Genomic DNA, 72089 nt, shown 5'->3' on the forward strand with positions numbered 1-72089 from the left:
GAGCACTGGTTCACCTGAGCACTTTATATTTTCTTTTTGTTTGTGTCCTGTTGGGTGTGCATATTTTAGTATTTATCATTAAAGGTTATGTTTTATTAGTGGATATCCTCCACAGCTGATTCTGTCTTGAGCCAGAGGGTATATGTATGGTGTGATTATCACACACTATTGCTTCTCTTGAAAAGGACTGCTCCAGCACCAACGGATGAGGCATCCACCTCCTTGATAAATGGTTTATCTACATCGGGGCGATATAGGATGGGAGCGCTAGCGAAGTGTGACTCAATCGAGAGAAAGGCTTTTGAGACCTCCTCTGACCACAACTTGGGATTTGCTCCCTTCTTGGTGAGGGCAACCAAAGGAGCCACCAAAGTTGAGAAGTGTGGAATGAACTGGCGATAGTAATTAATGAACCCCTTAAAGCGCTGCACCGCTTTAAGAGAATGGGGTTCCTGCCAGTCCATCACAGCCTGTAGCTTGGCAGGATCCATAGCCAAACCCTGGGCAGAGATGATATAACCAAGGAAAGGCAAGGACTCCTGCTCAAACACACACTTCTCCAACTTGGCGTAGAGGGAGTTTGCCCGTAAGAGGTCGAAGACTTTGCGAACATCTCTCCGATGGGTGTCAATATCAGGAGAGTAGATGAGAATATCATCCAGATAGACTACGACCGAGGTGGTGAGCATATCCCGGAAGATGTTATTCACAAAGTCCTGGAAAACGGCTGGGGCATTACAGAGCCCGAAGGGCATCAGCAGATATTCATAGTGCCCATCCCTGGTGTTAAAAGCCATCTTCCATTCATCCCCCTCATGGATGCAAATCAGGTTGTAGGCACCCCGCAGATCTAATTTTGTAAATACTCTTGCTCCCCGTAGCCTATCAAAAAGTTCAGATATCAGGGGTAATAGGTACTTGTTCTTAACGGTGATGGCATTAAGACCCCTGTAGTCTATGCATGGACGTAAGTCTCCAGTGTTCTTCTGTACGAAGAAGAACCCAGTCCCTGCAGGTGACACTGACTTCCTAATGAATCCTCTAGCCAGATTCTCTTGAATGTACTGAGACATTGCCTCCATCTCCGGGAGAGATAACAGATAGACTCAACCCCGGGGAGGCTCAGCACCAGGCAAGAGGTCAATAGGACAGTCATAGGGGCGGTGAGGCGGAAGAGTCTCCGCAGCCCTTTTGGAGAACACGTCTGCATAGGGCCAATAGTGCTTGGGGAGAGAGGAAAGATCTGCGGGTACCTGTGTTGTAGCAACCTGAACGCACTCCCTCTGACATCTACCCTCGCAGGACTTACTCCATCCCAAAATTCTCCCTGAGGACCACTCTATACGAGGAGAATGATAGCGTAGTCATGGTATCCCCAACAGAACCTCATCAATTCCCTCAGGAATGACTAATAGGGAGATAATCTCCTGATGTGATGGAGACATAGAAAGCGTGATAGGAATTGTTTGGTGGGTAATCTGTGAGAGTAGTGTCATCCCATTTACCACTCGAACGGTTACTGGCTTGGTGAGCATCACCAGGGGTATTGCGTGACGCTGGGCGAATGCGGATGACATAAAATTACCCTCCGCTCCTGAATCCACGCATAGCTCTACCATAAGAGTGGATGGGCCTATGGTAATTGTCCCCTTGAAGGACAACTTTGAGGCAAACATCGCTTTGTCTAGTTTACCTCCTCCTACTGCCACAAGATGCTGACGTTTCCCCAACCGCTGAGGACACTTGGAGGCAAGATGTCCTGACTGCCGGCAAACATGACAGACCTTATGTGACTCGGACGCCTGGACTGGAGATTCCAAAGGTTTGGTGAAGATGGGAGCCAGCCGAAACCTCTGCCTACATTGGGCTCGCTCCAACCTTCGCTCGTGAAAATGAAGGTCTATGCGACTTGATACAGCTATGAGCTCCTCCAGTGTGGCAGGAATCTCCCTAGTGTCCAAAGCATCCTTCACATGGTCAGCCAGCCCCCTCCAAAATACGGGAATGAGGGTTTTGTCTGGCCATTCCAACTCAGACGCTAATGTCCGGAAGTGAACAGCAAAATGGCTGACCATGGTTGAACCCTGAGTCAAAGCCAGCAGTTGGGGCGCTGTATCATGGGTGACTTGAAGTCCTACAAAGACCTGTTTCAGAGTGTCCAGAAACCGAGGAACACTCCGCACCACATGATCGTTGCTCTCCTACAGCGGCGTAGCCCACTCCAACGCCCTGTCCGACAAGAGAGATATTATGAATCCCACCTTTGCCCGCTCTGTGGGAAAACGTGCAGCCAGGAGCTCGAGGTGTATACCACACTGGCTCACGAAACCCCTACAGGACTTACTGTCCCCAGAGTATTTCTCAGGAAAAGGGAGGTGAGATAGAGTCGGAACAGGGGTGGCAGTGGGTAAAGCTGCTGCAGCCACGCTAGCAGCCTGAACAGCAATTGCGGTAACATCCACCGCCGAGGTTGCACGCTCAAGAGATGCCAACCGGCCCTCCAGCAGCTGGATGTACCCCTGCAATCGCTGTTCATCCGCCATTACTTAGCCAGATCCTGGCACTAGTATAATGTTAGGATTGGTGGAACGCACCGAATATATTTATTAAGTAGGATTGGTGCGTTCGCCACCCGGGATCCACCGTGCAGGAAAGAACCTGCTGCTAAGTGAATGGCGGCACTATATGGCGGTACAATGTGATTACACACACGGGATAACTTCACCCTGTGTGAAGGAAGCAATCCCTGTTAAGTCACAGGGTCACGGTACCGCACAGAGAGCGCAAGCAAAGAACCACAGAACTCTATCCTAGGACACAGGATTAGAGTTAGTGTAGACCTCTTGCGATCGACATCACAATTGGGGTATCAGAGGTAACTATTATGCACAGAAGTGCATGCTGTGCCACACTAACGGACACCACTAACAACCCAGAGTTGGTAAGGTAAGCGCTCTAATAGCGCACAGCGCTGCACTGGCGGTCACAGCAGTTAGCCGCTGCTTCGTGTGTTAAAGCTGTGAGTTCAGCCGGGCACTAGAATACAGCCATACACCTTACGCGAACAGTCATACACAAGGGATGGGTTTTTTAAGGAACGACTTGCACTCATCAACACACACATGATAACAATTGTATACTAGCGCATGGCCGTGCGGTCATGCGAAGCTTATATAGCTGCAGCACGTTCAGGACCCTTCAAAGAAGGACCAATGGATTTGCAGCAGTACCTGAGCATGTGACCCTAGATCTCCATTGAGAGATCCTGCCCTGGGCATGCTCAGTGTGTGCAAAGCAGGACTTAGTCCTAGCACCTACAGGACCTTCCTGAGCATGTGACCCTAGATCTCCACTGAGAGATCTTGCCCTGGGCATGCTCAGTGTGTGCAAAGCAGGACTTAGTCCCAGAAAAGCCTGCTCGCTGCAGATCAGTGCAGGGTACAACAGCAGAGCCAGGAGAGGCAGTAGTAACCCTTTGCACAGTACTAGTCTCAGCGAGACGCTGGGAGCGACGTATCCGCTGAGCAGGCTCCACTGCAGAATGGGAGACTGCAGCAGACACAGATCGAGATTCCCCCTGTGCAGCAGAGGAAACTCGACTCCTAACAGACATCTGCTGAGTTTTATATATTTGCCACACTACTAGAATAGACACAGTGAAATAGAAAAATTATTTGTTTGGCCTACGAATGGAAATGAGATGGCGGATGTCAATTATTTATTTGCAACACTACCAAAAAACACACAGGTGTACCAAACGGCCACTCCCTGATTGTAGGCTGGCTGTCTCATCGGTATTACTGCACCTATGTAGCTGACATCTTTAATTGGGTCCACTGCACCCTGATAGTGCATTTGTTTTGAGGCTTGGGCAGGTAAGCATCTCTGCCTTTTTCTTGGTGTTTTTATTATAGATTTTTGGAGGATTTTCAAGTCCTCTTTTTGTGATTTCAAGTATTTATTTCCCAGACGATTAGTACATACACACCAGTTTAAAAAAAATTATGTCATTAGTAGGGTTGAGCGACCTTTGCTTTTATAGGATCGGGTCGGGTTTCACGAAACCCGACTTTTTCAAAAGTCGGGTCGAGTGAAATCGGCCGATCCTATAAAAAAGTCGGGGTCGGGGTCGGCCGAAACTCGAAACCCAATGCAGTGCATTGGGTTTCCATGGTTCCCAGGGTCTGAAGGAGAGGAAACTCTCCTTCAGGCCCTGCGATCCATATTTTAGTGTAAAATAAAGAATTAAAATAAAAAATATCGCAATACTTACCCTCTGACGCGCCCTGGTACTAACCGGGAACCTTCCTTCCTTAGAATCAGCCTTCCAAGACCTTGCGGTGACGTCGCGGCTTGTGATTGGTCGCGCGGCGGTCACATGGGCGGCCGCGCGACCAATCACAAGCCGCGACGTCACCGAAGGTCCTTCCTAAGAATCAGCGCTTCCAGGACCTTTGGTGACGTCGCGGTGATGTCGCGGCTTGTGATTGGTCGCGCGGCCGCCCATGTGACCGCCGCGCGACCAATCACAAGCCGCGACGTCACCGCAAGGTCTTGGAAGGCTGATTCTAAGGAAGGAAGGTTCCCGGTTAGTACCAGGGCGCGTCAGAGGGTAAGTATTGCGATATTTTTTATTTTAATTCTTTATTTTACACTTAAATCTGAATTCCGATACCAATTCCCGATATCTTAAACATATCGGGAATCGGTATCGGAATTCCGATTCCAGATTCAAAAGATTGCCGACTTCATGGCCGACCCCACACTGGGGTCGGGTCGGGTTTCATGAAACCCGACCTTGCCAAAAGTCGGCGACTTTTGAAAAATTTCGACCCGTTTCTCTCAACCCTAGTCATTAGCCTATAAATGGCAACGAGATGGCTGTTACCAATTATTTATTTCTCAAACTACTAGAAAACACAAAGCAGCTGAAAGATATAGTACTCCCACAGGTGGGAGGCAGAATACACACAGCAGCTGAAAGGCACAGTACTCCCACAGGCAGAAAGTGCAGAGTACACAGAGCAACTTAAAAGCACAGTACTCTCACAGTCAGGGGTTGTAGAATACACACACTGGCTTTTTGGCACAGTACTCCCACATATATAGGTTGCAGAGTACACACAGTAGCTTAAAGTCACAGTACTCCCACAGGTGGAGAGTGCAGACTACACACAGCAGCTTAAAGGCACTGTACTTCAACAAGTGGCGGGGCAAAGTACACACAGCGGCTTAAAGGCCTAGCACTCTTACAGGCGGGGGGGCAGAGTACTCCCACTGGCAGAGGATGCAGTGTACACACAGTGGCTTAAAGGTACAGTACTCTAACAGGTGGAGGGTGAAGTACACATAGGAGCTTAAAGGCACAGAATTCCTACAGGTGGAGGGTGCAGAGTACACACAGTGGCTTAAAGGCACAGTACTACCACAGGCAGAGGAAGGAGAGTACTCTCAGCTGCTTAAAGGCACAGTACTCCCACAGGCGGAGGGTGCAGAGTATACACTTGGGTTATTTGGCACAGTACTCCCACATATATAGGTTGCAGAGTACACACAGGATCTTAAAGGCACAATACTTACACAGGTAGGGGGTGCACAGTAGACACAGTGGCTTAAAGGCACAGTACTCCAAAAGGTGAGGGGCAGAATACACACAGAAGCTTAAATACACATTACTGTCACAGACAGGCTGGAAGGGTACACACAACAGCTTAAAAGGCACAGTACTCCCACAGGCAGAGAGTGCAGGGTACACACAGCAACTGAAAGGCACAATACAACCACAGGTGGAGAGTGCAGAGTACACGCAGCAGCTTTTTGGCACATTACTCCCTCAGATGGGGGGGGGCAGAGTACACACAGCAGCTTTTTGGCACAATATTCCCAATGAAGGAGGGTGCAGAGTGCACAAACTACTCACATGTGGGGGACATCAGAATACACACAGCGGCTTAAAGGCACAATACTCACACAGGTGGAGGGTGCAGAGTATACACAGCTGCTCAAATGCACAGTAGTCCTACAGGCGGAGCATGCAGAGTACACACTGTGGCTTTTTGCCACATTACTACCACAGATATGGGTTGCAGGGTACCCACAGCAGCTTTTGGCATAGTACTCCCACAGAGATGGGCTACAGAGTACATACAGAATCAGTCCCTCACTCCAGCTGTATCCTGTTCCTACAGTAATAAGTGCAGAATAGTGGAGGCACTCGTGACCCGACCTGCATATAGGTAATGTGCTGGTCAATCGCAGTTGTGATGCCCCAGTGTCCTGGTCATCACAGTGGCATTGCTTTCCTCACAGAGAGAGTGATGTCATGCTTGGAAGCGATAAAGGACATCTTTCACCAGGAAATCACATACACACAACACATTCATACTCCAGGCCAGAAGGGGGAGCTCTGAACCTGGATTAAGGGGGCCTTTCCTAATATATTCTGGCTGGAGGGAAAGAGAGTTCAGTTAGTGCCAAACAGCAGACTGGGGCAGTCTGTCAGAGGACAGAGGAGAGTACAGTCAGACAGTGAGTGTCAGAAAGCCTGAAGGGGCCGTGTAGCCAGAGTTGCTACAGCTTCTGGAGTAGGGAAACAGAGAAAGAAAGGACAGCTTGTGGAATGTGTGGAGGAGAGAAAAGGCACAGGAGAGTGACACCAGGGGAGCAGAGCAGTGATTTGGCTACCTCCCTGGCTAGCGCAGATTCAGGTAGCCAGAAGACCGAGGCCATGCTGAACTCTAAGAAGCATAGCTGAAACTGGCAGGACAGCTGAACTTTAAATTACCTGTCTGCCTTTACACCCAGGAGGCACAGTGACATATGGAGCCCGGGTCATGATAGAGACCCTGTAAAAAGGCTCGAGTCACCTGTCATATGAGTTTGTGTCCTAACATATATAGGGGACAGAGAGAAACTGTTAGGACCTTATCAGAAGCCATAGGCAGTAAGGGACTACAACACCACCACGCTTTGTGGAAGGCTTTCATCTCCACATGGTAAATGGGACTCTGGATTCACTTCCAATACGGCCGGACCCTGCCTGTACCTGTTATCTGGTGCCCTGGACTGCGGTTGCCTGAAGTCTACAGTAAACCAGGTAAAGAGACTGCAAACCTGTGCCCTCCTTTTCTTACTGCACCACTCACCATCTTCATCTACACACCGGGAGCCCTGGGGACCTACTTCACCTGTGGGAAGTTATACCATCCTAGCTGCCATAACATCACCCCAGAGGACCCCTTTAAGCAATGTCGGTCTCTACTGACCAAATACAACAGGTGGCGTCATGAACATAAACTTTAATCAATATCCCTTTTACATGGGCACCCAGGGCCACGAACCTGGTTGCCACCATGACACATCCTTTTAAGTACCGGACACGGTACCGAGTACCCCACGGCCCTGACGGGCGACTCACAGTCATGCCAATATTCATGGATATGATGGCTCCGGAAGTGCCCAAAGTCTAAAAGCCTGGTGACTGGCAGAACTGTAGCCTTTCAACAAGCATTAATAGACTGGCGAACCCAAAACAAGAAACCGGACGTACAGTAAAAAGTGCTTGTTCTGGGTTCACTACAAAAATTTTCTAATATTTGAAGGTGGTATTTTAACCCCTTTCTGCCATCTGACTTACTATCCCATCGAACTATTTTTTTCCATCATACATTTCGGCACCATGAGAGAGGGGATCCGCCCTTCAAGGACAGGAAACCTTCAAGATAAAAGGGGTGGCTCCTCTCTCCACATCAGTTGGTTTCCTGTCCTTGATGGGGAACCCTCAAGATAGAAGACTTCTGAAGAACAGAAGAGGATGCCTGGGCCTGGGTCAGGTGGATTTGGGCAGACATTGGTTTGCTGCACCTGTCACCAGGTAGCGGTAGTTACCTCGGGGGCCATGTATATCCATGACCCCCCTGAGTGAAGCATGGCCACAACCCGTGAGGCAATGCCCGGAAAAAGAATAAAGCCTCGGGGGCCGCATGTAGCGATTCCCCCCTGTTGCCACAAAACCTGCTGTCCACAGGGGTCACTGTTATGGTGCCCCTCTGTTGACCTAAAGGTGGCCATGCAGCCTGTAAGGCACATAAGTGCCCAGGCTAGATAAGTCTCCTCGGAGGTTGGAGCCCTCACTGTTGAGCATTGAAAGCAGGTCTCCCCGTTCCCCCCTCCCTCCTCCTTGGTTGGTACCGGAGGGCAGCGGAGAAGTGTGGAGCAGTGTCTGGCAGCTGTGGAGAACACACTGGGGGTGATTGCTGCATTGCTTCCCTGAGTTCCAGGCCATGGCAGCATACCCGTCGGCAGCACTTGGAACGTTTGATGCAGTCAGAGGGGCAGGAAGGCTGGAGAACTTTGGCGCGCACCAGAAGTAATGGCCGGGTGCGCGCCTGGAAGTAAAGCAAACATGGGTGCTGGAGGACAGCAGAGCAGCGTGCACTGGAAGTAATGGCCGGGTGCGCGCGCAGGACCTGAGAGTAGCGCTCGGAGCAGAGGCAGTATCAACCAGGTGAATGGTTGATTAAGTAGCGCGCACCGGACGTGACTACCGGCGGCGAGCATAGCATGGGGCACAAATGCTGGAACATTAATTTACCAGCTGAGGCTGGTCAGCGGCAGAGGCCGGATCAGCCAGGTGATGATTTTATTAAATCAACATATGGGGTGCATGCACTTGATTACCGCGCACAGGCACCATTGCACTAAGCGGTTAATAGAAACAAGGTCAACAAGGTGTTCTTTAAAAAAAAAAAAAGGGGAAAGTAAGTTATTTAAAAACGGTCAGTAGTACTGCCAGGTGTCACTAACCAGTCCAGGTTGAACGTGACTGTTCTTGCTGCGTGGCAGTTAGCAGGATGGAGATTTTTTCACCAGATCATTTACAGCCACAGCAAGAGGTACAAGTGAGGCGATCTCACTCAAGTGAGAAGAGCCAGATATGCCATGGCAGCAGTAGAAGCTGCTCGGGCAGCATGCGGACAGATCACCATGCTAAGGAGGATTCTTTGGTCTCACTGGGAGATGTTGAGAAAACCAGCCATCTTCCGGATCTGGTACCCGTACTTCTAAGCGTCCGAGTGGTGAGTGAACTTCGAGAAAGTCCAGCACGCCAATGTCTGTTCTTTTCTATTCTCTTATCTCCGTCTCTCCCCTCTTTTCTTACATACATTTCGGGGGGGTGGAGTATAGGAGGTCCCCAAGAAGTATAAATCAAAGGCTAAAAACAAGGAATGTCCCTTATGCAAAAAAGCGTTAAAACCATCCTGGAATAAAGATCTTTGTCAGGATAGCATTAACAAGACGGTAGCGGAGGAAACGCCCTTTTTTACGGAGAGTCTAAGATCTCTGATCCAATCAGAGGTCTGTAGGTCTGTAAAAGCATTGCAGTCAGCCGACACAGATACCAGGTCCGGGGAAAGATCCAGCCCCTCCGTAGCATCCCAAAGGGACTCCTCAGAGTTGGAGGAAGACTCATATAGCTCTCGTTACTCCGAAAGTAGCTCAGAGGAAGATACATTTCCAGTGGAGGCTACAGATAAACTTATCATGCTGTCCCCTCTACCATGGGGCTGGTAGATGACAAAGTAAAGAAGACAGGACAAAAACTCATGTTCAGTGGGCTACAAAAAAAAGTAGATCATTCCCTATTAATGAACAACTACAAGATCTCATAAAAAAGGAATGGTAAAAACCGGAGAAAAAATCCCAGATAATTAACTCCCTGAAAACGAGATATCCTTTTGAGGAAGATGCGTCCTCATCTTGGGAATTGGGATAGAGCTCCAAAAATTGATGTGGGAGTTTCAAAAGTGGCCAGAAAATCCTCCCTGCCATTTGAGGATTTAGGTTCTCTAAACGAACCTCTGGACAGAAAAGCGGACAGTTCCCTGAAAACAGCATGGGAATTGCTGGTCAACTTTTAACCCTTGTAACTCCCTAACAAAAAAAATTTTGGTTCCAAAATTGTGCTGATGTAAAGTAGACATGTGGAAAATGTTACTTATTAAGTATTTTGTGTGACATATCTCTGTGAATGCACAAAAAATGCACAAAAAACGCAAAAAAAAACATGCAGATTTCTGGCAGAAATGTCCGTTTTTTGTCAGGAAAATTTCTGCAAGACATCCTGACGTGTGCACATACCCTTAAGGGTATAAAAATTCAAAGTTGGAAAATTGCGAAATCTTCAAAATTTTTGCCAAATTTCCATTTTTTTTCACAAATAAACGCAAGTAATGTCAAGGAAATTTTTATCACTGCCATGAAGTGCTATACAGTTAGGGCCAGAAATATTTGGACAGTGACACAAGTTTTGTTATTTTAGCTGTTTACAAAAACATGTTCAGAAATACAATTATATATGTAATATGGGCTGAAAGTGCACACTCCCAGCTGCAATATGATAGTTTCCACATCCAAATCGGAGAAAGGGTTTAGGAATCATAGCTCTGTAATGCATAGCATCCTCTTTTTCAAGGGACCAAAAGTAATTGGACAATGGACTCTAAGGGCTGCAATTAACTCTGAAGGCGTCTCCCTCGTTAACCTGTAATCAATGAAGTAGTTAAAAGGTCAGGGGTGGATTCCAGGTGTGTGGTTTTGCATTTGGAAGCTGTTGCTGTGAGCAGACAACATGCGGTCAAAGGAACTCTCAATTGAGGTGAAGCAGAACATCCTGAGGCTGAAAAAAAAGAAAAAATCCATCAGAGAGATAGCAGACATGCTTGGAGTAGCAAAATCAACAGTTGGGTACATTCTGAGAAAAAAGGAATTGACTGGTGAGCTTGGGAACTCAAAAAGGCCTGGGAGTCCACGGATGACAACAGTGGTGGATGATCGCCGCATACTTAATTTGGTGAAGAAGAACCCGTTCACAACATCAACTGAAGTCCAGAACACTCTCAGTGAAGTAGTGTATCTGTCTCTAAGTCAACAGTAAAGAGAAGACTCCATGACAGTAAATACAAAGGGTTCACATCTAGATGCAAACCATTCATCAATACCAAAAATAGACAGGCCAGAGTTAAATTTGCAGAAAAACACCTCAAGAAGCCAGCTCAGTTCTGGAAAAGTATTCTATGGACAGATGAGACAAAGATCAACCTGTACCAGAATGATGGGAAGAAAAAAGTTTGGAGAAGAAAGGGAACGGCACATGATCCAAGGCACACCACATCCTCTGTAAAACATGGTGGAGGCAACGTGATGGCATGGGCATGCATGGCTTTCAATGGCACTGGGTCACTTGTGTTTATTGATGACATAAGAGCAGACAAGAGTAGCCGGATGAATTCTGAAGTGTCCTGGGATATACTTTCAGCCCAGATTCAGCCAAATGCTGCAAAGTTGATTGGACGGCGCTTCATAGTACAGATGGACAATGACCCCAAGCATACAGCCAAAGCTACCCAGGAGTTCATGAGTGCCAAAAAGTGGAACATTCTGCAATGGCCAAGTCAATCTCCAGATCTAAACCCAATTGAGCATGCATTTCACTTGCTCAAATTCAGACTTAAGACGGAAAGACCCACAAACAAGCAAGACCTGAAGGCTGCGGCTGTAAAGGTCTGGCAAAGCATTAAGAAGGAGGAAACCCAGCGTTTGGTGATGTCCATGGGTTCCAGACTTAAGGCAGTGATTGCCTCCAAAGGATTTGCAACAAAATATTGAAAATAAAAATATTTTGTTTGGGTTATGTTTATTTGTCCAATTACTTTTGACCTCCTAAAATGTGGAGTGTTTGTAAAGAAATGTGTACAATTCCTACATTTTCTATCAGATATTTTTGTTCAACCCTTCAAATTAAACGTTACAATCTGCACTTGAATTCTGTTGTAGAGGTTTCATTTAAAATCCAATGTGGTGGCATGCAGAGCCCAACTCGCGAAAATTGTGTCACTGTCCAAATATTTCTGGCCCTAACTGTATGTCATGAGAAAACAGTGTCAGAATCACCGGGATCCATGCAAGCGTTCCAGGGTTATAACCTCATAAAGGGACAGTGGCCAGAATTGTAAAAATTGGCCCTGTCATTAACATGCAAACCACCCTTGGGGGTTAAGCAAGGATATTGGCGATAGCTCCTTTATGAATCGGGCTCTTTGAGTCCAGATGTGTACAGCTGATGTGTGATTCAGCCATGTAATAAATGTAATGACCTGACTACAAGTCTATAACTTCTTTCAAATATATTCTCAGAAATGATAAAGAAAATTAAATTGAGCTCTATGGATTTTCATGCTCTCATACACTTCTATTAAACCTATGATTAAGCAATTGAAAAAAAACTTGTGTCTTAGGCTGATTGATCATTGCTTCAGAATAACCAAATGAGATAAAAGCAAAGAATTGCAATCACCAGGCATTGTCCTCTTACTCAAAAAGAAAGAGATAAAAGCACAAAGAAGTGAAAAGGTGGCAAAAGTCTATTATAATAATGTAATATCGCATGGAACTTGAATGTCATCGGAAACATGGAAAGTAAGTTCCAAATTAAAACTGCTATGTGACAAAAAATATTTAGCAGTAGTGTACTTTACTTTTTGAGACTATTTCATTTTAATTTTGTGAGAGGTGCAATATAAAAGATTTTATACTTGTTACAAGATACAACATTGTCAGTGAAGACAAAAAAGATGGTTGATTTTGTGGCTGAAACTGCAAAATTAAAATAAAAAAAATACTTATTTTCATACTATATTTGACAATGCATTAAACTCATTTCACAATTACAAAGGTTACTAACGAACTATGCAGGTTACTCCTGCATAGGCAGCATCAATAGTAAAAAGTTTGTCCGAGATGGGGCGACACACTGGTACTGACTGGAGGGGAGTAGGGGGGGCACTGACTTGAGGAGAGTAGGGAGAAGCTGGCCACGACCAATCAGCGATGCAGGATTACCGTGACAGACAAACAGACGTTAGTGACCCTTAGGCGATTATATAGATATGGAAATTTGGTTTGGATAAATCTATCCCTGTGTGTGCTGCGGCCGTTCCCAATAAGACTGAGTATTTTGAGCGCTCAAGAATGACAATGTGCACCATTGTGACAATAACATTCCATCAATACTGATGATTTTTTGTACATACATGGTTTTATAATTGCATATAGAAAGGCGGTTGCTAGGGGTGGTTAGCTAATTACCATATTGTCTAGCTCCTCTGTTATTGGTTATCTAAATATATATATGGAATATTGTGATTAATGCACATATGAATGCTGACTAAGTAACTAAAATGTAGCTGTTTGCATCTTTCTGCATCTAGGAAAAAGTTGAGACATCTAATCATCATTTAGTACATCTGGTGCTGTTTCGCTTTTCCCTGGAAAGCCCCAAACAGTCTGTCTGGCTTAAATCAGTTTATGTCAGTCATCTTATGCAATTGATTGTTGTGTATATATTAGCTGTGGATATATGAGTATACATGAGTATATATAATTTATATAGGAGTATATACGCAATGAGATCTATATGATATATATTTCCATCACAATCCCCCCTTAGATATCACTTGCCCTAATCCTGACCTCCTGTCCCAAAGCGCTGCAACTCTTTTATGCTGCCAGTGAGCTGACGCATGCCTAGCGCATACACCCCCCTCCGTACAGACTTTTTGCAAATGGGCGGTCAGGAGATCTGTCGTTAACGGGGGTTCGTTGCAATCAGTCTCTTAGTCAACAGCACGTGTAATCAGCGGAGTGTATTCTTTATCAGGTAGGTCATCTATCCGGTCAGGCAGGGCGTCCACAACATCATTCTGGCTTGAGTGTTATCCTCTGGTAGGGAAGCTTTCTTGCAATGCGATGAGTGGATCCAAGTGGGTCTTCCCTCCAGTTTCACAGAGGTTGGTGTCATCAGCAGCACTTGGAAAAGACCATCAAATCTGGGATCGAGTGCTGTTCTCCTTACAAACTTTTTCACCAACCCCCAGTCTCCTGGCTTCAAGGAGTGTGTACCGGACACTGAATCTGGATCTGACAATGAAGAATAAACTCAAGAATGGATATTAGCAAGTTTCTTGGTGAGTTCAATTACATAAGCAGGCAAAGTATCATATTGCATAGTCAGCTGCTGAGGGAAGAATACCCCTAACCTGGGACTAGACCTAAACAAAATCTCATAGGGTGACAGCTTTTCTGGGCCTCTGTGACTGTGCCTTACACTAAGTAGTGTGATCAGGAGTGTCTGATGCCATTGTTTGTTTGTCTCTTGGGCAACTTTCAACATCCTGTTCTTAAGTGTCCTATTCAGTCTTTCTACTTTCTCGCTACACTGGGGATTGTAGGGAGTGCGTAGGCCTAAATCTGACCCTACTGCTGACCAGATCTCTCGTGTTAGATTTGCTGTGAATGCGGGTCCCTGATCACTCTCTATCACTTCTGGAACCCCATATCTGCACACTATCTCTGAGAGTAGCTTCTTTGCAGTAGTCTTCGCCGACTGGTTTCTTGCTGGGAAAGCTTCTGGTCATCCCGAGAACATGTCCACGACCACAAGGGTGTATTCGAATCCGCTACTTGGCGGCATCTGGATGTGTTCTATCTGGATCCTCTGGAAGTGGTACAGTGGTCTGGCAAGATGATGTGTGGGAACTTTCTCCATTCTTCCAGGGTTGCATTTACCGCAGGTCAAACAGCTGCTAGTGAACTTGGCTGTTAGGGTGGAGATCCCTGGGGCAAACCATTAAGCACCAATCAGATCATTCATCTGTGTCTTTGATCTGTGTGTGGGCCCATGTGCCCACTGGACCACCATAGGGTATATGCTTCGGGGTAAACAGGGTTTGTAGTTCATTGCGTATACCCTTCCTTCTTCATGTGTTGCTCCCTTCCGCATCCAGCATTCCTTCTTGTCTTTTGGGGCTTGCTCTTGCAGCTTTTTGAGCAGATCCCAGGACATCATCTGGTCAGGTTTCTTGTCTTCAGTCATGTCATGTAGTAGCCATCCGGCTCTATGACCTCTCCCACTTCTCCATATTGTCTTCCTTTGGCTGCTTCCTTGGCTGCCATATCTGCCATGTTATTGCCCCGTGCCTCTACTGTGTTCAGTTTTCCATGTGCTTTGACTTTTAGCACTGCCACCATTTTCGGAAGTTGGAGTGGGTCCAGCAGGTCCTTGATGGCTCCATGATGCTTCACGGTTGTTCCACTTGCTGTGATGAAGTCCCTTGCAGCCCAGATGGGTCCAAAGTCGTGTCCTATGCCATGCGAGTACCTTGAATCGGTATATATGTTCACAGTCTTGTTTTCTGCCATCTGGCAGGCCTTGGTCAGCGCTATCAGTTCTGCTTCCTGGGCTGACAGACTAGGCGGCAGAATTCTGGACCACAGGATCTCTTGATTGCTGGTCACTAGACATCCCATGTGGAATCTTCCTTCATCATCTGAAAATCTGGACTCATCCACGTAATGGATCAACTCTGGGTTGGTCAGTGGCTCTTCTGCTACATTGGGTAGTCCTGCTGTTTCCTGTTGCATGATGCTGAAGCAATCAAGGTCATCCGTCCGAAGCAAATCCAGTTCCCTGCGTAATGTATCTTAATAACTATGTTACTATGTTACTATGTATCATGCAGATTTTGGTCAGAATTTTGATCTGAGGGTCCATATCTGTATCCCCCCTTTGGGAGTGGGAGTAGAGTGGACGTGTTGAGGACTGTGCATCTGGAGACGGTGACATTGTCGGGCAGTAGAGTTGAGCGACCTTGACCTTTTTAGAGTCGAGCCGGGTTTTGCGAAACCCGACTATGTCCAAAGTCGGGTCGAGTGAAATCGGCCGATTATGACGTAAAGTCGGGATCGACCGAAACACGAAACCCAATGCAAGTCAATGGGGCAGCATAGTCGGCAGTGAGTGGGGGCCAGGAAAACACCTAGAGTGCCCATTTTAATGTCAAAACCATCCATTCTTCTTAATGAAGCTTGTCAAGCGTAATTTACCTTAAAATAATTGGAAGGCATTTGAAATTGGGGGTCATTTGGCTAAAGTTGTGGGGGGTAGGGCTGGTTCAAGTAATTAGTGGGCCCAGTAAATCTGGACCACGTCACGGCAGTGGAGCAGGGAGAGGTAAGTATTTCAACTTTGCAAGTGCTGTGATCCTGAGCAAGCAGGGGGGGCCCACTCGTTGGCATTGGCACTGGCACAGGGCCCCTCAAAGTACAGCGGTGTGTTTGCACGGCGGGGGCGCCTCCCACCGGCAGCAACACTTTTGCGTACTATGAGAGGCCCTGTGCCAGTGACGTCGCCAACTAGTATTCCTCCCCCCACCTGATGAAGGAACCTGCACTTTCATCTGCACCTTCCTCTTTGTCCCCGTGTAAGGTGGTATGGTATGCGGGAAGAGCAACCTGACTTTCAGCAGGGTCACAATGTTGTTGTGTAGCGTGCACGGGGAATGTTGCGTTATGGGTCAATGTACCAGCAGACTCATCTATCACTGGCTGGGCAATGGGCACGATGAAGTGGAAACACAGATATAGGCCCAAAGAATAAAGTGGGCTAAATGCAGTTCAAAATTGGTAACACAGGAATAACCAGGGGGCATTGCAGTGGAGGACAACTGGAATGAGAGGCTGACACAGAGAGTAGGGCCAAATCAGTAAGTAGTCGAAATGCAGTTCAAAATTGGCAACCGTAGTAAACAGGCGGCACAGCTTTGTTCAGTGGAGGAGAACAGCAAGGAGTGGCAGACACCGATAGTAGGCCCCAACCCAACTAGTAGGCCAAATGCAGTCTAACATTAACAACTACTTAACGAGAGGCTGAAAATGGAATTTCAGGACAGGAAACCAGGAGAACAGCAAGGAGTGGCAGACACCGATAGTAGGCCCCAAACCAACTAGTACGCCAAATGCAGTTGTTCCATTTAACCACAATTTAATGAGAGCCTGAAGATAGAAGCTCAGGAAAGGCAACCTGGGGAACACCTTGGAGTGTAACACACCATCTCTCTCCACCCCATACCCATTTTGTAGGCCTAATGCTGTGTACTTTTCTACAACTACTAAACGAGAGTCGGAAGACCGAAGCAATGGCAAGGAAACCTGGGGAACACCTTGGAGTGTAACACACCATCTCTCTCCACCCGATACCCATTTTGTAGGCCTAATGCAGTGTAGTTTTCTACAACTACTAAACGAGAGTCGGAAGATCGAAGCAATGGCGAGGAAACCTGGAGAACACCTTGGAGTGTAACACACCATCTCTCTCCACCCCATTCCCCATTTTTTAGGCCTAATGCAGCCTACTTTCCGACACCTACTAAACGAGAGCATGAAGATCGAAGCTCAGGAAAGGCAACCTGGGGAACACCTTGGAGTGTAACAACAACCTCTCTCTACACCACGGAAGGGCTGATTCTTAGGAAGGAAGGCTGTTGTAAATAAGCATTGCGCGTCCGAGGGTGATTATATTCTTATTCGGTATCTACTCACCCTCGGACGCGCCATGCTTCTTGATTTGTAATTAATGTTTATTTGCAATGTGCTTTTGACTTACTCAATTATTTTTTTAATTATTGATTTTATTAAATTAATAGTTTAACATCTTATTGGAAATAATTTAAAGGAGACGCGACAGGACAACACTCGGTGGATGCCATATCTGTGTTAACAACTCCAAAAAACTTTCAGTTAACTTCTTGCAGGAGAAAGAAATTGTAGCTGTTGGACCTTTGTAGTACAGTTCCAGATATTTGTTGTGTGTTTGTTTTGATTGTTAAAATGTCTGCATTTGAGATCTCAACACGATCTTATTTTTTATAATCAAATTAATTTTTTAAATATTTTATTAGGTTGGTTCAAGGGGTACACGGGCCGCAGTAGACAGGTCAGTGGAGGCCTAGTGGAAGGAGGGACCGCAGATGCGCCACTGTTTCACCCATACACAATTAGTAGGCCTAATGCAGCGTAGTTTCCAACAGCTACTAAACGAGAGCCGGAAGATCGAAGCTCAGGAAAGGCAACCTGGGGAACACCTTGGAGTGTAACAACAACCTCTCTCTACACCACGGAAGGGCTGATTCTTAGGAAGGAAGGCTGTTGTAAATAAGCATTGCGCGCCCGAGGGTGATTATATTCTTATTCGGTATCTACTCACCCTCGGACGCGCCATGCTTCTTGATTTGTAATTAATGTTTATTTGCAATGTGCTTTTGACTTACTCAATTATTTTTTTAATTATTGATTTTATTAAATTAATAGTTTAACATCTTATTGGAAATAATTTAAAGGAGACGCGACAGGACAACACTCGGTGGATGCCATATCTGTGTTAACAACTCCAAAAAACTTTCAGTTAACTTCTTGCAGGAGAAAGAAATTGTAGCTGTTGGACCTTTGTAGTACAGTTCCAGATATTTGTTGTGTGTTTGTTTTGATTGTTAAAATGTCTGCATTTGAGATCTCAACACGATCTTATTTTTTATAATCAAATTAATTTTTTAAATATTTTATTAGGTTGGTTCAAGGGGTACACGGGCCGCAGTAGACAGGTCAGTGGAGGCCTAGTGGAAGGAGTGACCGCAGACAGGCATCGAAGGCCTAAAATAATCACACATGGCTGTAGGCAATTTTAAATTGGTTCCAGGGGTACACGGGCAGCAGTGGTGTGGTCAGTGGAGGCCTAGTGGAAGGAGTGACCACAGACAGGCATCGAAGGCCTAAAATATTAACACATGGCTGTAGGCAATTTTAAATTGGTTCCAGGGGTACTTGGGCAGCAGTGCCCTGGTCAGTGTAGTAGTAGTTGAAAGAATGGACCGCAGACAGGCATCGAAGGCCTAAAATAAAAAAATTGGGCTGGCTGTAGGCAATTTTAAATTGGTTCCAGGGGTACACGGGCAGCAGTGGTGTGGTCAGTGGAGGCCTAGTGGAAGGAGTGACCGCAGACAGGCATCGAAGGCCTAAAATAATAACACATGGCTGTAGGCAATTTTAAATTGGTTCCAGGGTTACACGGGCAGCAGTGGTGTGGTCAGTGGAGGCCTAGTGGAAGGAGTGACCGCAGACAGGCATCGAAGGCCTAAAATAATCACACATGGCTGTAGGCAATTTTAAATTGGTTCCAGGGGTACACGGGCAGCAGTGGTGTGGTCAGTGGAGGCCTAGTGGAAGGAGTGACCACAGACAGGCATCGAAGGCCTAAAATATTAACACATGGCTGTAGGCAATTTTAAATTGGTTCCAGGGGTACTTGGGCAGCAGTGCCCTGGTCAGTGTAGTAGTAGTTGAAAGAATGGACCGCAGACAGGCATCGAAGGCCTAAAATAAAAAAATTGGGCTGGCTGTAGGCAATTTTAAATTGGTTCCAGGGGTACACGGGCAGCAGTGGTGTGGTCAGTGGAGGCCTAGTGGAAGGAGTGACCGCAGACAGGCATCGAAGGCCTAAAATAATCACACATGGCTGTAGGCAATTTTAAATTGGTTCCAGGGGTACACGGGCAGCAGTGGTGTGGTCAGTGGAGGCCTAGTGGAAGGAGTGACCACAGACAGGCATCGAAGGCCTAAAATATTAACACATGGCTGTAGGCAATTTTAAATTGGTTCCAGGGGTACTTGGGCAGCAGTGCCCTGGTCAGTGTAGTAGTAGTTGAAAGAATGGACCGCAGACAGGCATCGAAGGCCTAAAATAAAAAAATTGGGCTGGCTGTAGGCAATTTTAAATTGGTTCCAGGGGTACACGGGCAGCAGTGGTGTGGTCAGTGGAGGCCTAGTGGAAGGAGTGACCGCAGACAGGCATCGAAGGCCTAAAATAATAACACATGGCTGTAGGCAATTTTAAATTGGTTCCAGGGTTACACGGGCAGCAGTGGTGTGGTCAGTGGAGGCCTAGTGGAAGGAGTGACCGCAGACAGGCATCGAAGGCCTAAAATAATCACACATGGCTGTAGGCAATTTTAAATTGGTTCCAGGGGTACACGGGCAGCAGTGGTGTGGTCAGTGGAGGCCTAGTGGAAGGAGTGACCGCAGACAGGCATCGAAGGCCTAAAATAATCACACATGGCTGTAGGCAATTTTAAATTGGTTCCAGGGGTACACGGGCAGCAGTGGTGTGGTCAGTGGAGGCCTAGTGGAAGGAGTGACCACAGACAGGCATCGAAGGCCTAAAATATTAACACATGGCTGTAGGCAATTTTAAATTGGTTCCAGGGGTACTTGGGCAGCAGTGCCCTGGTCAGTGTAGTAGTAGTTGAAAGAATGGACCGCAGACAGGCATCGAAGGCCTAAAATAAAAAAATTGGGCTGGCTGTAGGCAATTTTAAATTGGTTCCAGGGGTACACGGGCAGCAGTGGTGTGGTCAGTGGAGGCCTAGTGGAAGGAGTGACCGCAGACAGGCATCGAAGGCCTAAAATAATAACACATGGCTGTAGGCAATTTTAAATTGGTTCCAGGGTTACACGGGCAGCAGTGGTGTGGTCAGTGGAGGCCTAGTGGAAGGAGTGACCGCAGACAGGCATCGAAGGCCTAAAATAATCACACATGGCTGTAGGCAATTTTAAATTGGTTCCAGGGGTACACGGGCAGCAGTGGTGTGGTCAGTGGAGGCCTAGTGGAAGGAGTGACCACAGACAGGCATCGAAGGCCTAAAATATTAACACATGGCTGTAGGCAATTTTAAATTGGTTCCAGGGGTACTTGGGCAGCAGTGCCCTGGTCAGTGTAGTAGTAGTTGAAAGAATGGACCGCAGACAGGCATCGAAGGCCTAAAATAAAAAAATTGGGCTGGCTGTAGGCAATTTTAAATTGGTTCCAGGGGTACACGGGCAGCAGTGGTGTGGTCAGTGGAGGCCTAGTGGAAGGAGTGACCGCAGACAGGCATCGAAGGCCTAAAATAATAACACATGGCTGTAGGCAATTTTAAATTGGTTCCAGGGTTACACGGGCAGCAGTGGTGTGGTCAGTGGAGGCCTAGTGGAAGGAGTGACCGCAGACAGGCATCGAAGGCCTAAAATAATCACACATGGCTGTAGGCAATTTTAAATTGGTTCCAGGGGTACACGGGCAGCAGTGGTGTGGTCAGTGGAGGCCTAGTGGAAGGAGTGACCACAGACAGGCATCGAAGGCCTAAAATAATAACACATGGCTGTAGGCAATTTTAAATTGGTTCCAGGGGTACTTGGGCAGCAGTGCCCTGGTCAGTGTAGTAGTAGTTGAAAGAATGGACCGCAGACAGGCATCGAAGGCCTAAAATAAAAAAATTGGGCTGGCTGTAGGCAATTTTAAATTGGTTCCAGGGTTACACGGGCAGCAGTGGTGTGGTCAGTGGAGGCCTAGTGGAAGGAGTGACCGCAGACAGGCATCGAAGGCCTAAAATAATCACACATGGCTGTAGGCAATTTTAAATTGGTTCCAGGGGTACACGGGCAGCAGTGGTGTGGTCAGTGGAGGCCTAGTGGAAGGAGTGACCACAGACAGGCATCGAAGGCCTAAAATATTAACACATGGCTGTAGGCAATTTTAAATTGGTTCCAGGGGTACACGGGCAGCAGTGGTCTGGTCAGTGGAAGTCTAGTGGAAGGAGTGACCGCAGACAGGCTTCGAAGGCCTAACATAACAAAAATGTCAAAACAATGGTATTGTCAGTGCCAGGCATTGAAGGATGTCAGCGCCTAGACTACACATTGGTGAAGCTGTGAGAGATAATTTTGCTAGTGGTAGAGCACTGTTTGAGCTGGGGGGGGGGGAACTGGCTTGTGGCCGGCGGTACAGGCACAGGGCCCCTCATATTACAACGGTGAGTCTGACGTTGGGTGCGCACCACCACCGCCAGAGACACTTTATTGTACTATGAGGGACCCAGTGGCAGTGCCGTCGACCAAAAGCGGCCACACCCACCTCTTCAGACAAACAGCACTCTCAAGGGTCCAAGCGCAAAGTGGCGATAGCACGACCCCGTGTGGGGAGTTTGGCCATTTCGTGAGGTGGAAACATGTCGTATGCTGGACAATCAGGTGAAGAAAATTACGAGATTGGAAAAGTCATTCAGAATAGTCCACAGGCAAGACCTTTTCATAGGAAAGCTAGGTGTCAGCCGGGCAGGGTGGGGCAAAAGATTTTGAAATCCAGTTGTGGTTCATTTTAATGAAGGTTAGATCATCTACATTTTGGGTAGCCAGACGAGTCCTTTTTTCTGTTAGTATTGAACCTGCAGCACTGAATACTCTTTCTGATAGGACACTAGCTGCCGGGCAAGCAAGCTCCTGCAATGCATATTCTGCCAATTCTGGCCAGGTGTCTAATTTGGATGCCCAGTAATCAAATGGGAATGACGGTTGAGGGAGAACGTCGATAAGGGATGAAAAATAGTTTGTAACCATACTGGACAAATGTTGTCTCCTGTCACTTTGAATTGATGCTGCAGTACCTGTCCTGTCTGCGGTCATAGAAAAATCACTCCACAACCTGGTCAGAAAACCCCTCTGGCCAACGCCACTTCTGATTTCTGCCCCTCTAACACCTCTGGTCTGCTGGCCCCTGGAGCTCGTGTGAGAACGATCACGGGCGCTGTGTGCAGGGAATGCCAGAAGCAAACGGTCAACAAGAGTTGATTGTTTTGTTGCTAATATTAGTTCCAAGTTCTCATGTGGCATAATATTTTGCAATTTGCCTTTATAGCGAGGATCAAGGAGGCAGGCCAACCAGTAATCGTCATCGTTCATCATTTTTGTAATGCGTGTGTCCCTTTTGAGGATACGCAAGGCATAATCCGCCATGTGGGCCAAAGTTCCAATTGTCAAATCTGCGGTTGTGCTTGGTTGAGGGGCAGTTGCAGGCAAATCTACGTCACTTGTGTCCCTCAAAAAACCAGAACCCGGCCTTGCCACGCCACCAATTTCCCGTGCCCCCGGGAAAGCTTCCTCATTAAAAATATACTCATCCCCATCATCCTCCTCATCCTCCACCTCCTCTTCGCCCGGTACCTCGTCATGTACACTGCCCTGACCAGACAATCGCTGACTGTCATCAAGGCTTTCCTCTTCCTCTGGTGCAGACGCCTGATCCTTTATGTGCGTCAAACTTTGCATCAGCAGACGCATTAGGGGGATGCTCATGCTTATTATGGCGTTGTCTGCACTAACCAGCCGTGTGCATTCCTCAAAACACTGAAGGACTTGACACATGTCTTGAATCTTCGACCACTGCACACCTGACAACTCCATGTCTGCCATCCTACTGCCTGCCCGTGTATGTGTATCCTCCCACAAAAACATAACAGCCCGCCTCTGTTCGCACAGTCTCTGAAGCATGTGCAGTGTTGAGTTCCACCTTGTTGCAACGTCTATGATTAGGCGATGCTGGGGAAGGTTCAAAGAACGCTGATAGGTCTGCATACGGCTGGAGTGTACAGGCGAACGGCGGATATGTGCGCAAAGTCCACGCACTTTGAGGAGCAGGTCGGATAACCCCGGATAACTTTTCAGGAAGCACTGCACCACCAGGTTTAAGGTGTGAGCCAGGCAAGGAATGTGTTTCAGTTGGGAAAGGGAGATGGCAGCCATGAAATTCCTTCCGTTATCACTCACTACCTTGCCTGCCTCAAGATCTACAGTGCCCAGCCACGACTGCGTTTCTTGCTGCAAGAACTCGGACAGAACTTCCGCGGTGTGTCTATTGTCGCCCAAACACTTCATAGCCAATACAGCCTGCTGACGTATGCCAGTAGCTGCCCCATAATGGGAGACCTGGTGTGCAACAGTGGCAGGTGCGGATGGAGTGTTTGTGCGACTGCGGTCTGTGGACGAGCTCTTGCTTCTGCAGGAGGACGAGGAGGAGGAGGAGGAGGAGGGGGTGCGAACGGCTACAGACAACTGTTTACTAGACCGTGGGCTAGGCAGAACTGTCCCAAACTTGCTGTCCCCTGTGGACCCTGAATTCACCACATTTACCCAGTGTGCCGTGATGGACACGTAACGTCCCTGGCCATGCCTACTGGTCCATGCATCTGTTGTCAGGTGCACCTTTGTGCTCACAGATTGCCTGAGTGCATGGACGATGCGCTCTTTAACATGCTGGTGGAGGGCTGGGATGGCTTTTCTGGAAAAAAAGTGTCGACTGGGTAGCTCGTAGCGTGGTACAGCGTAGTCCATCAGGTCTTTGAAAGCTTCGCTTTCAACTAACCGGTAGGGCATCATCTCTAACGAGATTAGTCTAGCTATGTGGGCGTTCAAACCCTGTGTATGCGGATGCGAGGCTAAGTATTTCCTTTTTCTAACCATAGTCTCATGTAGGGTGAGCTGGACTGGAGAGCTGGAGATCGTGGAACTAGCGGGGGTGCCGGTGGACATGGCAGACTGAGAGACGGTGGGAGATTGTATTGTTGCCGCCGGTGCCCTAGATGCAGTGTTTCCTACTACGAAACTGGTGATTCCCTGACCCTGACTGCTTTGGCCTGGCAAAGATACCTGCACAGATACAGCAGGTGGTGCGCTAAATGGTGGTCCTACACTGCCGGAAGGGATGTTGCGTTGATGACTAGCTTCATTGGCCGAGGGTGCAACAACCTTAAGGGACGTTTGGTAGTTAGTCCAAGCTTTCAAATGCATGGTGGTTAAATGTCTATGCATGCAACTAGTATTGAGACTTTTCAGATTCTGACCTCTGCTTAAGGAAGTAGAACATTTTTGACAGATGACTTTGCGCTGATCAATTGGATGTTGTTTAAAAAAATGCCAGACTGCACTCTTTCTAGCATCGGATACCTTTTCAGGCATTGCAGACTGAGCTTTAACCGGATGGCCACGCTGTCCTCCACCAGGTTTTGGCTTTGCCACGCGTTTTGGGCAAGATACGGGCCCGGCAGATGGAACCTGTGGCGATGTTGATGCCTGCTGCGGCCCCTCCTCCTCCTCTGCTTCAGAACTGCTGCCGCCTGCACCCTGTTCCCCCAATGGCTGCCAATCGGGGTCAAGAACTGGGTCATCTAATAACTCTTCTTGTACCTCCTGCGCAACTTCGTCTGTGTCACCGTGTCGTTCGGTGGTATAGCGTTCGTGATGGGGCAACATAGTCTCATCAGGGTCTGATTCTTGATCAGCACCCTGCGAGGGCAATGTTGTGGTCTGAGTCAAAGGACCAGCATAGTAGTCTGGCTGTGGCTGTGCGTCAGTGCACTCCATGTCAGATTCAATTTGTAATGGGCATGGACTGTTAACTGCTTCACTTTCTAAGCCAGGGACGGTATGTGTAAAGAGCTCCATGGAGTAACCCGTTGTGTCGCCTGCTGCATTCTTCTCTGTTGTTGTTTTTGCTGAAGAGGACAAGGAAGTGACTTGTCCCTGACCGTGAACATCCACTAACGACGCGCTGCTTTTACTTTTACCAGTTTCACGAGAGGAGGCAAAAGAGCTAGAGGCTGAGTCAGCAAGATAAGCCAAAACTTGCTCTTGCTGCTCCGGCTTTAAAAGCGGTTTTCCTAATCCCAGAAAAGGGAGCGTTCGAGGCCTTGTGTAGCCGGACGACGAACCTGGCTCCACAGCTCCAGACTTAGGTGCAATATTTTTTTCCCCACGACCACCTGATGCTCCACCACTACCACTACCCTCATTACCAGCTGACAATGAACGCCCCCGGCCACGACCTCTTCCACTAGACTTCCTCATTGTTTTAAAAACGTAACCAAACTAACGTTATTTGTTGCAGTCACACAACTTACACGGTGAGCTATAACTTCAGTATGATTTAGCTACCCCTTTACAGGTTGGTGAGACCACCGCGAAAATCAGGCACAATGTTACACACTCTTTTTTTGGTGGCTGCAAATTAGAGAGATGCCCCACACGCAGGACTGTCACTGAAGCACAAATGTTAATATTAATGTCACACTATTATTTGTTTTTTATTTTTATTTTTTTCAGGAACACTTTAGAAACCCCCCCAAAAAAAAAAAATTGATTTTTGCAGGGAGAATTTAGAAAACAAATGTAACAAACTATATGCTTTCTATGGGCCACTGAGTGAGAGATGACGCACACAGGAATCAGGAGTGGCACACAAGCCCAGAGGCCAATATTTTTCTACCAATGATTGATGGAGTTATTTTCTCTGGTAGATTTTGGAACCCAAATCAAGGAAAAAAAATATAGGCTTTCTATGGACCACAATTGGAGAGAGAGAGAGAGAGAGAGAGAGAGATGGCACACCCAGGAGTCAAGACTGGCACACAAGCAGAAAGGCCAATATTAATCTCCCACTGTTTTTTTTTTTTTTTTTTTTTTTTTCAGGGAGACTTTAGAAAAAAAAATAATAAAAAAAATATGATTTTATCAGGAAGAATTTAGAAACCAAATAAAATAAAATGATTTTTTCAGGGAGAATTTAGAAAACAAATAAAACCAAAAATAGGCGTTCTATGGCCCACTGACTGAGAGATGACGCACACAGGAATCAGGAGTGGCACACAAGCCCAGAGGCCAATATTTTTCTACCAATGATTGATGGAGTTATTTTCTCTGGTAGATTTTGGAACCCAAATCAAGGAAAAAAAATATAGGCTTTCTATGGACCACAATTGGAGAGAGAGAGAGAGAGAGAGAGAGAGAGATGGCACACCCAGGAGTCAAGACTGGCACACAAGCAGAAAGGCCAATATTAATCTCCCACTGTTTTGTTTTTTTTTTTTTTTTTTTCAGGGAGACTTTAGAAAAAAAAATAATAAAAAAAATATGATTTTATCAGGAAGAATTTAGAAACCAAATAAAATACAATGATTTTTTCAGGGAGAATTTAGAAAACAAATAAAACCAAAAATAGGCGTTCTATGGCCCACTGACTGAGAGATGACGCACACAGGAATCAGGAGTGGCACACAAGCCCAGAGGCCAATATTTTTCTACCAATGATTGATGGAGTTATTTTCTCTGGTAGATTTTGGAACCCAAATCAAGGAAAAAAAATATAGGCTTTCTATGGACCACAATTGGAGAGAGAGAGAGAGAGAGAGAGAGAGAGAGAGAGATGGCACACCCAGGAGTCAAGACTGGCACACAAGCAGAAAGGCCAATATTAATCTCCCACTGTTTTTTTTTTTTTTTTTTTTTTTTCAGGGAGACTTTAGAAAAAAAAATAATAAAAAAAATATGATTTTATCAGGAAGAATTTAGAAACCAAATAAAATAAAATGATTTTTTCAGGGAGAATTTAGAAAACAAATAAAACCAAAAATAGGCGTTCTATGGCCCACTGACTAAGAGAGAGAGAGAGAGATGGAACGCTTAGTACTGGCACACAAGCCCAAAGGGCAATATTAATCTCCCTTTTTTTTTCCAGGGAGAATTTCTAAAACCCCCCCCCAAAAAAAAATAGGCTTTCTATGGCCCACTATTTGTGAGAGAGATGGGACGCTCAGGACTGGCACAGATGGCACGCTCAGGACTGGCACAGAAGCCCAGAGGCCAATATTAATCTCCCTTTTTTTCTGGGAGAATTTATAAAACCAAAAAAATATTTAAATAGGCTTTCTATGGCCCACTATTTGTGAGAGAGATGGCACGCTCAGGACTGGCACAGATGGCACGCTCACAACTGGCACACAAGCCCAGAGGCCAATATTAATCTCCCTTTTTTCAGGGAAAATTTATAAAACCAAAAAAAAAATTAAATAGGCTTTCTATGGCCCACTATTTGTGAGAGAGATGGCACGCTCAGGACTGGCACAGATGGCACGCTCACAACTGGCACACAAGCCCAGAGGCCAATATTAATCTCCCTTTTTTCAGGGAAAATTTATAAAACCAAAAAAAAAATTAAATAGGCTTTCTATGGCCCACTATTTGTGAGAGAGATGGGACGCTCAGGACTGGCACAGATGGCACGCTCAGGACTGGCACAGAAGCCCAGAGGCCAATATTAATCTCCCTTTTTTTCTGGGAGAATTTATAAAACCAAAAAAATATTTAAATAGGCTTTCTATGGCCCACTATTTGTGAGAGAGATGGCACGCTCAGGACTGGCACAGATGGCACGCTCACAACTGGCACACAAGCCCAGAGGCCAATATTAATCTCCCTTTTTTCAGGGAAAATTTATAAAACCAAAAAAAAAATTAAATAGGCTTTCTATGGCCCACTATTTGTGAGAGAGATGGCACGCTCAGGACTGGCACAGATGGCACGCTCACAACTGGCACACAAGCCCAGAGGCCAATATTAATCTCCCTTTTTTTCTGGGAGAATTTATAAAACCAAAAAAATATTTAAATAGGCTTTCTATGGCCCACTATTTGTGAGAGAGATGGCACGCTCAGGACTGGCACAGATGGCACGCTCACAACTGGCACACAAGCCCAGAGGCCAATATTAATCTCCCTTTTTTCAGGGAAAATTTATAAAACCAAAAAAAAAATTAAATAGGCTTTCTATGGCCCACTATTTGTGAGAGAGATGGCACGCTCAGGACTGGCACAGATGGCACGCTCACAACTGGCATACAAGCCCAGAGGCCAATATTAATCTCCCTTTTTTCAGGGAAAATTTATAAAACCAAAAAAATATTTAAATAGGCTTTCTATGGCCCACTATTTGTGAGAGAGATGGCACGCTCAGGACTGGCACAGATGGCACGCTCACAACTGGCACACAAGCCCAGAGGCCAATATTAATCTCCCTTTTTTCAGGGAAAATTTATAAAACCAAAAAAAAATTAAATAGGCTTTCTATGGCCCACTATTTGTGAGAGAGATGGGACGCTCAGGACTGGCACAGATGGCACGCTCAGGACTGGCACAGAAGCCCAGAGGCCAATATTAATCTCCCTTTTTTTCAGGGAGAATTTATAAAACCCAAAAAAAAATAAAATAGGCTTTCTATGGCCCACTATTTGTGAGAGAGATGGCACACTCAGGACTGGCACACAAGCCCAAAGGCCAATATTAATCTCCCACTGTATTTTTATCAGGGAGAATTTATACACCCCACAAAAAAAAATACAGAAAAATGAAAAGGCTTTCTATGGCCCACTATGTGAGAGAGATGGCACACACAGGGATGGCACTCTAGCAGAAATGCCAAATTGCCAATCTTAATCTCCCACCAAAAAAAAAAAAAAAAAACAGGGAATGTCCTACAATTACTATCTCCCTGCCTGCAGTAATCTCAGCCAGGTATGGCAGGCAGCTACTATCTCCCTGCCTGCAGTAATCTCAGCCAGGTATGGCAGGCAGCAATAAGGAGTGGACTGATGCACAAATGAAATAAAAAGTGTGGACAAACAAAAAAGATAGCTGTGCAGAAAGGAAGGAACAAGAGGATTTGTGCTTTGAAAAAAGCAGTTGGTTTGCACAGCGGCGTACACACAGCAATGCAGCTATCAGGGAGCCTTCTAGGGCAGCCCAATGAGCTACAGCGCTGAGGGGAAAAAAAAAAAAAAAAAACTTCCACTGTCCCTGCACACCGAGGGTGGTGTTGGACAGTGCAAATCGCTGCAGCACAAGCGGTTTTGTGGTTAATGGACCCTGCCTAACGCTATCCCTGCTTCTGACAAAGCGGCAGCAACCTCTCCCTAAGCTCAGATCAGCAGCAGTAAGATGGCGGTCGGCGGGAACGCCTCTTTATAGCCCCTGTGACGTTGCAGACAGCAAGCCAATCACTGCAATGCCCTTCTCTAAGATGGTGGGGACCAGGACCTATGTCATCACGCTGCCCACACTCTGCGTTTACCTTCATTGGCTGAGAAATGGCGCTTTTCGCGTCATTGAAACGCGACTTTGGCGCGAAAGTCGCGTACCGCATGGCCGACCCCGCACAGGGGTCGGATCGGGTTTCATGAAACCCCGACTTAGCCAAAAGTCGGCGACTTTTGAAAATGTTCGACCCATTTCGCTCAACCCTATCGGGCAGGAGTAGAGAGCACTGGAGGCGAAATGCCTGGTGGTGGAGAGATGTTTTGGCTGGGTTTGGTTAAGGATTGCTGAGATGTCATGCGGAGCTAGGATTTCCAATGGATATCCAAGAATGATGTCAGCAGTCTTGTCCTGGAGGGCGTGTGCTGCAAATGCTGCTCTCATGCAGGAGGGGGCTCCTGTTATGATAAGGTAATTCAGTACCACAATGGACATAGAGGTCAGAGCACATACAGTGACCTGATAATAACCCAAAAACATAGAACGAGCTCTGAGACGTGGGAACTCTGCTGACCGCAATCCCTAATCCTCTCCAACCACACTAGAGGCAGCCGTGGATTGCGCCTAACGCTCCCTATGCAACTAGGCACAGCCTGAGAAACTAGCTAGCCTGAAGATTAGTGTTGAGCATTCCGATACCGCAAGTATCGGGTATCGGCCGATACTTGCGGTATCGGAATTCCGATACCGAGATCCGATATTTTTGTGATATCGGGTATCGGTATCGGAAGTGTAAAATAAAGAATTAAAATAAAAAATATTGTTATATTCACCTCTCCGGCGGCCCCTGGACATCAGCGGGAGGATCCGGCGTCCGGCACGGCTTCTTTCTTCAAAATGCGCGCCTTCAGGACCTGTGGAATGACGTCCCGGCTTCTGATTGGTCGCGTGCCGCCCATGTGACCGCCACGCGACCAATCAGAAGCCGCGACGTCATTCCTCAGCTAAAGTCCTAGAATGAGCGCCTTCTAGGACCTGAGGAATGACGTCGCGGCTTCTGATTGGTCGCGTGGCGGTCACATGGGCGGCACGCGACCAATCAGAAGCCGGGACGTCATTCCACAGGTCCTGAAGGCGCGCATTTTGAAGAAAGAAGCCGTGCCGGACGCCGGATCCTCCCGCTGATGTCCAGGGGCCGCCGGAGAGGTGAATATAACAATATTTTTTATTTTAATTCTTTATTTTACACTTTAATATGGATCCCAGGGCCTGAAGGAGAGTTTCCTCTCCTTCAGACCCTGGGATCCATGAGGATACATTCCGATACTTGATGTCCCATTGACTTGTATTGGTATCGGATATCGGTATCGGCGATATCCGATATTTTTCGGGTATCGGCCGATACTATCCGATACCGATACTTTCAAGTATCGGACGGTATCGCTCAACACTACTGAAGATAGAAAATAAGCCTACCTAGCCTCAGAGAAATACCCCAAAGGAAAAGGCAGCCCCCCACATATAATGACTGTGAGTTAAGATGAAAAGACAAACGTAGAGATTAAATAGATTTAGCAAAGTGAGGCCCGACTTTCTGAACAGAGCGAGGATAGGAAAGGTAACTTTGCGGTCAACACAAAACCCTACAAAAACCACGCAAAGGGGGCAAAAAGACCCTCCGTACCGAACTAACGGCACGGAGGTACACCCTCTGCATCCCAGAGCTTCCAGCAAGCAGGAAAAAACAAATAGACAAGCTGGACAGAAAAAACAGCAAACAAAATAGCAAAGCGGAACTTAGCTATGCAGAGCAGCAGGCCACAGGAACGATCCAGGAGGAAACAGGTCCAATACTAGAACACTGACTGGAGGCCAGGATCAAAGCACTAGGTGGAGTTAAATAGAGCAGCACCTAACGACTTCACCACATCACCTGAGGAAGGAAACTCAGAAGCCGCAGTACCACTTTCCTCCCCCAACGGAAGCTCACAGAGAGAATCAGCCGAAGTACCACTTGTGACCACAGGAGGGAGCTCTGCCACAGAATTCACAACAGTACCCCACCTTGAGGAGGGGTCACCGAACCCTCACCAGAGCCCCCAGGACGACCAGTATGAGCCATATGAAAGGCACGAACAAGATCAGGAGCATGGACATCAGAGGCAAAGACCCAGGAATTATCTTCCTGAGATTAACCCTTCCACTTAACCAGATACTGGAGTTTCCGTCTTGAAACACGAGAATCCAAAATCTTCTCCACAATATACTCCAACTCCCCCTCCACCAAAACCGGGGCAGGAGGATCAACAGATGGAACCATAGGTGCCACGTATCTCCGCAGCAATGAAACGAGGTTTAAACTTAGGAGAGGAAACCTTCATAGGAATATGACGAGAAGATAACCAAACCAAATCCCCAACACGAAGTCGGGGACCCACACAGCGTCTGCGATTAGCGAAACGTTGAGCCTTCTCCTGGGACAAGGTCAAATTGTCCATTACATGAGTCCAAATCTGCTGCAACCTGTCCACCACAGTATCCACACCAGGACAGTCCAAAGACTCAACCTGCCCTGAAGAGAAACGAGGATGGAACCCAGAGTTGCAGAAAAACGGCGAAACCAAGGTAGCCGAGCTGGCCCGATTATTAAGGGCGAACTCAGCCAAAGGCAAAAAGGACACCCAGTCATCCTGATTAGCAGAAACAAAGCATCTCAGATATGTTTCCAAGGTCTGATTGGTTCGTTCGGTCTGGCCATTAGTCTGAGGATGGAAAGCCGAGGAAAAAGACAAGTCAATGCCCATCCTACCACAAAAGGCTCGCCAAAACCTCAAAACAAACTGGGAACCTCTGTCAGAAACGATATTCTCTGGAATGCCATGTAAACGAACCACATGCTGGAAGAACAATGGCACCAAATCAGAGGAGGAAGGTAATTTAGACAAGGGTACCAAATGGACCATCTTAGAGAAGCGATCACAGACCACCCAAATGACTGACATCTTTTGAGAGACGGGAAGATCTGAAATAAAATCCATAGAGATATGTGTCCAAGGCCTCTTCGGGACCGGCAAGGGCAAAAGCAACCCACTGGCACGAGAACAGCAGGGCTTAGCCCGAGCACAAATCCCACAGGACTGCACAAAAGTATGCACATCCCGCGACAGAGATGGCCACCAAAAGGATCTAGCCACTAACTCTCTGGTACCAAAGATTCCAGGATGACCAGCCAACACCGAACAATGAACCTCAGAGATAACTTTATTCGTCCACCTATCAGGGACAAACAGTTTCTCCGCTGGGCAACGATCAGGTTTATTAGCCTGAAATTTTTGCAGCACCCGCCGCAAATCAGGGGAGATGGCAGACACAATTACTCCCTCTTTGAGGATACCCGCCGGCTCAGATAAACCCGGAGAGTCGGGCACAAAACTCCTAGACAGAGCATCCGCCTTCACATTCTTAGAGCCCGGAAGGTACGAAATCACAAAGTCAAAAAGGGCAAAAAACAGCGACCAACGAGCCTGTCTAGGATTCAGCCGCTTGGCAGACTCGAGATAAGTCAAGTTCTTATGATCAGTCAAGACCACCACGCGATGCTTAGCTCCTTCAAGCCAATGACGCCACTCCTCGAATGCCCACTTCATGGCCAGCAACTCTCGATTGCCCACATCATAATTTCGCTCAGCAGGCGAAAACTTCCTGGAAAAGAAGGCGCATGGTTTCATCACCGAGCAATCAGAACTTCTCTGCGACAAAACAGCCCCTGCTCCAATCTCAGAAGCATCAACCTCGACCTGGAACGGAAGTGAAACATCTGGTTGACACAACACAGGGGCAGAAGAAAAACGACGCTTCAACTCTTGAAAAGCTTCCACAGCAGCAGAAGACCAATTGACCACATCAGCACCCTTCTTAGTCAAATCGGTCAATGGTTTAGCAATACTAGAAAAATTGCAGATGAAGCGACGATAAAAATTAGCAAAGCCCAGGAACTTTTGCAGACTTTTCAGAGATGTCGGCTGAGTCCAATCATGGATGGCTTGGACCTTAACAGGGTCCATCTCGATAGTAGAAGGGGAAAAGATGAACCCCAAAAATGAAACCTTCTGAACACCAAAGAGACACTTTGATCCCTTTACAAACAAAGAATTAGCACGCAGGACCTGAAACACCGTTCTGACCTGCTTCACATGAGACTCCCAATCATCCGAGAAGACCAAAATGTCATCCAAGTACACAATCAAGAATTTATCCAGGTACTCTCGGAAGATGTCATGCATAAAGGACTGAAATACTGATGGAGCATTAGCAAGTCCGAATGGCATTACTAAATACTCAAAATGGCCCTCGGGCGTATTAAATGCAGTTTTCCATTCATCGCCTCGCTTAATACGCACAAGATTATACGCACCACGAAGATCTATCTTTGTGAACCAACTAGCCCCCTTAATCCGAGCAAACAAATCAGATAACAACGGCAAGGGGTACTGAAATTTAACCGTGATTTTATTTAGAAGGCGGTAATCTATACAAGGTCTCAGTGAACCATCCTTCTTGGCTACAAAAAAGAACCCTGCTCCTAATGGCAACGATGACGGGCGAATATGCCCCTTCTCCAAGGACTCCTTCACATAACTCCGCATAGCGGCGTGCTCAGGCACAGATAAATTAAACAGTCGACCTTTTGGGAATTTACTACCAGGAATCAAATCGATAGCACAATCACAATCCCTATGCGGAGGTAGGGTATCGGACTTGGGCTCATCAAATACATCCCGGTAATCAGACAAGAACTCTGGAACCTCAGAAGGGGTGGATGACGAAATAGTCAGAAATGGAACATCACCATGTACCCCCTGACAACCCCAGCTGGACACAGACATGGATTTCCAATCTAATACTGGATTATGGACTTGTAGCCATGGCAACCCCAACACGACCACATCATGCAGATTATGCAACACCAGAAGGCGAATAACCTCCTGATGTGCAGGAGCCATGCACATGGTCAGCTGGGTCCAGTACTGAGGCTTATTCTTGGCCAAAGGCGTAGCATCAATTCCTCTCAATGGAATAGGACACTGCAAGGGCTCCAAGAAAAACCCACAACGCCTAGCATACTCCAAGTCCATCAAATTCAGGGCAGCGCCTGAATCCACAAATGCCATGACAGAATACGATGACAAAGAGCAGATCAAGGTAACGGACAGAAGAAATTTTGACTGTACCGTACCAAAGGTGGCAGACCTAGCGAACCGCTTAGTGCGCTTAGGACAATCAGAGATAGCATGAGTGGAATCACCACAGTAGAAACACAGCCCATTCAGACGTCTGTGTTCTTGCCGTTCAACTCTGGTCAAAGTCCTATCGCACTGCATAGGCTCAGGTTTAAGCTCAGGTAATACCGCCAAATGGTGCACAGATTTACGCTCACGCAAGCGTCGACCGATCTGAATGGCCAAAGACATAGACTCATTCAGACCAGCAGGCATAGGAAATCCCACCATGACATCCTTAAGGGCTTCAGAGAGACCTTTTCTGAAAATAGCTGCGAGCGCACCTTCATTCCATTGAGTGAGTACGGACCACTTTCTAAATTTCTGACAATATACCTCTATCTCATCCTGACCCTGACACAGAGCCAGCAAATTTTTCTCTGCCTGATCCACTGAATTAGGTTCATCGTACAGCAATCCGAGCGCCAGGAAAAACGCATCGATATTACTTAATGCAGGATCTCCTGACGCAAGAGAAAATGCCCAGTCCTGAGGGTCGCCACGTAAAAAAGAAATAATATCCTAACTTGTTGAACTGGGTCACCAGAGGAGTGAGGTTTCAAAGCCAGAAATAGTTTACAATTATTTTTGAAACTCAGAAATTTAGTTCTATCTCCAAAAAACAAATCAGGAATAGGAATTCTCGGTTCTAACATAGAATTCTGAACCACAAAGTCTTGAATATTTTGTACTCTTGCCGTGAGCTGATCCAAACATGAAGACAGACCTTTAATGTCCATCGCTACACCTGTGTACTGAACCACCCAAATGTCTAGGGGAAAAAAAAGGCAAAACACAGTGCAGAGAAAAAAAAAATGGTCTCAGAACTTCTTTTTTCCCTCTATTGAGAATCATTAGTACTTTGGGCCTCTAGTACTGTTATGATAAGGTAATTCAGTACCACAATGGACATAGAGGTCAGAGCACATACAGTGACCTGACAATAAACCAAAAACATAGAACGAGCTCTGAGACGTGGGAACTCTGCTGACCGCAATCCCTAATCCTCTCCAACCACACTAGAGGCAGCCGTGGATTGCGCCTAACGCTCCCTATGCAACTAGGCACAGCCTGAGAAACTAGCTAGCCTGAAGATAAAAAATAAGCCTACCTAGCCTCAGAGAAATACCCCAAAGGAAAAGGCAGCCCCCCACATATAATGACTGTGAGTTAAGATGAAAAGACAAACGTAGAGATTAAATAGATTTAGCAAAGTGAGGCCCGACATTCTGAACAGAGCGAGGATAGGAAAGGTAACTTTGCGGTCAACACAATACCCAACAAAAACCACGCAAAGGGGGCAAAAAGACCCTCCGTACCGAACTAACGGCACGGAGGTACACCCTCTGCGTCCCAGAGCTTCCAGCAAGCAGGAAAAAACAAATAGACAAGCTGGACAGTAAAAACAGCAAACAAAATAGCAAAGCGGAACTTAGCTATGCAGAGCAGCAGGCCACAGGAACGATCCAGGAGGAAATAGGTCCAATACTAGAACATTGACTGGAGGCCAGGATCAAAGCACTAGGTGGAGTTAAATAGAGCAGCACCTAACGACTTCACCACATCACCTGAGGAAGGAAACTCAGAAGCCGCAGTACCACTTTCCTCCACCAACGGAAGCTCACAGAGAGAATCAGCCGAAGTACCACTTGTGACAACAGGAGGGAGCTCTGCCACAGAATTCACAACAGGCTCCCCTTGCAACTGGATCCAGGCGAGCTGAAAAGTAGCCTAGATGTCTCTGCTTTTCCCCCCCCTGAAGCTGCATCAGGACTCCGGGAGCAAGGCCTTCTTTTTCCATCAGGTAGAATGGCTTCTCGTAGTCAGGTAGGCCTAGTGCTGGCGCTGAGACTACAGAGCCTTTTAATTTCTTGAATGAGCTAAAGGCTGCATCTGTCAGGATGAACGGGGTTACGTTGATGCAATCATACAGAGGCTGCATTGGGACTGAGGCATCAGGGATCCAAGCTTTGCAATATGAAACTAGACCAAGGATGGCCTGTAGCGCCTTTGGAGTTGTTGGAGGAACCATCTTCTCCACTGTGGTCTTCCGGTCATCTGTCCGGTGTTTCGTCTGGTGAACAATAGTGTCCCTGGAACATAACTTGCTTCAGACACCACTGGACTTTGTTCTTTGAGAACTTGCAGTGCTGCTCCACCAGGTAGAGTAGGAGAGACACGGAATGTGCTTTACACGTGTCAAAGTCAACTGCACAAAGGAGTAGATCGTCCACATATTGTAGCAGGGTTACTTCTGCATGTTCTGTGATCTTGTTGGCGAGGACTGTGGACATTGCTTTGGTGAATTGTAAGGGGCTGTTCTGGGCCCGCTGTGGCATCACTGTCCATGGGTGCTGTGCCCCCTGGTGCGTTAAGGCAAACAGGAACTGGTCTTCTGGATGAAGGGGAACACTGAAGAAAGCATTAGCCAGATCAATCACTGTGAACACTTTTGCTGAGGCAGGCACATTTGAGAGCAGAGTGTGCGGATTCGGCACAATTGGAGTTTCAAACACCATGGCTTCATTCACAGCTCTCAGGTCATTTGCCATTCTGAACTTGGCTGGCTCTCCTTTGACCAGGAAAAGTGGGGTATTGCAAGGTGATGTGCAAGGAGCAATGATTCCTATTTCCAGGTAGACCTTCAGTTGGTCAGAGACAGCTTGACTCTAGGCTATGGACAGGGGATACTGGGCCTTATAAGGGTACAGGGTACCTGGCTTGAGTGTAACCCGTACTGGGGCAACTTGAGGTTTTCCCACGTCCTGGGGTCCCTTAGACCACAGACTTTCTGGTACTACTTCCAGTACCTCCTTGGGTAGGCCTCCGTCGGTTGTTTGAGGGTCTTGTAGGGCCGCCAGCATGGCTGACTCTTCCTGGGTCAGAGGTGAAGAAAAGGTCATGCTCCCATCTTCCTGGAACACTATGGTCGTCTTCAGCTTCTGCAGTAGGTCTGCTCCCAGCAGGTTGAGTGGCAGGTCCCTGACACCACGAACTGGGACAGGATAGTGTCCTGGCTGAGTGCACATACTCAGAGGCTTTGTAAGCTGAGAATGTCTGACTTGACCTTCAATGCCCATGCGAGACACAGAGGATTCTGATAGGCAGGTGGGATCGTGGAGTTCCACATGGCTCATAACACTTCTGGCTGCACCAGTGTCCACAAGAAAATATCTAACAACGCCATCCACTTTCAGGGTAATTTGAGGTATTGGTCCTGCAGATGGGGTTTTACATGTTAGGAGTGTCTTGCGGACCTGGCTTGCCCTTGTCCTATGGATGGGTACTTCACTGCTTTCTGTACTTCTTCCTTGACCTGTTTCTCTGGACCAACTCTTGGTTTGCATGGGTGCTCTGCACTGGTTCCGGAAATGGCCAAACTTGCCACAGTTGTAACACTTCACATTTCTTCTGTCTTTGTAGGGTGGTTGAGCTTCCACCATGGTCACCATGAGAGGGGCCGTCTTCTGCACTCCTGGTTTGGACTCAATCCCTTTGGCTGCTGTGGACAATGGCATGATGGGCACTGTAGCGGCAGTGGGGTCCGGCATGCTGATTGAAGCTGCGGGGCCTGTTGGTAAGATGGGGCCTGCAGGTGCATCCGTGGCGAGGCCCGGGGGTGCCATGAGACCGGCGGCTGCATCAAACCTGAAGTCTTGGGGCATTACAGGGGCTGCGACTGCATCTGCCACCACTTCTTCCCCCTTGTCTGACATAGCTTCTCCCCTTTGCTAACCTTCTTAAGGTCAGTGTCTCCTCTCCGGAGTCTGCAGCTTTTCTTCTGGTGTGTCGCTCGGCACTTTGCAGCATCTTCACTTCTGACTCCCCTTCCGGCGTTCTCAGCAGCGCGGCACCCGTTTCCTTCTTCGCGCTCTTTCCAGCTGGCTCCACCCATAAGGGTTCGCCTCTTCTTCCCTCACGCTCTTCGTGGTGCTATAATGGCGGCAGTTTTGGCGGCAATTGGCAATAAACAGTCTCTTAGGCGCAGATGACCCGTTTTGCTGGGTCAGTCCACTGCTATTGCCCTGTACTCGGGCGTAGCCACTATCAGTGGTTTCCTGATTGGCTGTCTTAGTCCATGCACAAAGGCATGTGCCAACATTTGCCTGTGTATCTGGTCATGAATGGTGAAGCCCAAGTCTTGGAATACTTGCATTACTCTGCCATTAATCTTCTCTACAGACTCTATCTTGTCTTTGCTCATTTCATGTAAGCAGAGGGCTTGTCCTGCCAATCTGCCTTTGGCCCACTCTCTGAGTTGTTCAATTAGCTGTGGCCCTGACTCCCAACCGTGTACATCTAATTCTGCTGGAAGTTTGAATTGTTCCTTCATGATTGGCCAGAGTGCATCACCTGCTTTTTTTTCCATTTATGGCTCCTGGTTTCTTTAGTGATCAGCGTGGAAAAGGACTGGTGCCTCCCCTCCACACATACAATCCGGGTTTTGACTTCTGACTGTTTTCAGCTGATATAATCAGGAACTGCTGGGCTCTCGGCGGATCCGCTGGTCTGGGAGAGCTGACACAGTAAGACTGCATGAGCTTCTTTGTTATTTGTAAGTTTATTTTGTAGTTAGAATCTTCTTGTTAGTTAGTGGCCAGATGGCCTTAGACATTTATTTTATGTTTGATAAGTGCAACATTGTATGACAAGTGTGCACAATAAAATACCCCTGGCTCATGCCTATATGGAACTCGCCAACCTGTTATTTGTGACTCCATAGCCACCTGCTTGTGCCAAAGCAAAAGATCCCTGCTGAATCATATTCCCACTATACAGTATATATATATACAGTATATATATATATATATATATATATATATATATATATATAAAGGCACAGATGATTGGCCTCGGGGAGACCAAAACATCCAACACTGCGGAAACACCATCACGTGTTTCTCAACGCAGTGATTCCAGAACACTGCCCCCATCCCTTATGGGAAATAAGCAGATGCATGTAAAGAAGCTGCGGAGACACCATCACGTGTTTCTCGACGCAAGCAGTGAATAGCCAGGCCTTTCCCCGGGAAGGAACAACCACGGGAAGGGCAGCATCCTATGAATGAAAGCCACCTATGCCAAGCATGGTATCCATCCACAGAAAGCTGTTTCGGGGTGTTTGCCCCTCATCAGTGTGGAGTAGGAATCTGGCTATTAGGAGCAGTGCCTATTAAAAAGGCTATAAAGGCACAAATGATTGGCCTCGGGGAGACCAAAACATCCAACACTGCGGAGACACCATCACGTGTTTCTCAACGCAGTGATTCCAGAACACTGCCCCCATCCCTTATGGGAAATATGCAGATGCATGTGAAGAAGCTGCGGAGACACCATCACGTGTTTGTCGACGCAAGCAGTGAATAGCTCCTAATAGCCAGATTCCTACTCCACACTGATGAGGGGCAAGAACCCCGAAACAGCTGTCTGTGGATGGATACCATGCTTGGCATAGGTGGCTTTCCTTCATAGGATGCTGCCCTTCCCGTGGTTGTTCCTTCCCGGGGAAAGGCCTGGCTATTCACTGCTTGCGTCGAGAAACACGTGATGGTGTCTCCGCAGCTTCTTTACATGCATCTGCATATTTCCCATAAGGGATGGGGGCAGTGTTCTGGAATCACTGCGTTGAGAAACACATGATGGTGTCTCCGCAGTGTTGGATGTTTTCGTCTCCCCGAGGCCAATCATCTGTGCCTTTATAGCCTTTTTACTAGGCACTGCTCCTAATAGCCAGATTCCTACTCCACACTGATGAGGGGCAAACACCCCGAAACAGCTGTCTGGAGTGAGGTTTTCTGGAGCAATCCAGACCCTTTTGCAGAGAATTCTGTTTTTTTCTGTGGTCGTTTGTACCGACAGCTTTGAAGATGAGTTATGTGAAGAACACCATCCGAGTGACGTTGGAGCCATCTATCCGGGCAAGGAACAGCGTGGTCTTTATTGTACGTGACCTTATTGAGGAAAAGGCTGGAGGAAAGTGGGAGAACATCTATAGCATCAATGAGTTCCCTAATCAAGGTAACTACGATGTTACTTTTATGTCGGAGCATTATTGCCTGAATGTCTATGAGTGGTTTAGGAATCATGCCGGAGATCCCTGTTTGAAGGGAGTCAAATGTGAACCACTGTTTGGTCTTCAGGAAAGGCAGGTGACTATCACTGTCTATAACCCCTTTACTGAACCTGCATTGTTGGAGAGCTTCCTCTCACAGTATTGTGACTTTGTTTCAAAGGGAGAGAAGCAAGTGAACTGTTTAGGAATCTTCAATTGTCGATACAAATATCGTGTAAAGTTCAGAAGAGATCCTGGCAGTGTGGGTGGGTTCAGACACCCTCCGGCGAACTTCTCTGTGGCAGGGCATAGGGGTTTCCTCACGTACCCTGGGCAGCCTCTGTTTTGCAGGAGATGTTTCTCTTTTGGACATGTCCAGGCAGACTGCCAGAAGGGGCAGTGTTGCCGAAACTGCAAGAAGGAGGGGCATATGGCTGGTGATTGCCCGATGGCTAAGACCTGTGACGTGTGTGGTAGTAGTGACCACATGTATAAGGATTGTCCGTGGAGGGCGCCTAGACGCTCAGAGAGTGAATGGAGAGAGGAGGAGGAGAGAAGGAGGAGGTTGGCGACTATCAGGAAGGAAACTGAAAGAATGGAGAGAGAGGAAAGGAGGGAGAGGGAGAGGGAAAGACGCTCTGTGACTCCAGATGACATTGTGCTAGCACCCCGTGGTACTATGAGTGATGCACAGAAGGAAGATAAGGAGATTTGGTTGGCGGCAAAAAAAGTAGAGAAGGGGTTTAAGAAGAAGGAAGAAGATCAGGAAGAAGATGAGGAAGAAGATGATGACTCTACTGTGCCTGAAATGTTTTCTCTTGAGGAAGCAATGGATGCAACGGAGGAAGACGTGCGTATTTCTGAAGCTGAGAGCCCTGTGCACCCCTCAGATCCTCAGAATATTAGAGGGCTTTCTTCAGATCAGGACAGGGGTGTGAATAATTGTCAGAGGGAGGAGGATGGGGAAAGTGATGAGGCATGCAGTAGTATGCCTAAGAGGAAAATTGGGCCAGCTAAAAAAAAATGGAGTGAGCACGAAGGGGCTAGTGGTTCAGAGACTTGCTGTTCAGTCCGAATGGCAGAGGAGGACAATGGTGATACTGGGTAAAATGAAAGCTCAGTGGATCTGTTGTTTTTTTTTTTCTCTCCTTTCTGTGAGTCTTGACCTTTGTCAAGGGCTTTTTGTGTAATGTGTGTAGTTTTGTGGTAATTTTTGCATTGTTTTTTGTTTTTATAGTATGGGTTTTTCTATAGTTTCTCAAAATGTGAGAGTTTTTAAGAAAGCGAGGAGGAGAGCAGCAATTTTGGATTTTTTAGCTATGCAGAGTGCATCTATTTTTTGTTTGCAAGAATGTGGGATTGTGGATGGTGTGAAAGGGGATGAGTGGTCTTATGGTGCGTCTGTATGGTCTGGTAGTGCAAATAATAGAAATGATGGTGTGGGTATTTTAGTTAAGGGGCAGGAGGTGGTTTTGAATAATTATTTGGTGGTGGAGGTGGGGAGGTGTATCTTAGCAAATTTTGAATATAAAAATGCTAAGTTTTGTGTTATCAATATTTATGCGCCAGTAGAAAAAAATGAGCGTAAGTTATTATTTGAAAAAGTGAAGCTTTTTGTTCCAGGAAGAGTGCCTGTGGTGATTGTGGGTGATATGAATTGTGATGTGGGGGGAGTGAATGTGGATGTGTCTGGAAAAGTTTTGCTGGAGTTAGTTACTGACTTTGATTTGAGTGATATGCAGCGTGTGTGTAAGGTTAACCCTTTGTTAGATACCTTTTTTTCTGATAGTGGAAGAGCACAGTCCAGGTTGGATTATTGTTTTATTTCTAAAAATATTATTCCTGTTGGATATAAGCAGGATAGGGTCGTTTTTTCAGACCATGTTTGTGTGTTGTGCGAGTTAGATATTAATGTTAGTGGTGTGTTTGGAAAGGGTTTGTGGAAATTAAATGTGAAATTGTTGGAAAATGAAGCAGTGAGGAAGGAGTATGTGAGAAAGTATGAACAGTGGTGTAAAAGTAAGGAAAGTTTTGGGAATGTTTGTGAGTGGTGGGATTGGGTTAAGAGGCAGACAAAAAAGTTTTTTAAAAGTGTGGGGTATGAATTTGCGGCAATTAAGAGGGAAAAGTTTGTTAAGTTGAATGCCCGTTTATGTTTATTGTATAAATTGAGGGAAGGAGGAATGGAGGTGGAGGAAAGGAGGAAGAAATTAAAGAGTTTTTGGAAGAGAAAGGGAAGAGTATTATTTTTAGGGCAAAAATTGATAGAATGGAGCAAGATGAAAGGTGTTCGAGGTTTTTCTTTAAAAAGGTTTTTGGGAAAAAGCAGAGTATGGGTGTTTTGAATGCAGAGGATGGAAGAGAGGTAAGTGGGGAGGATATGTGTGAACATGTGGCTAAGTTTTATGAGGAGCTGTATGCAGTGAAGTGGAGGGATGAGGCTTTGGAGGAGGATGTACTAAGTGTATTAGAAAATAAATTGAGTGAGATGGAGAGAGAGAGAGTGATGGGTGAGGTGACAGGTGATGAGGTATGGAAGGTAATGAATAGCATGGCGTTAAATAAGACTCCAGGAGAGGATGGTCTTCCTATAGAGTTTTATAGGGTGATGTGGCATGTGATTGGTAAGGATTTTGTGGATGTGTGTAAGTATATGTGGTCTAGTATGGAGGTGGCTGAGAGTATGCGTGCAGGGATGGTTGTGTTAATACCTAAAAAAGGAGATTTGAAGAGTTTAAAAAATTGGAGACTGATAACGTTGTTGAATTGCGATTATAAGATCTATGCGAAAGTAATGGCGAATAGGATGCGTGATGTGATAGAGAGTGTGATTGGGGATGAACAGTGTTGTGCGGTGCCTGGGAGACGTATACATGAGTGTGTGTGTATGTTGAGAGATTGTTTGTGGGACTGTATGAGTCGGAAGAAGAGTGTATTTGTTTTGAGTTTGGAGTTTGAAAAGGCGTATGATCGGTTATCACATAGTTTTTTGTTCCGGGTATTATTGAGAATGGGGTTTCCGCCTGATTTTGTTTGGAGGGTGAGGAGCTTATATAAAGACATTTATAGTTGTGTTTTGATGAATGGTTCTGTGGGTAGAAGAGTGAATGTTTTTTCAGGTGTGCGACAAGGTTGTCCTTTGTCTCCTGTGGTTTTTATTTGTGCGATTGAACCGTTGCTTTGTATGTTGAGGAAAGATAAAGTGATTAGAGGAGTACAAGTGCCAGGAGGTGGAGGGAGGGAATGGAAGGTTAGTGCTTATATGGATGATGTGTGTGTGTTGTGTGATTCAGAGTATTCTGTGAGGCGGGTGAAGTTATTAGCGTCTATTTTTTGTGGTGCGTCAGCATTTAAGGTGAATTGAGAGAAGAGTGAGTGTAAGGTTTTTGGGGGAGGGGTTTTAAGTAAGGATGTAGGAGTGAATGAGGTGACTGGGTCTATTAAGGTTTTGGGGGTGAAATTTTCAGAGAGTTTGGATGGGAAAGAAAGTTGGGATGATGCAAAAGGAAAGGTTGAGCGGAAGTTATGTTTTTGGAAGATGAGAAGTCTTTCGATTTTTGGAAAAATCTTAGTTATTAAAAGTGTGATTTTGCCTATTTTCTTATATATTGCAGTGGTCTTTCCGCCGGGGTATATGTGTATGAGAGGGTTAAATAGGATTCTGTTTGTGTTTTTGTGGAATTCTAGAATGGAGAGGGCTAGGAGGGAGGTTTTGGTGAAACGTTTAGAAAAAGGTGGGTTGGGTTTTCCAAACCTTGAGGTGTTTCTTGGTGTAAATATTGTGGTTTTTGTGTTGAGGGTGATTAGGATGAATGGCAAGTTTTCTTGTCTGTGTAGGTTTTTGTTTGGGGCGTATTTATTTCGTTTGAAGTGGCGAGAGAGGGATCTGAGGTATCCGGTTGCTTTTGACGTGCCTAGATGGTATGTGTGGGTTTATAAATTTTTGGTGAAGTATGAGTTATGTGATGTGGATGTTAGGTTGTTGAGTAATAAGAAGGCTGTATATAGGATGATTGAATGTAGAGAGACAGAGTGTGGAATAAACATGGTAAGAGGGAATGATATAGAAAAAGTATGGAAGAAAGTGCGGTTAGACGGTATGACGAATAGGCAGAGTGAGATTGTGTGGCAGTCTTTGCATGGAGTGTTACCAGTTAGAGAATTTCAGAAGAATCGTGGGTTGGGGAGAAATGATATGTGTCCGAGAGGTGGGTGTGGTGGAAGGGAAAGTGTAATACATGTGTTTTGGAATTGTCATTATGCTAGGGAGGTGATTGGAAGAATGGGACCGTTGTGTAAAGAATTGTGTGGTGTGAGCTTGTTATCATTCGAGTTGTTCAAGTTTGGCTTGGGAATGTGTGATGGAGTGAAGGAGAGAGTGTTGTGGTTAATAGTTGCATGTATAAAAGAAGTATTATGGGATGTGAGGAATGTGTATGTTTTTAAGAGAACGGAAATTGTAGTAAAGAATAGTCTAAAAGTGATTTTGGGGAAGATGTATGTGTGTTTTCTATGGGATAAAAGAATAAGGGGGGAGGTGGATGCCGAAGGGATTTGGAAGGTGAAGAAGTGGAGATACCTTGTAAATATGTCTTGACTTGCTTTTTCTGATGTTGTATTAAACTGAAATTTTCCGATGATGATGGGAACAGTTTTTGTGTTTTGGATTTGACGCAGCTGTTTGGGATTTTTCTTTGGTCTTGGATTTCTGGACCGTGGATTTTCCCATCTGAGGGAAAAAAAAAAAAAAAAAAAAAAAGAAACAGCTGTCTGTGGATGGATACCATGCTTGGCATAGGTGGCTTTCCTTCATAGGATGCTGCCCTTCCCGTGGTTGTTCCTTCCCGGGGAAAGGCCTGGCTATTCACTGCTTGCGTCGAGAAACACGTGATGGTGTCTCCACAGCTTCTTTACATGCATCTGCATATTTCCCATAAGGGATGGGGGCAGTGTTCTGGAATCACTGCGTTGAGAAACACGTGATGGTGTCTCCGCAGTGTTGGATGTTTTGGTCTCCCCGAGGCCAATCATCTGTGCCTTTATAGCCTTTTTACTAGGCACTGCTCCTAATAGCCAGATTCCTACTCCACACTGATGAGGGGCAAACACCCCGAAACAGCTGTCTGTGGATGGATACCATGCTTGGCATAGGTGGCTTTCCTTCATAGGATGCTGCCCTTCCTGTGGTTGTTCCTTCCCGGGGAAAGGCCTGGCTATTCACTGCTTGCGTCGAAAAACACGTGATGGTGTCTCCGCAGCTTCTTTACATGCATCTGCATATTTCCCATAAGGGATGGGGGCAGTGTTCTGGAATCACTGCGTTGAGAAACACGTGATGGTGTCTCCGCAGTGTTGGATGTTTTGGTCTCCCCGAGGCCAATCATCTGTGCCTTTATAGCCTTTTTACTAGGCACTGCTCCTAATAGCCAGTTTCCTACTCCACACTGATGAGGGGCAAACACCCCGAAACAGCTGTCTGTGGATGGATACCATGCTTGGCATAGGTGGCTTTCCTTCATAGGATGCTGCCCTTCCCGTGGTTGTTCCTTCCCGGGGAAAGGCCTGGCTATTCACTGCTTGCGTTGAAAAACACGTGATGGTGTCTCCACAGCTTCTTTACATGCATCTGCATATTTCCCATAAGGGATGGGGGCAGTGTTCTGGAATCACTGCGTTGAGAAACACGTGATGGTGTCTCCGCAGTGTTGGATGTTTTGGTTTCCCCGAGGCCAATCATCTATGCCTTTATAGCCTTTTTACTAGGCACTGCTCCTAATAGCCAGATTCCTACTCCACACTGATGAGGGGCAAACACCCCGAAACAGCTGTCTGTGGATGGATACCATGCTTGGCATAGGTGGCTTTCCTTCATAGGATGCTGCCCTTCCCGTGGTTGTTCCTTCCCGGGGAAAGGCCTGGCTATTCACTGCTTGCGTCGAGAAACACGTGATGGTGTCTCCGCAGCTTCTTTACATGCATCTATATATATATATATATATATATATATATATATATATATATAAATATATATTAAAACAGTGTCTGTCCATTATAAGAGAAAATATTTCTGAGATTATATTTAGAATTTCCAATTTTTAAAGTGAACCATTTTGCCAGATGTTCTAATGAAAAAGTTTAAAAGTAAGATGATTAGCTCTTAATTTACTTCTATATTTAACAAATTGAGACTTATAGATTTCTATTTGGTACATGCTATGGACTTCATACTAATTAGTCAAAATGTTTCTTTATAATGCAATTTTACTGAAAAGTAGTTAATTAATTGAAAAGTTATATCCGCAGTAAGTAATTTTTAGTTAGGAGACATTACATTGCTAATTTCATTACATTGTTATTATTCTGTGGAAAGGATCTATTCTGGCTAAGCGTATAATCTGGATCTGACATACCAGAGTGTACTTTGTACGTTATAAAAAAAACTTGAATGTAAGAAATTCATGATATCTTTAAAAATGATTACATAATCTTTAAATAAATTTCAGACAAAACCTATTTCTTTAATACGTGAAACCTAATTCTTTCCATTACACACATTTATACCAGAAGTCACACATGCTTGATTGCTGCTCAACAAATTGATGCACCGTTTTGAGAGGAAATATAGTATGCACACAGAAATTTTTTCCATGGAAAGAAAACATTTCCATCTTATAAAAAAATTCCTATCAGATAACATAAAATTTGTAGTCCGTAATCAGGGGGAAACAAAGAAATGCATTGGAGCTGTACTAAATACACACTAAATGTCAGGACATTTTTTTTTATTTAAATATAACCATCGTTAATGTTTTTTATAAATTAACAGTACAAGAAAATTTAAAAAGCTTCATAGCAAATTTTATTGGAGAAAAAGGTCTCTCTCTCCACTTATTAATCTGCTAATTTACTCCATCCATCTGCTGCACTCATGATTCATTCTGAACCCACCGGCTCAGTGAAGACAAGGTATCAGCTCACTGAGGGATCACAATCTATGAAAGAGAGAGGGAGGAGGAGGGGTATGAAGGAGCAGACTGAGAGAAAAGGGAGAAGAAGCAAACACATACAGTATGTAGTGTTGACTGCTGTTCTTTTCTTAGAAGGGATTTATCTCATCCCAGTGCTGGATTCACATTTACACCGCTCAGAGTTGCTAAATAATATGCTCTATGCTGCTGTATCTGGGGTGTGCAGTAAAGAGATAGATGAGCACAAATACCTCATGTCTCTATGTATTTTGTATGACTATAGCAATTGAGGAAGCGAGAAAAAGAAGTCAAATGCAAGAAACAAATCATATCTTGGAAGAAATATTGTCAATCCTTATACACGCACATAACAGGTTATTTTGAACAGTTGCCTGGAATGGAAGGAACACTTTAATATCATTTCCAATTTTTTAATTTTTTTAACATGCATTAGGGCAATATAATGGTTGATTTTTTTTTCAACATTGCAATAAATTATGGCAACTGAACTTTACATTTGCAAAAATATATTATGTTAAAACATAATAACATAATCATTAAAATAAAAATAAATATCACTTCTCAGTAGTCTCAGTAGACTTAATTTCAAGGTCCCACTAGACTCGTATAGATCAAACTTGTTAAAATTAGAGCCATGATACTATGCCATTAGAAGTCACAAAATGTCAGACTTTTAAGTCCAATCCTTGACTTAAAGTGCATTTGGATGGGCCAGGAATCTGTGAACAATTGCTTTAAGCTCTTACCCAATTATTGGTCCACTAGATGGTGGCCTGATTCTAATGTGTCAGTTATTCTTGAATATGTAGGTAGTATATAGCACCGGCTACATACATTATTGCACAGTGACGTAGTATATAACGTAACCGACGTAGTATATAACAGAGCTACGTAGTATGTAACACAGCGTACATATTATATAGCAGAGCTACGTAGTATATAACAAAGCCACGTAGTATATAACATAGCCACGTAGTGTATTGCACAGCTACGTAGTGTATGGCATAGGCATGTAGTATATTGGTCAGCCACGTAGTATATAGCAGAGCCATGTAGTATATAACATTGCCACGTCATATATCGTAGCATATTGCACTGCCACGTAGTATATAACAGAGCCATGCAGTATATTGCACAGTCGACGTAGTATATAACAGAACCGACAAAGCCACATAGTATATTGCACAGCTACGTAGCATATAGCACAGATCACATAGTATATTGCACAGCCACGTAGTATATTGGACAGTCACATTGTATATTGCACAGTCACGTTGTATATTGCCCAGCTACATCGTATATAGCACAGAGATGTAGTATATAACAGAGCCCAGGCAGTATGTAACACATCCCACATAGTATATAGCAATGTGGGCACTATATGCGTGGTTAAAAAAAGACTTAAAATAAAAAATAAACATATACTCACCTTCCGAAGACCCCTTGAAGTCCTGGCACCTGTGTACGGTGCACACGGCATCTTTCAGTCCCAGGGTTGGTATGAGCACAGGACCTGTGATGACGTCGCGGTCACATGACCGTGTCGTCATGGCAGGTCCTTCTCGCATAGCATCCTTGCCACCGGAACCTGCTGCTTGCACTGCCAAGGACAGCAGGCGATGTTGGAGGGTGAGAATAACCTTTTTTTTATTATTATTTGTAACATTAGATCGTTTTACTATTGATGCTGCATACGCAGCATCAATAGTAAAAAGTTCGTCACACAGGGTTAATAGCAGTGTTAACAGAGTGCATTACACCGTGGTCCGTTAACTCTGGCATTAACCCTGTGTGAGCACTCAGCGCTGACTGCAGGGCAGTAAAGCAGAGGCCATTTCGCTGCCAGACTATGGCCGTCATTGATTGGTCATGGCAATGGTCGGGGGCGTTTTGCCACGACCAATCAGCGACTTGGATTTCCATGACAGACAGAGGCCGGAAGTGACCCTTAGACAATTATATAGTAGATATATACATGCCGAAAATCACCGGTTGAAAATGCGGAATGTGATGATGAAAATATGCTGTATTGGAAAAGAAAAATCATATTAAAGAGAACCTGTCAGGTCCCCCATGCTCTCCAACCCAGCAGCATTTACCAGTGTATGATTAACCAGCCCTGTATAACATAATTCAGTTAAATAAATGCTTTAAGAAGGCATTTATAATGTTCCCATTTCCTATGCTAATGACAGCAATGACTAGTCGATGGGCGTTAGTTCCTCCAGACTAGTAAGCCATCTTCTCATGTTGTCACAAAAATGTTGTCAATTATGTTCTCAGCATTTTTGTGTAAACAGACCAGTAAAGGAGTTTCAATTGATTTGTATATGGTCAATCGACATTCATTATTTGGACAAGATAGGCCTTTCTAAATGCACCCTTAGTTGGAGTTTACACTTGTGAAGAGAGGCCATCTGAGCCCATCAATTAAAGGCTCCTGAGTCCTGACATTAAACAGTACTACACCTACAGTGTGGTGCAAACCATGTTCAACACAATATAATACTGTAGTGTTATACCCCGGAAAGCATGGTGGCTCAGTGGTTAGCACAGTTGCTTTGCAGTGCGGGATTATGAGTTTAAACACCATCAAGGACAACATCCGCAATGAGTTTGTATGTTCTCCCCGTGTTTGCGTGTTTCCTCCGGGTTCTCCTGTTTCCTCCCACACTCCAAAGACATACCGGTAGGGAATTTAGATTGTGATAGTAATGTATGTAAAGCATTGCAGAATATGATGATCTTATGTAAGTGAGTAAAGTAAATAAGTAGTAAATTTGGTGTAATGTAGAAGGTAAAATCTCCTCAGTACTGGAAAAGATCCATGTCCTTTTGAATGTATGAAGAGAAATGAGGTACATTAGCTATGTCTCATTAGGCCAATCTAAGCATAAGTTGGAAAGTTTACAACAGTTTAAGACACTCTGCCATATGCCAGTGGTAGAAATCATGCTTCGTGTGTCTGAGTGTAGGCACTGAAATAATGATTACCCATTTTAGTCTCTGTTACGCTTTATTATGAAACCATCTGTGTTTTGAAAAATGTATAAGTCAGTTCTGAGCATATGTTAGCCATAAAGTGACTACATTTTCTGGGGGGAACGTTTTTCTCCTGTATGTGTCTGTGATGCAACAATTCACTATATAATCTAAAGCTGCAACACATTGCTTCCGTGAAGTTCATGCTATGATAAATGCTACATAAAATATAAGTAATAGAGCAGAGAACATAAACGGAGTGGGGCATCCAATGGTAGTATAGCCACATCTTATCCATTCTCAGCTCTTCACCGATTCACTGTGAGAAAGGTAATTTGGGTCAAATTTACCTTGGGTTCCCATTCTCTACTCTTCTCTATTGCATAGAAGAATTGATCATTTTAGAGGTGCAAAGCTACAGTTACTGGAAACAACCCAATGGACAACTGTGGCACCGGTTTTAGAATAAGGAAAACATGTTTATCCAATCCTGAGTGACGCGTAACAGTTTAGTGAATCACCACTGTCTTGATGACAGGCAGCACAGACTCTTAGTCTACACCAAAATAACTTGACATCGCTGCATTAATGCATCTACGTTTTCAATATAGCAGGAGCGAAGAAGATTGAAAAGGTGTATAACTGCATCTGTGTTCCCAGCTGGGTCACGCTGTACTCCCTTGCCAAATTGCTATCACCCTTTGCTGTTCTCCATGTCAGGTTTTGCAAGTTTCCTGGCATATTCCTTTGACACCCTTTCCCTAAGCCTCTTAAGATCCAGTTAGACACATATGTTTCTTAGTATTGAGACTATAGAGTTCAGCTTGCAGAGTTCCACTATCTGTTAACACGGAGCAGTCTGTTTTCAATTGTCCTAATTCCTAAATATCCTTAGTTCTGCCGGTTAACTGTCACACAAGCATTGTTCGTGGTCACCTGAAAGCTCCAAAATGGCTACCGGGAACATGCTTTTACTCTATTTTCCAGACCTAGGAGTTGTTTTGGCCTTCACCCTTTAACACCTGTCAAGAATCTGGTCTTACACAGGGGTCCTTGATCTCGGCCACTGAGTTAGCTGTTGTTCGGTGGTGCAAGCTGGCAAGAAGGATAATTACGTAGCTGGGTCAGATTCAGAAGGTACAGGAGGCACAAAATCATGAGGCAGGAGAAACATTAATAAACTAGCCAAGGTCAGGGAACAGCAAAACTCTGGATGAAACACCAAAAACATAGAACAAGGCAAAGCCAGGTAGCACAAAGATTGACTGCAATGGGAACTGGCTCTCTATATAGTGAACAGTAGGGTTGAGCGACTTTTACTTTTATAGGATCGGGTCGGGTTTCACGAAACCCGACTTTCTCAAAAGTCGGGTCGAGTGAAATCGGCCGATCCTATAGAAAAGTCGGGGTCGGGGTCGGCCGAAACACGAAACCCAATGCAGTGCAATGGGATACTATGGTTCCCAGGGTCTGAAGGAGAGGAAACTCTCCTTCAGGCCCTGGGATCCATATTTAAGTGTAAAAGAAAGAATTAAAATAAAAAATATTGCTATACTTACCCTCTGACGTGCCCTAGTACTAACCGGCAGCCTTCGTTCCTAAGAATCAGCGCTTGAATGACCTTCGGTGACGTCGCAGCTTGTGATTGGTCGCGTGAGCCGTCACATGGGCAGTCGCGCGACCAATCACAAGCCGCGACGTCATCTAAGGTCCTTCACGCGCTGATTCTAAGGAAGGAAGGCTGCCGGTTAGTACCAGGGCGCGTCAGAGGGTAAGTATAGCAATATTTTTTATTTTAATTCTTTATTTTACACTTAAATATGGATTCCGATACCGATTTCTGACATTGCAAACATATCGGAACTCGGTATCGGAATTCCGATACCAGATTCAGAAGATCGCCGACCTCATGGCCGACCCCACACAGGGATCGGGTCGGGTTTCATGAAACCCGACTTTGCCAAAAGTCGGCGACTTCTGAAAATGGCCGACCCGTTTCGCTCAACCCTAGTGAACAGTCCTACCCAATGCTGACAAATTAGAAACACAAACTAACAGGATTAATCCTGTAACGTCCAGACTGGCCAGAGCCACAAGTTCCAGAACTAAAACAAGATTGATGCTGTCAAGCATCACCTGCAAGAAAACCACGGCGCCCACCTAGTGCCTGAAGCAGAAACTGGCACAGATATTATATTAACTCTTTGATAGCCACCTTTTTAATTAACCCAACATATACCATAAGCTAACAAACATAGTTATTGTTTCAACATGCTTGGGGTTCCTCTAAATTCATCTGTGTGTTGCCCCAGGCTGGCGCTGTGGTTCCAATGTGTCCAAGTCCTCATTCCTCCACATTCCCGCTCGTCGTCTGTACCAATGCCTGCGTCTATGTGTCCACCCTAACCTAAGGCTTAATTTGTAAAGCGCTGCGAAATATGTTGGCGCTATATAAATAAAATTATTATTATTAAGGCTTTATGAATCCACCTCACGAGGTGAGCGGAACAGTAAGACTTCTGTGTAGACATATGCTACAAAAATCATGTGATAAATTGAAAGTAAAAAATAAATATCCTCTCCCTTAAAAATTAAAAAAAAAAAAATGCAAAAAATGCAATGAAATGTGTTTTATGCAACGACATAAAAAATAAAATTTAAACTTTTTTGGGTTTTCCACATGATTTCAGTAGGCTGAATAAAAAAATCATGTTAATCTGTGTAGAAAATTAACAATATAAAAAAATAAGCAAAAACAATGCAAAGTGTTATTTTCTCTATAATTGATAACAAAGGCATTTTATATAAATTGCTACAAAACAGCATATTAATACATCAAAATATCAATATATATATATATATATATATATATATATATATTAAAAAATACTATTTATTTCTATAAAGCTTCATACAGCCATGGAAGAGGGAAAAATAAATAAGTTATGGTTGCTGGAATGGGTTTAGGCAAATACTAATAAAATCACTGTTCAGTAAGAAATTTGTGGCTGACCCATTCAGGATTTATGTTAAATTAGATAGATAGATATTGACTTCCATGTTTCAGATTTATTTTTATTTTTAACATAAAATCCGCACACAATAGTTCCTAGGTATTAACAGAAGGGATTTACTTGCTTTACTGTCAAATTTCTTGGGCATCATGAATTAAGTCCTACTTCAATAAATCTTACTGAGGAATAATTAGTTCATGTTTAATTTTCCGCAGCATTACCAGACAACACAAAATGTAGAGAACAAACAAATGAATTGATTTATTTCATATTTCTCCTTTAATCTCTCCCAAGTTATTGTACATTTTATTACATAAGATGTGAATGTGTTATTCATTGCTTCTTACATAAGTTCCTCTTTTTTATGTAAAAAAAAAGTATACCATAAGCCACTAACCTTAAAATATTTAAATATATTTAAAAACATTTCTAGCAACATGGAACATTCCTTACACCTTTGCGAATTTAAAGGTGTTCTCTGGAACTTTAACATTGATGGCTTATTGTCAATGTCTTATAAAGCTAGGTTCACATTAGCGTTTCTGTGAGCAGTGCATCATCTGCATGCGCAAACGCATGCCAGAACGCATGCAAACACATGCTTACGCATCATCTTACGCATGACGCAAGAAAAAGGCTGCGTGTGCATGCGTTTAAATGCGTTTTGGCATGCATTTGCATTTTTTATGCATATGGTGGAGTTGGTGACATCATTTCCTGGACATGCACAGTCTAAAGTACACATGCGTATCGAACACATGCGTATGCATGTCCTTGTGTACCAATGCGTTCCCATACACAGTAATGCGTTTTTTATGCATTCATCCGCAATCATCTGCATGCGCATGATTACACAATATTTGACACCTCAAAAAATGCAACATGTTGCGTTCGCTGGTCACCGCTGCACACTGCAAAACAACGCACGTGTACGCATCCGCATGTGAATGCATGCAAACGCTTGTCCCTGCATATACCATGTTAAAGATATGTACGCATGATGCATGCGTATCTATGCGGAACATATGCTGTGCACAGAGATGCTAATGTGAACCCGGCCTAAGTGGGGGTGTGACACTTGGCATCCCCGCCAAACAGCTCTCATTTATGAAGCTGCACTACCCAGCTCTGTAGACTGTATAGTGGCCATGTCTGGGTACTGTACATCCATTCCTTATTCAAATCCCACTGACACAGAAAACAATTTATTGGCGGAGGTGTTGGGAGTTGCACCCCTGATGAGACATTGATGACCCACCCCATCAACGTTAAAGTCCTGAACAACCCCTTTAAAAATCTTGTCCCAAATTTACATTTTTTTATACGAATAGGTTCGGCTGCTGCTGAGGAACCATCTCAATCTTCAGAAAGCAAAATGGGTAGTCTAAGGCCTGTTTTTTACAATCAGTCACAATCCGTCAAAATGTTGAAAAGAAGGATCCTGTGCAGATTGTAAAAAACTGATGCACTGGATCTGTTTTTTTTATGGATCCGTCGAGGCAGTTGTTGCCAAAATTTAAGGATATGTGCACACTTTGTGTATGCGTCTTTGCCATGTTTTTTCGCTGTGAAAACGCATACACAACACAGCCCATGTTAAAAATAATAATAAAAAAAAATTATTTTACCTTCCGGCGTCCCTTGCAGCCTTCCTGATGCTCGCTATGCTCCCAGCAGCTCCCGTTCCGAGTGATGCCTTGCGAGACAATGACCTGTGATGATGTTGTGGTCTCACGAGACTGCTACGTCATTCGGTTATTTGTTATGATCTGGTGGTTTAGGAACAACATGAGACAAGCTCTGAAGGAGGTGGTATCTGTACTGACCGCAGACCCTGAACCTAGTACAAGAAAGGAACCCTACGCATGGAGATCAATACATAAATGTAAGTACAATACCAATACATGAAGACCAAGGTAAAGAAATTAGAAATCAAACGGTTATAACACAAAAGAGTATACCTTTATTAGAGAATATGTATAAAAAATATATGTGAGTAAATAAACAACAATAACAGTAACGTGCCTGTAGCTGGAGGACAATTTATATAACAAAGATTGTACCAAATAGTCAAGATAAAAACGGACGCAAAAAGGAGATGAGGTATGTATAAAAGAAATTAAAGGGCCAAATACCATATATAAGCTGGAGGAAACGGCACTCTGCCGTAATAATGAAGGAAAGTATAAGAAAAAACAACTATGTGTAAGGGAGAAAATGATAAAAGTAAATAATAAATAAGAACAATGATAGTATATATAAATAACCAATGCGTGTTAGGGGTCGAGTTCCAGCTTCTGCACAGGGGGAATCTCGAGCCACCTCCGCTGTGGTCTCCCATTCTTGTCCAGCCGCAGTGGAGTCTGCTCAGCAAGGACGTCGGTCCCAGCGTCTTGCTCATTCTCACTCTGTTCTGAGAGTTACTGCTGCTTCTCCAGTCTCTGCTATTAAAGTCTGTGCTGGTCAGCAGCGAGCGGACTTCTCTGGGACTAAGTCCTTGTCTGCACGTACTGAGCATGCCCAGCGTAAGGTCTCCCGTTGGAGATCGAGGGTCATGTGCTCAGGCTCTGCAGCACATTCCATTGGTCCTCTTGGCAGGTCCTAGAAGGGCAAAAGTGCTGTGGCCACTTCCTGTGCTGCTGCTATATAAACTGCGCATGACTGCACGGCCATGCGCTAGTATTGTCAAACAATTGCTAATGTGTGTATGTTGTGAGTGCAAGTCGTCCTTGGATACCCCTACCCTATAGTATGACTGTTCGCGGAAGGTGTATGGCTGCTACCTAGCGCCCGACTTATCCTACAGCACTAGTCACACACTATAGCGTCCAGTTGCTGTGACAGCCAGTACGGCGCCGTGCACTTCCTCTGTGCTTTCCTTACCCAAGCCTGGGGGGTTAGTGGCGTTCGTCAGTGCGGCACTGCATGTTCTTTTGTTTCATTTCACACCCAGTTGCGGTGTTGCGCCAGCAAGTGTCTAATCGGACTTCAATCCCAGTGGGGGTTGAGTTCGCTGACTACTTGCTCGCGCTTTAGGTGCGGTACCGCGGTCCTGTGCCTTAACAGGATTGCTCCTTTCACGCTGCGTGAGGTTAACCCACGCGTGTATACTCTAGTGTACCACCATATAGTCTGCTAATTGCTAGCAGCAGGTTTTCACCTGCACGGTGGACCCCGGACTGCGAACGCATCTATACCATCTGTCTTGGTGCGTTCCGCCAGTCCTAACAGAATACTAGCGCCAGGGTCTGGCTAGTAAAATGGCGGACGACCAGCGTTTACAGCGGTACATCCAGCAGCTGGAGGGAAGGTTGGCGGCTCTTGAGCGTTCAACCTCAGCTGTGGATGTTACTGCTGTCGCTGTTCAGGCTGCAAGTGTGGCTGCAGCTACCTTGTCCACTGCCGCTCCTGTACCGACGCTATCTCGCCTCCCGCTACCAGAGAAATTTTCTGGTGACAGTAAGTCCTGTAGGGGTTTCGTGAGTCAGTGCTCAATACATCTCGAGCTTCTGGCCTCTCGTTTCCCTACAGAGCGGGCTAAGGTGGGCTTTATAATTTCCTTATTGTCGGACAGGGCGTTGCAGTGGGCTACGCCGCTGTGGGAGCGTGGCGATCATGTGGTGCAGAGTGCTCCGTTATTCCTGAGCACTCTGAAACAGGTCTTTCTAGGACCTCGTGTCACCCATGACACGGCGCTCCAACTGTTGGCACTGACTCAGGGCTCGTCCTTGGTCAGCCTTTTTGCCGTCCATTTCCGCACTCTGGCATCTGAGCTGGAGTGGTCGGATAAAGCCCTTATCCCTATATTTTGGAGGGGGCTGGCTGACCACGTTAAGGATGCTCTGGCCACTAGGGAGATTCCCGCCACACTGGAGGAGTTAATAGCAGTATCTACTCGCATTGACCTCCGTTTTCACGAGCGGAGGTTAGAGCGAGCCCAGTGTAGGCAGAGGTTTCGGCTGGCTCCCACCTTCGCCAAACCTTTGGAATCTCCAGTCCAGGCTCCTGAGTTCCAGGAACCTAAGGTGGTGTCACGAGCGGGATCTAAGTCCCAGACCGCTCGTGCACTCCAGGGATGCCATGTTTGCCAACAGTCAGGACATCTTGCCACCAGATGTCATCAGCGGTCGAGGAAACGTCAGCGTCTAGTGGTAGTAGGTGGAGGTGCACTAGACACTGCGACGTTTGCCTACAAATTGTCCTTTAAGGGGACAATTACCTTTGGCTCATCCTCCCACTCGGTAGACCTCTGCGTGGATTCTGGGGCGGAGGGCAATTTTATGTCTTCTGCCTTCGCCCAACGTCACGCAATACCCCTGGCTATGCTATCTCAACCAGTAACGGTACGAGTGGTGAATGGGTCGACACTCCCCGCACAGATAACACATCAGACCATCCCTGTTACTCTGTCCCTGTCGCCATCCCATCAGGAGATTATTTCTCTGCTCGTCATTCCTGAGGGTATTGATGAGGTCCTGTTGGGGATACCTTGGCTACGGTACCACTCTCCTCACATCGAGTGGTCCTCAGGCAGAATTCTGGGATGGGGTGAATCATGTGGGGGTAGGTGTCACCGAGAGTGCGTTCAGGTTGCTACTTCTGAGGTACCCGCAGATCTATCCTCTCTCCCCAAGCAATATTGGTCTTACGCAGACGTGTTCTCCAAGAAGGCGGCGGAGACCCTTCCGCCCCATCGCCCCTATGACTGTCCTATCGATCTCTTGCCTGGTGCGGAGCCTCCCCAGGGTCGAGTTTATCCATTATCTCTCCTGGAGACGGAGGCCATGTCTCAGTACATTCAAGAGAATCTGGCAAGAGGGTTTATCAGGAAGTCAGTGTCACCTGCTGGGGCAGGGTTCTTCTTCGTGCAGAAGAAGAATGGGGAGCTACGTCCATGCATAGACTACAGGGGTCTTAACGCTATCACCATTAAGAACAAGTATCCTTTGCCCTTGATATCTGAGCTCTTCGATAGGCTTCGGGGAGCAAGGGTATTTACTAAATTAGATCTGCGGGGTGCTTACAACCTGATTCGCATCCGTGAGGGGGACGAATGGAAAACGGCGTTTAACACCAGAGATGGGCACTATGAGTATCTGGTGATGCCCTTCGGGCTCTGTAATGCCCCAGCCGTTTTTCAAGACTTTGTCAATGACATCTTCCGGGATATGCTTTCCACCTCAGTTGTAGTCTATCTGGATGATATTCTCATCTTTTCTCCAGATATTGACTTCCACCGGAGAGATGTTGGCAGAGTCTTCGACCTCCTACGGGCAAACTCTCTTTACGCTAAGTTGGAGAAGTGTATGTTTGAGCAGGAGTCTTTGCCGTTCCTGGGCTATATCATCTCCGCCCAGGGATTGGCTATGGATCCTGCCAAACTACAGGCTGTGATGGACTGGCAAGAGCCCCATCCTCTTAAAGCGGTGCAGCGCTTTATGGGGTTCATTAACTATTACCGCCAGTTCATTCCCCACTTCTCAACTCTGGTAGCTCCCTTGGTAGCCCTCACCAAGAAGGGAGCGAATTCTAAATTGTGGTCGGAAGAGGTCTCCAAGGCCTTCACTTCTATTAAGTCCCACTTTGCTAGCACTCCCATCTTACATCGTCCCGATGTGGATAAGCCATTCCTAATGGAGGTGGATGCCTCGTCCGTTGGTGCTGGAGCAGTCCTCTACCAGAAGGATGCTCAAGGTCGGAAGCATCCATGCTTCTTCTCTAAGACTTTCTCGCCAGCGGAGAGAAACTACTCCATCGGGGATAGGGAGCTGCTAGCAATGAAGTTGGCCTTTTCAGAGTGGAGACATCTTCTGGAAGGTGCGCGGTTTCCCTTCCAGGTTTACACTGACCACAAAAATTTGGTCTACTTACAGACAGCCCAGCGGCTAAATTCTCGCCAAGCCAGATGGTCCTTGTTCTTTTCCCAGTTCCACTTTTCTCGCCGGGGAGAAGAATATTCGTGCTGATGCTCTCTCTCGCTCCCTTATGTCAACTGAAGAGGAGGAAGAGGAGCCTCGGCTTATTGTTCCCTCTGAGAGCCTGAGAACCGTAGCACCGGTTTCGCTTGAGTCTGTGCCTCCGGGCAAGACTTTTGTGCCCATTAATTTGCGACCGGAGGTTCTCTCTTGGGCTCATTCGTCCAGAGTGGGTGGACACTTCGGGACAAAGAGGACATCTGAGCTACTGGCGAGGACGTACTGGTGGCCGCATATGGTCCGGGATGTCAGGGATTATATTCTGGCGTGTGTCTCCTGCGCCAAAAATAAATCTCCGCGTCAAAGGCCAGCTGGGTTGCTCTATCCCTTGCCGGTGGCAGATAGGCCCTGGGAGATGGTCGGGATGGACTTTGTCGTGGGTTTGCCCAAGTCTCGCGGCTGTACCATCATTTGGGTCATCACCGATCATTTCTCGAAAATGGTGCATTTGGTGCCGCTACCACGTTTACCTTCTGCACGGGCCTTGGCTGCGTTGTTCATTAAGCACATCTTCCGCCTACATGGTATGCCTGACAAAATTGTCAGTGACCGGGGTCCCCAGTTTGCGTCTCGGTTCTGGAGAGAGCTGTGTCGTCTTCTCAGTATTGAGTTGAATCTCTCTTCCGCTTATCATCCCGAGACGAATGGGTTGGTAGAGAGGGCCAACCAGACCTTGGTCACATACCTGCGACATTTTGTTTCAGCCAGGCAGGATGACTGGGCATCCTTGCTATCATGGGCAGAGTTTGCACTGAACAACGCCGTAGCCGACTCCACTGGACAAACCCCATTCCTCCTCAACTATGGTCAGCATCCACGGGTACCTGTGCCTATGCCCGTGTCTTCCGCAGACTCCAGGGTGGCAGACTGGGCTGTGGAGGCACGGGATATTTGGGACCGCACTCAGGATGCCATTCGGGCCTCTAAGGAGAGAATAAGGTCCTACGCCGATGCTCATCGGCGCCCCGCCCCGTCCTTTGCTCCTGGCGACTTGGTGTGGCTCTCCGCCCGTAACATCAGGCTGCGAGTTGAGTCCACTAAATTTGCTCCTCACTACTTGGGTCCCTTCAAGGTCCTCGAACAGGTTAATCATGTGGTCTACCGTCTGGCCCTTCCTCCACGCCTTGGTATCACCGACACCATTCATGTGTCCCTCCTTAAGCCCGTATACATGTCTCGGTTTTCTGAGTCATCTGCCGGGACATCGGGTTCGTCTACGGACGATTTCGAGGTGAACGCTATCTTGGGGTGCAAGGTGGTACGTGGCAAAAAATTTTTTTTGGTGGACTGGAAGGGTTACGGCCCTGAGGATAGGTCCTGGGAGCCTGCTGAGCACATTCGGGCTCCGCAGCTCATTGCTGCCTTCGAACGTAGCGAGGCCCAAGGAGGGGGGGGGCCCTAGGAGGGGGGGTAATGTTAGGGGTCGAGTTCCCGCTTCTGCACAGGGGGAATCTCGAGCCACCTCCGCTGCGGTCTCCCATTCTTGTCCAGCCGCAGTGGAGTCTGCTCAGCAAGGACGTCGGTCCCAGCTTCTTGCTCATTCTCACTCTGTTCTGAGAGTTACTGCTGCTTCTCCAGTCTCTGCTATTAAAGTCTGTGCTGGTCAGCAGCGAGCGGACTTCTCTGGGACTAAGTCCTTGTCTGCACGTACTGAGCATGCCCAGCGTAAGGTCTCCCGTTGGAGATCGAGGGTCATGTGCTCAGGCTCTGCAGCACATTCCATTGGTCCTCTTGGCAGGTCCTAGAAGGGCAAAAGTGCTGTGGCCACTTCCTGTGCTGCTGCTATATAAACTGCGCATGACCGCACGGCCATGCGCTAGTATTGTCAAACAATTGCTAATGTGTGTATGTTGTGAGTGCAAGTCGTCCTTGGATACCCCTACCCTATAGTATGACTGTTCGCGGAAGGTGTATGGCTGCTACCTAGCGCCCGACTTATCCTACAGCACTAGTCACACATTATAGCGTCCAGTTGCTGTGACCGCCAGTACGGCGCCGTGCACTTCCTCTGTGCTTTCCTTACCCAAGCCTGGGTGGTTAGTGGCGTTCGTCAGTGCGGCACTGCATGCTCTTCTGTTTCATTTCACACCCAGTTGCGGTGTTGCGCCAGCAAGGGTCTAATCGGACTTCAATCCCAGTGGGGGTTGAGTTCGCTGACTACTTGCTCGCGCTTTAGGTGCGGTACCGCGGTCCTGTGCCTTAACAGGATTGCTCCTTTCACGCTGGGTGAGGTTAACCCATGCGTGTATACTCTAGTGTACCACCATATAGTCTGCTAATTGCTAGCAGCAGGTTTTCACCTGCACGGTGGACCCCGGACTGCGAACGCATCTATACCATCTGTCTTGGTGCGTTCCGCCAGTCCTAACAATGCGTGTGCAAAAAGAACTGGTGCTACACTGCAAATAAATAGACTATATGTACAAGATATATAACAATTATGTGTGTGAAAAAGCAAATGTGAATGAAAACTGCGTGAATGTCAAAAAGAAGTGCCAATATATAAGGAACGGAGAATGGAATACACTAACAATTACCCAGAGGTGGTGAGGTTATAAGGTGAAAATAATATGTGTGAAAAAAATTCTTATATGTGAGAAATATATATATATAACTATATATATAACTATCTATATATTGATGGGATACACGATATAACATTAAAGTATAAAAAGTAAAGTGCAGTGTGCATGTATGCTGGTCCAATAGCATATATATAGATGGCAGCGCAAAGCATAGCAATATAGAATGTACAGGATATCACCCAAATAGGAAAAAAGTGCAATGTGCATATACAATGGGTTTACTGGCCCATAGAAAAAATGCAACGCCGAAGCCAGAGACCAGCGAGGGGGTGTGTATGCAGAGTGCCCTAACCAAGCAGCAAGTTACCTCCTCCAGTAGCTGTCCGATCCTCCAGGTACAGCGCACCCCGACGCGCGTTTCGGACTGTGTCCTTCGTCAGGGGGTGGCGTACAGGAGGAACCGGAGGTGTATATATATGGTAGGAAAATCCACCGATGAAGGGAGCAGAAGCATAGCGGCTCATGCGCCGCCCAGAGACCCGGAAGTGCACAGGATCCACGTCATGCGACCCGGCAGGTTGCCATAGTAGCGATGACGCGGACCGCGCAACCACATGGACAAGGGCAGCGCACGCGCACAGCGACGGAACCCAGATCATCGGAAAGAGTGCATATCCAGATAGCCGATGAGGGGCGCCGAAGCGTAGCGGCGCATGCACCATTAAGAAGACCCGGAAGTATGCGGAGCCCGCACCATGGAACCAAGGCAGAAACAGCTGCCATGGTGACACAGAAGCAGGACGCACAACCAACGGGCCACCAACAGCGCTTGCGCACGGCGACAGCAGCCGATCATGGGCCAATGAAGCAGGTACACAACATATAAGACCATGGTACCAAAAAATGGGGGCTTATAAATATTCCCAGGCAATGGAGGATGCTGAAAATGTATCATATCAAAATAAATGAACAAAAAGAATATATATATGGGGCACAACAATAGACCCTGAACCTAGCAGCGCAACTAGAAATAGCCGTGGGGGGTACCTGACGCTCCCTAGACCCCTCGGCGCAGCCTAAGATCTAACTTCCCCTAAAGATGGAAACAGGAAACCTATCTTGCCTCAGAGAAAATCCCCAAAGGAAAGATAGCCCCCCACAAATATTGACAGTGAGAGGAGGGGAAAATAACATACGCAGAGATGAAATCAGATTTTAGCATAGGAGGCCAGTCTAGCTTGATAGATAGGACAGGAAAGGATACTGTGTGGTCAGTATAAAAACTACAAAACAATCCACACAGAGTTTACAAAATCTCCACACCTGACTAAAGGTGTGGAGGGTAAATCTGCTTCCCAGAGCTTCCAGCTAACAGAAAAAATCCATAATGACAAGCTGGACAAAAATAGAATGCACAGAACAATAAGTCCACAACATGTGGACTGAAATGAGCAAAGCCAGAACTTATCTTTGCAGAACTGGTCAGGAAACCAGGAGAATCCAAGCAGAGATGTCAATCCAGCCAGAGAACATTGACAAGTGCCATAGGCTGAAGACTAGAGCCAGGTTAAATAGCAGAGCCAGGAGAGACGATTAGTGAAAGCAGCTGCTAAAGCTAAACCCAAGGAGCAGCAATTCCACTCAAAACCACCAGAGGGAGCCCAAGGGCAGAATTCACAAAAGTGCCATTTACAACCACCGGAGGGAGCCCAAGAACGGAATTCACAACAGTACCCCCCCCTTGAGGAGGGGTCACCGAACCCTCACCAGAGCCCCCAGGCCGATCAGGATGAGCCAAGTGAAAAGCACGAACCAAATCGGTAGCATGGACATCGGAGGCAACTACCCAAGAATTATCCTCCTGGCCATAACCCTTCCACTTGACAAGATACTGGAGCCTCCGCCTCGAAAAACGAGAATCCAAAATCTTCTCAACCTCATATTCCAACTCTCCCTCAACCAACAGCGGGGCAGGAGGTTCAACCGAGGGATCAACGGGCACCACATATCTCCGCAACAAAGATCTATGGAAAACATTATGAATGGCAAAAGAGGCTGGAAGAGCCAAACGAAAAGAGACCGGATTAATAATTTCAGAAATTTTATAAGGACCAATAAACCGAGGCTTAAACTTAGGAGAAGAAACCTTCATAGGAACACGACGAGAAGACAACCAAACCAAATCCCCCACACGAAGCCGGGGACCAACACGCCGACGGCGGTTAGCAAAACGTTGAGCCCTTTCCTGAGACAATGTCAAATTGTCCACCACATGAGTCCAAATCTGCTGCAGCCTGTCCACCACAGAATCAACACCAGGACAATCAGAAGGCTCAACCTGCCCAGAAGAAAAACGAGGATGAAAACCAAAATTACAAAAGAAAGGTGAAACCAAAGTAGCCAAACTAGCCCGATTATTAAGGGCAAACTCGGCCAACGGCAAGAAAGATACCCAATCATCCTGATCAGCAGACACAAAGCATCTCAAATAGGTCTCCAAGGTCTGATTAGTTCGCGCAGTTTGGCCATTAGTCTGAGGATGAAACGCCGAAGAAAAAGACAAATCAATGCCCATCCTAGCACAAAAGGCCCGCCAAAATCTAGAGACAAACTGAGAACCTCTGTCAGACACAATATTCTCTGGAATGCCATGCAAATGAACCACATGCTGAAAAAACAATGGAACCAGATCTGAGGAGGAAGGCAACTTAGGCAAAGGTACCAAATGGACCATTTTAGAGAACCGTTCACAAACAACCCAGATAACAGACATCTTTAGGGAAACAGGAATATCCGAAATAAAATCCATGGAAATATGCGTCCAGGGCCTCTCAGGGACCGGCAAAGGCAAAAGCAACCCACTAGCGCGGGAACAGCAAGGCTTAGCCCGGGCGCAAGTCCCACAGGACTGCACAAAAGCACGCACATTGCGTGACAAGGAAGGCCACCAAAAGGACCTAGCAACCAAATCTCTGGTACCAAAAATCCCAGGATGACCAGCCAACACTGAACAATGAACCTCAGAAATTACCTTACTTGTCCATCTATCAGGAACAAACAGCTTCCCCACAGGACAGCGGTCAGGCCTATCAGCCTGAAATTCCTGAAGCACCCGGCGAAAATCAGGGGAGATAGCAGAAAGAATCACCCCCTCCTTAAGAATGCCAACCGGCTCAAGGACTCCAGGAGAATCAGGCGAAAAACTCCTAGAGAGGGCATCAGCCTTAACATTCTTAGATCCCGGAAGATACAAGACCACAAAATCAAAACGGGAGAAAAACAGGGACCATCGAGCCTGTCTAGGATTCAACCGCTTGGCCGACTCGAAGTAAATCAGATTCTTATGATCGGTCAGGACCACAACACGGTGTTTGGCTCCCTCAAGCCAATGTCGCCACTCCTCAAGCGCCCACTTCATAGCCAACAACTCCCGATTGCCGACATCATAATTGCGTTCCGCAGGCGAAAGCTTTCTGGAAAAAAAGCACACGGTTTCATCAAAGAACCATCAGACTCCCTCTGAGACAAGACGGCCCCAATCTCAGAAGCGTCGACCTCAACCTGAAAAGGAAGAGAAACATCCGGTTGACGCAACACAGGGGCAGAAGTAAATCAGCGTTTAAGCTCTTGAAAGGCCTCAACAGCCTCAGAGGACCAATTCGTCACATAAGCGCCCTTCTTCGTCAAATCAGTAAGGGGCTTAACCACACTGGAAAAGTTGGCAATGAAACAGCGATAGAAATTAGCAAAGCCCAAACATTTTTGAAGACCCTTCACAGATGAGGGTTGGATCCAGTCATGAATAGCTTGGACCTTAACAGGATCCATTTCTATAGACGAGGGAGAAAAAACAAAACCCAAAAAAGAGACCTTCTGAACTCCGAATAGGCACTTAGACCCCTTCACAAATAAAGCATTATCACGAAGGATCTGGAACACCATCCTGACCTGCTTCACATGAGACTCCCAATCATTGGAAAAAATCAAAATATCATCCAAATATACGACCATGAATTTATCAAGATAATTGCGGAAAATATCATGCATGAAAGTCTGGAACACAGATGGAGCATTAGAGAGCCCAAATGGCATCACAAGGTATTCAAAATGGCCTTCGGGCGTATTAAATGCAGTTTTCCATTCGTCACCCTGTTTAATACGAACAAGATTATATGCCCCTCGGAGGTCAATCTTAGTAAACCAACTAGCTGTTGTGAGTTCCGTTCTGGAGCTCCCTCCTGTGGTTGCTGATGGTATTTTTGCGAGTTCTGCCCTTGGGCGCCCTCTGGTGGTTTCAAGTGGAACTGCTGCTCCATTAGGTAGTTGTAGCAGCTGCCTTCACTAATCGCCTTGCCTGGGTTTGTTATTTAAACCTGCTCTGGGCTTTAGTCCTTGCCTGCTGTCAATGTTCTTGGTTGGATTTGATTCTTCCCTTGGATTTCTCATATGGCCAGTCCTTGTCTGCAAAAGATAAGTTTTGCTAGTTTTGTTTGTCCATTTGTTTGGACTCTATTGCTTTGCATTTTGTCTCTTTTGTCCAGCTTGTTACTATGTCTTTTTCAGGCTAGCTGGAAGCTCTGGGAAAGCAGATTTGCCCCTCCACACCGTGAGTCGGTGTGGAGTTCATTTTTGTAAACTCTGCGTGGATTTTGTAGTTTTTAATACTGACCGCACAGTATCCTTTGCTCTTTGTCTATCTAGTTTTGTTTTGGCCTCCCTTTGCTGAAATCTAATTTCATTTCTGTGTTCGTCATTTCCCTCTCCTTTCACAGTCAATATTTGTGGGGGGCTGTCTTTCCTTTTGGGGGTTTCTCTGAGGCAAGATAGCGTTCTATTTCCTTCTTAAGGGGTAGTTATATCTGAGGCTGTGACAAGGTGTCTAGGGAGTGTCAGGAACATCCCACGGCTATTTCTAGTTGTGTTGTTAGGATTAGGGACTGCGGTCAGTAGAGATACCACCTTCTCAGAGCTCGTTCCATGTTGCTTTTTAGCCACCAGGTCATTTCAGTGTGGCCTCTTAACCTCCAGGTCATAACAGTACAGCAGGCCAAGAATGAATTGAATGCATCTCAAAAGAAGGAAAAAAGAAGAGTTCTGAACCATTTTTTTTCTGTGCTCTGTTCTGTCTTCTTTTTCCTCTTGATATCTGGGTGGTGCTGGATATATGCTCTGGTATGGAGGTTCAGGGTTTGTTTTCTCGTGTGGATCAACTTGCTGCAAGAGTCCAGAGTATCCAAGATTATATTGTTCAGACTCCGGCTCTAGAGCCAAGAATTCCTACTCCTGATTTGTTTTTTGGGGACAGATCCAAGTTTTTGAACTTTAAAAATAGCTGCAAATTGTTTTTTGCTTTGAAACCCCGTTCTTCTGGTGATCCCATTCAGCAAGTGAAAATCATCATATCCTTACTGCGTGGTGATCCTCAAGACTGGGCATTTGCTCTTGAAACAGGGAATCCGGCATTATTGAATGTAGATGCATTCTTTCAGGCGCTCGGATTGTTGTATGACGAACCTAACTCTGTAGAGCATGCTGAGAAAACACTGTTGGCCCTGTGTCAGGGTCAGGAAGCGGCAGAGTTATATTGCCAGAAATTTAGAAAATGGTCTGTGCTCACTAAATGGAATGAAGAGGCGCTGGCTGCTATTTTCAGAAAAGGTCTTTCTGAAACCCTTAAAGATGTTATGGTGGGCTTTCCTACGCCTACCGGTTTAAGCGAATCTATGTCTCTAGCCACTCAGATTGATCGGCGCTTGCGTGAGCGCAAGGCGGTGAACCATATGGCAGTGTCCTCTGAGCGAAGTCCTGAGCCTATGCAATGTGATAGGATTTTGACTAGAGCAGAAAGGCAGAAATTCAGACGTCAGAATGGCCTGTGTTTTTACTGTGGTGATTCTGCTCATGCTATTTCTGATTGCCCTAAGCGTACTAGGAGGGTCCCTAGGTCTGTTACCATTAGTACTGTGCAGCCTAAATTTCTCTTGTCTGTTACCCTGATTTGCTCATTGTCGTCCTTTTCTGTTATGGCATTTGTGGATTCTGGCGCTGCCCTGAACTTAATGGACTTAGAATTTGCCAAGCGCTGTGGTTTTTCCTTGGAACCTTAGCAGAGTCTTATTCCCTTAAGGGGGATTGATGCTACACCATTGGCCAAGAATTAACCTCAGTACTGGACACAGTTAACCATGTGCATGGCTCCAGCACATCAGGAAAATATTCGTTTTTTGGTGTTGCATAATTTGCATGATGTTGTTGTGCTGGGTTTTCCATGGTTACAGGTACATAATCCAGTGCTGGATTGGAGATCTATGTCTGTGACTGGTTGGGGTTGTCAGGGGATACATAGTGATATTCCTTTGATGTCCATTTCCTCGTCCCCTTCTTCTGAAGTTCCTGAGTTTTTGTCGGATTTCCAGGATGCATTTGATGAGCCCAAGTCCTGTTCCCTGCCTCCTCATAGGGACTGCGATTGTGCCATTAATTTGATTCCTGGCTGTATTCGCCCGTCTTCGTCACCGTTGGGAGCGGGATTTTTTTTTTGTTGCCAAGAAGGATGGCTCCTTGAGACCCTGTATAGATTATCGCCTTCTCAATAAGACCACTGTCAAATTCCAGTATCCGTTACCTTTGCTTTCTGATTTGTTTGCTCGGATTAAGGGTGCTAGTTGGTTTACTAAAATCGACCTTCGAGGGGCGTATAATCTTGTGTGTATTAAACAAGGTGATGAATGGAAAACAGCATTTAATACGCCTGAAGGCCATTTTGAATATCTTGTAATGCCATTCGGGCTCTCTAATGCTCCATCGGTATTTCAGTCCTTTATGCATGATATCTTCCGGAATTATCTGGATAAATTTATGATTGTGTAGTTGGATGATATTTTGGTTTTCTCCAATGATTGGGAGTCTCATGTGAAGCAGGTTAGGATGGTGTTTCAGGTCCTTCGTACTAATGCGTTGTTTGTGAAGGGGTCTAAGTGCCTCTTTGGAGTTCAGAGGGTTTCTTTTTTGGGTTTCATTTTTTCTCCCTCGGCTATTGAAATGGACCATGTTAAAGTCCAGGCCATTCATGATTGGACTCAACCTACATCTGTAAAGAGCCTTCAGAAATTTTTGGGCTTTGCCAATTTTTATCGTCGCTTTATTGCTAATTTTTCTAGTGTGGTGAAGCCTCTGACCGATTTGACGAGGAAGGGCGCTGATGTGGCGAATTGGTCCTCTGCGGCTGTTGAGGCCTTTCAGGAGCTTAAATGTCGTTTTACTTCTGCCCCTGTGTTGCGTCAGCCAGATGTTTCTCTCCCTTTTCAGGTTGAGGTTGATGCTTCTGAGATTGGGGCAGGGGCCGTTTTGTCTCAGAGAAATTCTGATGGCTCTTTGATGAAACCTTGTGCCTCCTTCTCCAGAAAATTTTCGTCTTCTGAGCGTAATTATGATGTCGGCAATCGGGAGTTGTTGGCTATGAAGTGGGCATTTGAGGAGTGGCGACATTGGCTTGAGGGAGCCAAGCATCGCGTGGTGGTCTTGACTGATCACAAGAATCTGATTTACCTCGAGTCTGCTAAGCGGTTGAATCCTAGACAGGCTCGGTGGTCTTTGTTTTTCTCATGTTTTGATTTTGTGGTCTCGTATATTCCTGGATCTAAGAATGTGAAGGCTGATGCCCTTTCTAGGAGTTTTTTGCCTGATTCTCCGGGAGTTCTTGAGCCGGCTGGGATCCTCAAGGAGGGGGTGATTCTTTCTGCCATCTCCCCTGATTTACGGCGGGTACTTCAGGAGTTTCAGGCTGATAAACCTGACCGCTGTCCTGTGGGGAAATTGTTTGTTCCTGATAGATGGACTAGTAGGGTAATTTCTGAGGTTCATTGTTCGGTATTGGCTGGTCACCCTGGGATTTTCGGTACCAGAGATTTGGTGGCTACTTCCTTTTGGTGGCCTTCCTTGTCGCGGGATGTGCGTTCGTTTGTGCAGTCCTGTGGGACCTGTGCTCGGGCTAAGCCTTGCTGTTCCCGTGCCAGCGGGTTGCTTTTGCCTTTGCCTATTCCTGAGAGGCCCTGGACGCATATTTCCATGGATTTTATTTCTGATCTTCCTGTTTCTCAGAAGATGTCTGTCATCTGGGTGGTTTGTGACTGGTTTTCTAAGATGGTCCATTTGGTGCCGTTGCCTAAGTTGCCTTCCTCTTCTGATTTGGTTCCATTATTTTTTCAGCATGTGGTTCGTTTGCATGGTATTCCGGAGAATATTGTGTCTGACAGAGGTTCCCAGTTCGATTCTAGTTTTGGCGGTCCTTTTGTGCTAGAATGGACATTGATTTGTCTTTTTCTTCTGCATTCCATCCTCAGACAAATGGCCAAACGGAGAGAACCAATCAGACCTTGGAAACCTATTTAAGATGCTTCATGTCTGCTGATCAGGATGATTGGGTGACCTTTTTGCCGTTGGCCGAGTTTGCCCTTAATAATCGGGCTAGTTCGGCTACCTTGGTTTCGCCTTTTTTTTTGTAACTTTGATTTTCATCCTCGTTTTTCTTCAGGGCAGCTTGAGCCTTCTGACAGTCCTAGTGTGGATTCCGTGGTGGACAGGTTGCAGCAAATTTGGACTCATGTGGTGGACAATTTGACGTTGTCTCAGGAGAAGGCTCAGCGTTTTGCTAACCGTCGTCGGTGTGTTGGTCCCCGGCTTCGTGTTGGGGATTTGGTCTGGTTGTCTTCTCGTCATGTTCCTATGAAGGTTTCTTCCCCTAAGTTCAAGCCTCGCTTTATTGGGCCTTATAAGATTTCTGAAATTATCATTCCAGTGTCTTTTCGTTTGGCCCTTCCAGCTTCCTTTTCCATTCATAATGTGTTCCATAGATCATTGTTGCGGAGATATGTGGTACTTATGGTTCCCTCTGTTGATCCTCCTGTTCCGGTGTTGGTTGAGGGGGAATTGGAATATGTGGTAGAGAAGATTTTAGATTCTCGTTTTTCGAGGTGGAAGCTTCAGTATCTGGTCAAGTGGAAGGGTTATGGCCAGGAGGATAATTCTTGGGTTGTTGCCTCCGATGTTCATGCTCCCGATTTGGTTCGTGCTTTCCATTTGGCTCGTCCTGATCGGCCTGGGAGCTCTGGTGAGGGTTCGGTGACCCCTCCTCAAGGGGGGGGTACTGTTGTGACTTCCGTTCTGGAGCTCCCTCCTGTGGTTGCTGATGGTATTTTTGCGAGTTCTGCCCTTGGGCTCCCTCTGGTGGTTTCAAGTGGAACTGCTGCTCCATTAGGTAGTTGTAGCAGCTGCCTTCACTAATCGCCTTGCCTGGGTTTGTTATTTAAACCTGCTCTGGGCTTTAGTCCTTGCCTGCTGTCAATGTTCTTGGTTGGATTTGATTCTTCCCTTGGATTTCTCATATGGCCAGTCCTTGTCTGCAAAAGATAAGTTTTGCTAGTTTTGTTTGTCCATTTGTTTGGACTCTATTGCTTTGCATTTTGTCTCTTTTGTCCAGCTTGTTACTATGTCTTTTTCAGGCTAGCTGGAAGCTCTGGGAAAGCAGATTTGCCCCTCCACACCGTGAGTCGGTGTGGAGTTCATTTTTGTAAACTCTGCGTGGATTTTGTAGTTTTTAATACTGACCGCACAGTATCCTTTGCTCTCTGTCTATCTAGTTTAGTTTTGGCCTCCCTTTGCTGAAATCTAATTTCATTTCTGTGTTCGTCATTTCCCTCTCCTTTCACAGTCAATA

The sequence above is a fragment of the Ranitomeya imitator genome, chromosome 2 (genome assembly GCF_032444005.1).
Source record: "Ranitomeya imitator isolate aRanImi1 chromosome 2, aRanImi1.pri, whole genome shotgun sequence".
NCBI lineage: Eukaryota > Metazoa > Chordata > Amphibia > Anura > Dendrobatidae > Ranitomeya > Ranitomeya imitator.